Consider the following 72,089-nt stretch of genomic DNA (forward strand, 5'->3'; position numbering starts at 1 on the left):
GAAGATCATTCATGAGACAACTCAAGATGGTACAAGATTGGGGTTATGATTATCTATACTTGAGACATGCTGAAACCACAACACGTGTAAATATGAGAAATCATAGTTACCAAGATGTAACTAGAACGCCCATGGAAGATTTTGATTCTGCAACACAAAGTGGATCAATAGACCATCCGTGGATGGGCAAAAAGAAAGAAATTTGTATGTGCGGAGCATCGGAGTGTAGTGACTTTGGGAGAAATGAGAATTCCTTAGAGAGGTTCTTAGAAGATGATTCTTACATAAGAGAACCTTTTCCGGAAGAGGCTTTAGAACCTCTAGAGTGGACTCAGATATTGGCTACTTTGGATGTCTGTGTTAATGAGACCACACCAACAAAATTTTGCGATGAGAATGGGTATGACATAGTCCCCTACTACATGCTAAGGGTTATGGGTGAGACAGATGACAAATCTAAGTATGAGTTCAAAACAGGGTTATCAGCTATGGGGATAGCACAAATTCAGATACCTAGCCCGAATACTGGTCATATAGAAATAGGTGCTCTTTGCGATCAGTGTGCGATAACACACTTGATTACAAACTGTCCAACTCGAATGCATAGTACAAAGGAGGAGCCGCAAGTCAATGAAGCAAAGTTGCAGGAAGAAGGTCTAAGATCCAAAGAAGATGCTTCAGATCCAGCACCTACAAACGAGCAATATGAAGACTTGGAATCAATCAAAGAAGAGGTGCAGCAAGTGACAGGAAGTTTAGACACTATTGGTGACATTTCAACAGATGAAGTCGAGGAAGAAGAGCCTATGACTCTATAGGAACCAAATGCTGATTTTGTCTCTCCAAAAGACATATCAGAGGAAATGGTGGTCAAGCAGGAGGTAGAACACACAGATGAACTCACAAGTGTGAACAATGAAGAAGAAGATGACAAGGAGTCCTGGCCAAAGATTGCTCAAGTCGCTCAAGAGAACACATGCAATCTAATACCAAAGAAGATCAACTTTTTGCTAAGTGCACAAGACGGAGTCAAGATGAATTCTATGGCAGAAATTGATACAAATTCCATGACTAATGTCATGTCATATGGCATGTGGTTACTTCTAGGTAAGCCAAAGCTTTATGATATTCAGATAAAGGTAAATCTCTCACCTGAAGTAGATGTTATAAGTATGGGGATTGCAGAAGCTACTCTCCAACTACACTCACAGAATGTCAAAGAAAAATTCTTGGTGGTAGATTCTCGACAAATGGGAACACACTTGATTTTGTCCAAGCCATGGGCACAAGTCTTTGAAAACGAGCCTAAATCTTCAACAATGGTCATCACGACAAGCTATCAAGTGGCAACAGAGGTCAAGCCTACAACAGTTTAAAGATTCTTGGCTATTAAAAAAGGCAAAGCTAAAGTAAGCCCACAGTCTCTAGCCCAGCCAATGCAAGTGCAAGACAAAGCCTCTACATCAAAAGCCAAACCATCAACAAAACAATGGAAACCCAAGCAAAAAGTCTATCAACCGAAGTTTCCATCGCCCGAAAGTCTCCAAAGGAAGTCAAAACAGGTCAACCAAGTGCTAGTATCCAAGGCACAGATTAAAGTTAATGATCCAATTTGGATACAATCATAGGAACAACCTCAACAAGAAAAGGTAATAGGATGGATCACATCAAGCGAGTCAATTATTGCACAAGGCTACAAGAAAGGAAATTCAGATGTTTGGGTCAACAAGCTCAAGATAACAGCCTCGCGATATCCATCCCATGACAACCACTCAGCGAGGAATCAACAAAGCCGTCAACATCAATCACATAACTCAACCAGGAGAAAGGACAGGTACAAAAAGCAAAAGAGAAGGTCTTCCACTGGACAAACCATACGACAAGTCTGGGTAATGAAATCAGAATTCTACCAGACTACCCAACAAAGTCAAGTGAAGATCACCTCCAAGCAAGTCCAAAGATTCATTCCAGTTGAGTTACTCGAAGCACTATGAGGGTAACTTTCAAATTTTGTTACCTAAGGTAGTAGCTTATCAAGGAATCACCCAGGAAAAGCAAGAAACATCAAGAAATCAAGAGCAGCCACCCGCTACACCCAAGAGTACTACAACCTATAGATGGATCCCTCGTCAATTACTACAAGAGAAAGGCTTTTACAAAAGTAACAGCCATATTTGGAAATTAAAGACAAGGTACCATCAAGTCAAAGAAGAAACAAGGCAAGTGGCAAAGGAGATCACACCCGGCCCAAGAACAATGTGGGTTCCAAAATCCACGATTGAGGCTCAACAACAAGAAAGATACACAACTCCTTTATAGCCTCTTAATAACCAAAAGAAAGCAACGGTAAATGTAGAGGTCACAGTTTTGAAGAACACTATCTGGAAGAAGAAGACTTCATCAACCATTGCTTCAACATCAATACCTATCTCATCAAGCGACCACAATTTGCTACCAAGGAATGAAGAGCAGATATATTCCAATGTATTGGACAACATGGCATCTCAAACAGAAACTAACGAGAAAGGCCTAAACATCAAAAGCATATGGAATTGGATTTCAGGCCGCGATCAGGTAAGTCCAAGTCGCCATTAAACTTACATGGCATAAGAGTCTAGAGTCGGGCAGCTAAGCCACTAAATGAGCAAAGTTTCAGACCCAAGCTTCAAGTTAATATTTTTCTGTGGTCTATGAGTCTAGCTAATAGGTATAAGCTCAAGCTGGAGAGTTGAGCATACATAAAGTCATGTCGCTCATGCTAGAAGAGGTGAGCATAAGAGTAAAAGTCCATATAGTATATAAGGTGGAGAAGGCGGAGTAGTCCAAAACAAAAACACTCACGCACTTGACACAGTGAGGAAGAGTGGAGAAAACCTCAACAGCAAAAACCCTTCTAGTGAGTAGTGAAAGCTTTTGAAGCACTCATGCTATATGTTTTGCTCACTACACTAACTCCATGAAGAACCCATCAATACTCTTTTCTAGCACCACATCTTGTTTAACATGCATAACTTTGTGCAATCATATAGATGTCCCATCATTGGACACATGCATTAGGCACTCTTTTTTATTCCACCCATGCACTTACACAAACAAATGATGATGACCAAGCGAAAACAGGTTTTATGAGCCTTTGCTCAACAACAATGACTCTGACTTCAAGTTACTAACACTTATCCATGTATATCAAGCCCATACGAGTAGCCATATGGCCATATGTACTTTAACTTAGCATAACTCTATAACATCAGAACCTAAGTACATAAAGTCTCGCATTTAAATATGACTAAATAATTTTTTCCCACTGGGTTTTTCCCTTTAGTCTTATCCAGGTATCCAAGACCTTCATTTTGTATATACGCTACATTTTACTTTTACTCTTTTTATAACAACAAAAACAAGAAGAACCACGATATCCCCACACTACTAATTGCAAATCTACTGACAAGTCAAAAGGGAGAGGCCAAACAACAGCTTGACAAAGCTTCAAGTCAACTTACAGGTACGACTGCTAGATAACAACCACAGGAAAAGCAAACAAGAGCTATAATAACAACGAACTGCTGCACCAACAAGTCGATACAACCTCATTCAATTCAAGATACAACAATCACTCGGAGGGGGAAAGTTCCAGGCTTCAGATACACTACAACTACAATTTCAAGGCAGCTTTAACATCACGCAAAGCAACCAACTGCAGAAGAGGCTGCCACAACAACTTCAACCAACACCAAGACATCAAGAACTCGTCAAGGCCAGCAAAGACATAGGGTCTTGTCGGGGACGACAAGAATTCGAAGGGGGAGAGTGTTGAAAGGACGCCCTTTTAACAACGTTTCCATAAAGATTCCATTAAAGATTCCTCAAAGATTCTGTAAAGATTCCACATGAAGATAGTGATGAAGTAATGAAGATGAAGATGGATGCTACAACATGAAGATACGAGTTCATGGACGTCATCGAATATCCCGTTATTATTATTTTGAGCCATTACGGACAATTTTGTAATGTTTACGGGAACCTCATACTTTAAATTGGCACTTGTATTTTGGCCGCAAATGCTTGCATAATGAGTAAAGCCAACTCAGTTTCTTGTAATTAATCTCTGTAGAAGCCTAGGGACAATTCAAGTCATTTGGCCGGACATTAGGTTTGAAGGCTTTGTGTATAAGCTAAAACCTAAGGCTTTGTAAAAAACACATTACGTTATCTCAAATAATATACAGTCGTGGGTTCTGCAGCACACAGTAGTGAGCTTCACGCACACACACCGTCGCGCACACTAATCACATTGCAGATATGAGCGTAGGAGCGTGTTAGCATCAAGGAGCTCTCCGCGTCGACGCAAGCAATGCAAGCCGAGGACCACATCGTGAGCCCGCCTGCTACGAGCTATATTTGGTCGTAAGTACCTCAAACAACATCCGATTTGAATGATAAAGTAGTCGTTAGAATCAGGGCGAGAAGCTCTTCGTGTTGATGTCTTTGTAGATCAGTTTCAGACACTTTGAAAATTGCTGTTTTGAGTCTATCGCACTTTAGCACTTTAGCACTTTTGACTGAAAAAGGCAAGAACAACTAAAATTTGGGACTTTTGAAATCCAAACCAAAATCTAAGCATACCACTGGGCTACTGACATCAAGGGGAAACTGTGGGTCAAGTCTGGGGTCAAATAGGCCAAAAAGACATCCTACGTGTAGGATGTCTTCTGTGTGATTTTGGACTCCAAACCAAATTTTGAGTATACCAAAGTGATCAGCAACTCATGGAGAGCCTGTGCTTTGAGTTTGAAGCCATTCTGATGAAAAAGATATCCTACGTGTAGGATGTCTAAAGTAAGAAATTGAAGCCAGACATTGACAGTGGACATAGCAAGGTGTTATATAGCCTAAGGCAAGCCTCCTAGTCAATTTTGGTCCAAATTGGAGTTAATTATACTGATCAAGATCAGCAACAGGCTGTCGAAACAGATTTCTGACTCTTTGACCAGCCAATAGGTGTCCAAATCAAAAAGTAAAAATAGTTGTAGACTTAGCACATCAAGGGGAAACCATAGTGCAAAAATCCAGGCAAACTAAGCAGGAGACATCCTATGCGTAGGATGTCTATTAGGGCTGACTGAAGAGAAAATTTGAATGAGCTTAGACAGTGAGATTCCATTTGGCTTAAGGGTTCCAGAACTTCTTTTAGAAGTGAATTTGGACCTTGTTTGTCCATTTGACGGAGCAAAGACTGAATTCAGACTTTTTCGCGTAAATTGACCAACATTCGAGGGAAGTGCAGTTTCAGATTAGCATACCTAATCCAAAACATCAGCAGTGTATAAAATACAGTAGTGGTTGAGATTAACTCTCCAGTTATACCAATCATTACTAAGATAACCTGTAGCAGATAAATGCTTTGATTCAATTGCCGAAATTAAACGCTTGTGTACAGGTATCTTCAACAACAAAGCAAGAAGTTGTGCGGAGACTGATCGTTTGCCAGGTGAGTGGTTGGATTTGTGATAAATTGCATTGATAAGTTTGATGAATTTAAGATCAGGAAGATACATTGTTAGAGACCAGAAGGTGGAAGGTGACCACGGTAGCTTAGTGTCCACCGAAGAGAGTGTAACTCAAAGGTTAGATCCCCTAGCACCGATTATTGAGGAAGGAAGTGATACTGACACTTCGTCAGACAAATATTTCTTCATGATGGGTAGTCAACAGCCAGGAGGTTTCACATACGACGGACCGATGCCAGGAGGAAGCACCTCCCTGAATCCTTTGAATGATTCCAAACTCACTGTGATCTTCTTTGAGGGAACAAACTCGAGGGGATCCCTAGTCTATTCTGACTATCGAGGACGCAAGTGCATTTGTATCGAAGAGAGGCCGGCTTAGAGATTGGAGATAATCCGAGTCTATGATGATGGAGATAGATTCCGAGACAAAAAGGGGAACCACTATCTAATAGTCAGTAACCCTGAAGATTACAACAGATATGGAGATAACGTGGCGAAAGGGAAAATGGTTTCAGAAGCTCAAGAACCGCCACCAAACATTGATCGGCCCTGAGGTATTTTTATGTATAATAAGAAAACAACAAGGTTTCCAACTTGTAACAAGAACATGGGAATCTACAAGCATGAGAGTGAGGGTATAGTCGCTTACTTTCGCAGCAAAGAACCATACGTAAACGAATTAAGCAAAGACAAGGTTCTTTACTTATTCTCTTATGAAACTTCCATGGGGAAGGGTATAGTTTTTGTTGATAGATACGGGCAAGAATACCAACGTATTCTCCCAGAGGAGGTAGAAAGGGCAACAGGTCCAGGAGCATCAGCATATGCCCCTGAAGAAGTGCCAAGAGCCACCTACACCCCAAGTAAGTTGACAAATCCCTTTTCTGACAAGAAGACCAATGTATTCTCCCAGAGGAGGTAGAAAGGGCAACAGGTTCAGGAGCATCAACATATGCCCCTGAAGAAGTGCCAAGAGCCACCTACACCCCAAGTAAGTCGACAAATCCCTTTTCTAATGAGTATGACACTACCTCACATTCCACCAGACCGCAAGCATTCAACAACCAAACCCAACTAGCAAACCAGCCATCATTATAGGCATGGCTTCGACAGAGTGTAACATTGGAACAAGACCGAAACCAAGATGGTTATCAGGACGCACGAGGGCTAAGGGATTTGCAAGAACCACCACTCTATTCAAGGTATCAAGGAGAGAGTAAGGTAAAGACTCAAGGGTCAACAGAGCCTGGAGGACCACCCATAGAACGAGTTCGAAGAGATGAACCACCTCCAGCGAGAACCGTTAGAAACTATGTCTTAGGATTACCACTGGGAGAGGAACCAGCCTATTACAGAAGACCTGAGGAGGTATATCGATTAGGACGTGGGGATCCAATGATGAGGTTTGTGGACCATCGGAGAATTAGACCTTCTCAAGTGCAAAAATGGGTAAACAAGAAATACATAGGAAGCAGAGACCCAAGAGATCATGTAGCAGCCTTTGTGTGTGTAATTAGAGCCGAAGATGTGTTTGACTTTCCTACCCAATTTGCAGAGTTTGGACTAACCCTAGAGGATGATGCTACTACTTGGTTTGACTCTGTAGAGCGTAGAGACTTTGAGTCTATGGAGGAAGTGTTTGACGAATTTATTGAGGAATTCTCACAAAGGGGGATAGCTCATAATACCGTCTCGTAAATCCATAAATTCAAACAGAAGATGGAGAATCTGTACGAAAGGCAGCCCTAAGACTAAAAAGATATGTTAAGTTCTTTCCTGTGGAAGAACTGCCAACTCAGTCCAGGCTCATGCTGATATTCATCCAGGGACTAAGGAATGCGGATCTCCAGAAAGACTTACATATGAAGAGGAGCACGACGTTGAATGAGTTGACCAAGGAGGCTCTTTACCTTGTGGATAATTGTGCGGTTTACAAAGAGGGGGAGTTCAAGGACCTTGATGACGATTCATCTTCACAACAAAGTGGAATCAAGTCTTCTAAGACAACACCGAAAGGAGAAGTAGCTGTAAACCGGGAGCAGCTTGTAGATGAAGTGCTAAAACAGATTAACTTGTGCGCAAAACCCCAGGCTAAATAGCCCAAGTGGTGTGCTATTGAACAAAAATGGACAAACCATGGGACCGAGGAATGTTATTATAACAAGGGGTATGTGAGAGAGAGACCTTACCCCCCCCAAGCTCCGGTAGCTTCTCCTCAAGCTCCACCTATGCCTAGATATCAAGCAGGCAACCTACCAGGACCTATAGGTGTAGAAAGACCACAACCAGTGTTGGGGCAACAACCACCCCTACCAGGATTATGACCAGTTGGTATAAGATACACACCAACCATAACTGAATCAGAGGATAAGGCTTTGGTGACTATGCATCCATATTATGAAGATCCCAATGGATATGCGGCAAACCTTGTCTATTATCCACCAGAAGAACCCTTGACACCAGAACCATGGAGCATGATAGGAAATACAGGACCACCAACAGCTACATAGGCAGTAGGAGAAGGGAGATATAGTTTAGATGAACGAACATTTTTGTTCATAGCCAACGGAGGCATGGGCGTAAAGAGACATGCATACCAACAAAGGGGAGCTCAAGGAGCATCTCAACTACCGAAAGGAACCTGCTACAAGTGTGGTGGAGACCATTGGCTAAGAGATTGTCCTCATGATGAAATCATTAGAGTCAACACATATTGCACTGAGTGTGGGGGTACTCATTTGATTCTTGATTGCCGTAAAAACTCGAGCAAAGGAGCAAAAACCACCTTGAACATGCTAGAAACAGTACCTTCCAGTGGAGGGTCAGAAAATGAAACAATCATACCTATTCAGGCAGTAACACAAGCCCAAGCTCAGAGAATGACGAACCAACCCATAGTTGAAGAGCCAAAAACCGATGCCCAAAGTTCAGAAATGAAAGATCAGAAAGCACTTGGAAAGCTAGAAAGGTGCATATGAAAGCTAGGAAGGAACGAGAGCAAACAGCTCTATCCGAGGAGTTGAAACATACAAAGGATAGATTAGAGCGGTTAGAGGATCTAGCTAGCTTAAGCTCACACACCATAGCAACCATAGCACCCAAGGAAATAGCAGAGCCCAAAAGTGCGGGATCAGGAGGATCTGTACTGGTTGACAAGGTAAATGAGCAGTTGGATGCGCTTCTAAAGGCTTATGAAGCTAGACTTAAAAAGAACCAAACCCAGGAGCAAAGGTGGATGACTTATCCATATGCGGAAATAGAAAAACAAAGGTTGGAAATGTGTAAAAGGATGATTGAAACAACTCAATCTTTGATGGAAGACACGCTGGGTAAACCTGCAAATTGGCATGAGGCACCGGCTCCAACCCCTATCCAACCAACTTTAGAGGAACAAGTAGAAAGAAAGGAAAGACTCATTAATGCCTATGAGTCCAGAGGAGAGCCTATCATAGTGCCAAATACAACAGATGAGGCAAGTAACACGTTCCAGCCTAAAATATTGACAAAAATAGGTAAGGACTGTAACGGTCTAGACGATCTGTGGAAGCAAATCCGTGAGGCCAAAGAGGCTAATAGGATGAGTAACCACATGAATAGCACGAGAAAAGAAGAGAATGTAGCCTTACCTCCTATTGAAGAATTTGAGGCAAGGTCACAAATGAACTTTGAGATACATTCACAAGGGGGAGACCAAGGATCAATTAGTTCGGGGCACAGCCAAGCAGACTCGCTGACAACTTTACCCTCTTACCTAGGAGAGTATGAAGCCAAGTCGGAAGTGAGATCAATCCCATATCAAAGACTTTCTTCTCACAAAGTGATGGATTTGCACGGATTGATTGAGTTGTTGTCCACTCCGGTGGCATGCACCATCACATTAGCAGAACTCCTAAGGTTATGGCCAAACATGTGGACCACAGTAGGTAAATGCTTAGAAAAATTTGGAGTGAAAGACTCCACCTTAAAGCTACAGGAAGGGATCAGAGAGTTGGACAAGCCTCAACTAAACACTAGGCCAATACCATTAAACAAGGTTGGAGAGTATTGCGAGGGAGAAGATGGAAACACCACGCTACCAGTAGAATTCCAAGGAGTAGTGTCCAAAGCTATTGTTGACAATGGAGTGGAAGTTACTATCGCCACCAAGGAAATCTGGAAAAAATGGGGAAAACCAGCTTTGAGGGCTACTAGAATGAAATTGCAATTGCTAGATGGGTTCATGGAGAAGCCTCTAGGACTCTTAGAAAAAGTGATTGTCACTTCGTGCGGAATCGAGTATGAGCATACATTTGCAATAGTTGATTTCGACAAAAAGAACAACTATGAGATCATTTTGGGACGACCATTCATGTGACAATTGAAGATGGTCCCAGATTGGGGTTACAACCACATATACCTCAGACATGGTGAGAAAACAACTAAAATACACCTGAAAGACCATAGTTACAAAGATGTGAACCAAACACCTGTGGAAGAGTTTGATTCAGCTACAGTAGCAAGATCGGAACTCCCAGCATGGTTAGGGCAACCAAAAGAGCTATGGATGTGCGGAGCTTCACATTGTGGAAGCTTAAGAAAAGAGGAATGCGTTTTAGAGAGAGCAATTGAGGACAAGGAGTATATTCCGGAACGTTTCCCTGAAGATGCCTTGGAACCTCTAGAATGGGAACACATACTAGCAACATTGGATGTCTGTACCACTACAGATAGTCCAACAACAAAATTTTACGATAAGGATGGTTATGATGTGCTACCCTATTACATGGTAAGCAGTATACCAGGAGAAGATGACACGATAGAACCACCAGCATGAGAAGAGTTTTATAACTCCTCTGAAAATTTGGAAGTAAATGATGATGCAGATAATGACTGTTTAGACACATCAAGCAGATAATGAATGTTCACATATCAGGAAGATTCTCAAAAGATCGAAAAGAAAGAACGCGAGAGGAAATAAAACAGGAACGAAAAGCTAAAACAGAAACAAAATCACAAAAATCAAAAAAATCAAAAAAAGAAACAACAAAAGACCAAGAGTGGACCAAATTGGAGCGTAAACAAAAATACCAAGAACTAAAATGGTCTTTACGTGAGATATAGACTACTGAAGAAGATAGTGATGGTAAAGGGGAGTCAGAAAAGGGGAACATGAATGTACCATCACACTATTGAAAATTTATTATCCAGGAAAGAAAAATCATCATGACACCACCAGTCAGGGAAAGAACCAAGCAAGAATCTTACGATGGGCCAGAAAAATGCAAAAAGGATAGACCTTGCAAAACCAGGTGAAAAGCCTCAGCCGGTCTATATAGCCAACGATTTAGAGCCTGAAGAAGAAGAAAGGCTAACACAACTCCTCAAGAAGTATAAAGATGTGTTTGCATGGTCGTATAAAGACCTTAAGGGAGTTGATCCATCGATATCCCAACATACAATTCCTTTGAAATCAGATGCAAAACCTAGCAAACAACATCCTTATACATATAATGACACATTTGCTAAAGGAATCAAAGAAGAGATTGATAAACTGATGGAAGATGAATTTATCTATGAAATCGAACATACAGATTGGGTGTCACCCATTGTGGTAGTTCCCAAAAAGAATGGAAAACTGTGAGTGTGTGTAAACCTTAAAAAGGTAAATGCAGCCACCATAAGGGATAATTATCCCTTGCCAATCACAAAACATGTACTTGAGCGGGTGGCCGGGAAACAGGCTTATTCCTTTCTGGATGGGTTTTCAGGATACAACCAACTGGCAATAGCAAGGGAGGATCAACACAAAACAGTGTTTGCCACAGAATGGAAAATTTATGCGTATCGAGTTATGCCTTTTGGCTTAACTAATGCCTTAACTACCTTCCAAAGGTTAATGACTCACGCATTCAAGGAATACCTAAGAATATTCTTAGAAATTTACATGGATGATCTTTGTGTACACTCTCTTCGACAAGAGGAACATATCGACCATTTGCAAAAGGTCTTTGAGAAATATAGCACATATCGAATTTGTCTTAACCCGGAAAAGTGTGTATTCATGGTTAACACTAGGTTGGTAACCTAACAGGACATAAAAGTGTCCTTTCAGGGTTTTGAAAAAAACCTCCAAAACCATAGTAGATCAACTCATTTTGTAAAATCCTTTCATTAGGTTATAGTTCAAGGCCTACTACACATGGAAAAAATAAGAAACTTGTAAAATTTCTCATCTTTTGGTCACACCAAGCCTCCAAAGTTGATGAACCAGTACATTTTCATCAAAACAATCATTTCTTACGTTTTGTTGCATAGAAATAAGATTAGGGATTTTTGTAGGACTTGAGATAAATTCCCTAGTTAACTTCAATGGGTTTTTTATCAGAACATATGATTGATTCTCACTCACTATTTTTTGTTTTGCCAAAAGAAATAGGTACAAAAAAGTTGAATTTTTACCATTCTGCAAACCTATCATCAAAGTTTTTATAGCCACGCTTAATACAAAAAATATATGCATGTTTTCTTAGTTCCCTATTGTCCTTTAGGTTCACAAATTCTATGTGGTGGAGGAGGAAAGCACACAACACCCAATGATGTTGGGGCAACCTTGGCAAAAAGAGTACAATGTGTAGATAGATTGGAATGCAAAGGCAGTCAAAATTCAGCATGCACATGAACAACAGGTGATAGCCTTTGCTCAGCAATACCAGAATAATCAGCTGCAAGCCATGCAATCACTGGAAAAAGAGCCAAAAGAAAAAATTCCACCAAAGAACAACATGATACCCGAGACCAACAATCAGGTAAAGGCCAACCATGCTAATTACACACATACGAAGTCACTGGCCACAATGCAAAGTTCTAGGTTACCAAAACAACCGAAGCAAGAATGGATGCAGAAGGATACAAATGACATGGCAGACAAACAACAATGCAACAAAAGAATTCCAATGAAGCAGATGGTTCAACCAAAAACCAAGCGCATAAAATATAAATGGATCCCAAAGAAAATGCTCAGCAATAACCCAAATGTCACTCGCATTTGGATACCAAAACCAAAGCAAAAGGAACTCCCTTCAGTACAAGCAAGAACGGAAGGCAGACAGCTGCATTTGGAAAAAGGCAACCGATTTATGTGGATGCCAATCAGCAACAAAATAGTAACAACAAAGGAAGTAGCCAAACATCTACAAAAACCGGCAGAAGCAAAATACCAATGGAAAGCAAAAGCAATACGGCCCATAGCCATTCCGGCCAAGCCAATCCTCTCCATAGAAACAGCTACGGCTCTATCAATAGTGTCAACAAAGCAATTTCCTTTTGCAAAAAAGACAATTAGACAGAGATCAGTAGAGCTACAGCTGTTACTTGCAAAGAAAACAAGAAACCTCGACGGTGAATGCCAATAAGCATCTTGCTTATTCCCTTCTCTTGCACAGCATTAATTTTTCCATGCATTGATCGAGTATGCATAAAATAGGGCCACATTAATCGTCCAATCATCAGCACAACTTTTTCAACCTATGCACAGCACATACTCCGAGGTGTCGTTCGGGAGGACTCCGGCTAGGAGGGGGGGGAGGCATTCTCAAATGCGGAACCAATAGCAGAAAGAGAAAAAAAGGGCATGATTTTCGATTATTTAAGGGTTGTTGTTTGATTGCAAAATTTTCTTGACTAACCCAAGTACATATGCCCTTATACAGCATGTATCTATAGGTATATGGGGCCAAACGCCAAATCAAGCCCCTAGGTGTGTGTATATAAGTAGAATAGCCATTTTTCGGGCAAAATATTGGTAAAACGGAGAAGTTCGGCCATAAAAATTGCATGTGAGTGTATATAATGTTCTGCGGTGATGTTTGTGATTTATTATGATTTTTGGGGATTTTCTGGGTGTGATTTGCTATTTTCTTTTTCATTTTGCTAAGTTTCGACAGAAAAAAATCAAAAATACAAAAAGCAGGTGAAAAACGGTCCTAATGAAAAACAAAAAATATGGGGATTATCACTGTCTATAGGAAAACCTATGGTACAGTGGGGGTGCAATTATGAGATTGGAGCAAAAAGCGTGTTTTGGCCAGGTTTTGACCAAAATGCCAAATTTCTGGTAAACAGAGCAAATGGAGTCCAAATCAAGAAATTTTTGATCCTAAACCTCATCTCGCAAGAAGATAGGAGCACATGTCAAATTTCATGAAAAGTGGTTCGGGGACCTCCATTATAAGAAATTTTCACCTCATTTTTAGCTCATTCTCACTATTGACTTTGTGGAGAGAGCTTCTGCCACCTAGAGCGGACCGACCTTCCAGCAGCTTCTACGACGCGCACGTCTACCCGACCAGCTCCAGACATGAGAGGTAGGCTCACCACCTTGAGCTTTTCGCGCATGTTTGTCGTTTTGTCGCGAAAACTAGCGTAGGGTTCACATACAAAGCGGGCGGTAGAGACCTACGAGTAGAGACGGCGGCCTATTGGCTAACCCAAAAGCAACAAGACTTCATCAAAAACTTACCCTAGCTTAGGAGACCAGTCCTGGATTTCCAAAGGCAGTAGAAAACCATCGGGAAAAACCCTAATTCCCAAAAACCCGCAAGAGGCCACCAAATGGGAAATCGGCGAAACGGTGACCGAATGCTACCAAAATTCATGGGTAGGAGCATCTCAACATGCTCAACAAGTCTATGTGACCCTCATGACCAAAAAGTGACCCGAAGCGGCACTAAACTTCAGAAACGGCATCAGACACACAAAGCGTCAAATTGCTCTTGCGGCCAAACCGCAAGCCCGTTTTCCACCAAACTTCACGAGTGGCTTTCTTAGACCATCAGCAACCAAGTCCTATGGTGGTAGACCACCACAAATCATCGAAGGTATGTAAATGCAACCACGGGTGCTTCTAGAGCAACAACCTTCCAAATGAAGCTCCGGTGAAGCCAAAGTCGACAAAAACCATACGGCAAGGATCCCCAAGGGGTCAGGCAACTATGGAGACCAACATCAAGAAATTTCATCGCCAAAAAGCACTCCAAAAGTCAGAAAACAACTCGGAGGCTCTGAAGTCCACACAGGGAGTTATTCTCTATCCATTTGACTTTTTTTGTTGAAATTAGGCTTAAAATAGACTCAGGGGGAGGGCAGGCACTAGGAGCACCATCCATGAAAAAAATCATCAGGAGACATCCTACGCGTAGGATGTCTCAAGGACACTTTTGGACACAAACTTCAACATCTTTCATCATACACATTTTTTGAATGACCTTCACATGCTATCCACCAAGTCTCATCACATTTGGACCAAAATTGACCTCATATGCATGAAAAAACGCAAAGTTAGGACATAGAGGCAATAATGGACCATAGACCTACCAAATCTTGTCCAAATCACATGAAACTTGCACAACACATTCACCAACACATCAACAACCAATCTGTGTGGTCAGAAACAAAAATTGGTAAAGTAGACATCCTACGCGTAGGATGTCTATTTGACTTTTTTGGCCTGCAGAGGATGTTTGCTCATTCCAGATCCAACCACCTCATCATCAGGAGCTCATATATCAATTTTGAAGCCATTCTCATCATTTTTGACCCCCAACACCTTCAAAATACACTTTTGGAGCCCAAAAAAACCAACCAGGCTCTTATAAGCATCAATCCTTGTCCAAATCCAAATCCAAGAGCATGGCCATGTTCCATAAGCCAAGGACTACCCACAGAACAAATTTCATGTCATTTTGATGAAAAAGACATCCTACGTGTAGGATGTCTCCAGCATAATTTAGGCCTTCTGTGCAAAGACTGACATCATGGGAGCCAAGACCATGGTGCAATGAGCCCACATACCAATTTTTAACCCATTTGGACCTCAACTGCTATCTATGATGGAATTTCTACCCAATTTGTGACCTAAAGCTTGAATCAGCCCAAAAATCCACTTTTTAATATCCAAATCCAAATCCAGGCATGTAGCCATGTTCCATGAGCCAGGCACTACCACCATGCCAAGTATGAACCAATTCTGATGAAAAAGACATCCTACACGTAGGATGTCTAAATGGAAAATTTTGGCCAAATTTGAATTGTGAGCATATGCACAGCTTCACAAGTTCCTTTTAAGCTTTATTTTCAATTTTCAAGTCATTTGGATAGTTAAAACTCAGTTTTTCAGCTAATATGGGAAAAACGCTAACTTCGGACTACTGAGTGCAACAGGATCTATGGCAGCCGCGAAGTCACCGGCAAAGAAGAAAAGAATGACCATCAAGGACTACCTAGAAGAAGTGGAGCCCTTCATTATACCAGAGGGAACACTGAAGCCCACCAACACATGGATCTAAGAAGATCTGTTAGAGTCCAACGACCTAAAGATCTACCAAAGAGTGTTCAAAGACACTGAAGGCAGTGTGATCGAGCTACCAACGCTGCTGCGAGAACTCAATGAGTTTGTAAGAAGCAAGATGGCTAGGTACTTGGATAAAATTGATCTCCACAACTACTTTGAAGCAATACCGGTAGGGGTGGACATAAAGAGAGTCTGGGAGTTTGTGACAACCATCAAAGAAGATGGAGTGGCCAAAGTAACAGATCTACAAGGCAGGCCAAAAACGAAAATAATCATCACTGAGCAGGTTGTAGTAGATGCACTAGACCTCTCCAACAAGGGGGATAGTGTAATGAAAAGAAGGGATGAGGTTAAGGTGTACAATGAGAAGAAAGGAAACTACACCTTTGAAGATATTGCCAAACAAGAGTGGCAATCATGAGCCATTTGTATAACCAATACTTCCACATGTGTACGAAGAGGCCACAGAAGTACCAAATGCCGCCAGGTGCAATTGCCACAACATTCACTTGGGCAATGACGAAAGGCACCCCAAAGATAATCAATTATGCGGCATATATACATGACAACCTAGTAAGGATGGGTAACAAGAAGCCAACATACATTGTGCTAGGAGAACTAATCACAAAGGTGATTTATGGGGCATTGCACGCTAAAGGAAAATGGCATGATCCCCCGTCCCAGAATGACTGGCTGAGGCTAAAACAAGACAAAAAGGACGAGCCACAAAGAGCACCAAGGGTTGCTACAAGACTAAAAAGACGGCTAGAGCCTGTTCAAGAGGAGCAGCCAGAGCAAAAGAAAGGAAAGAAAGGAAATTTCCCAAGTGCCTGCAAAAGAAACGAGGTCACAAAAAGCGGCAAGATTAGAGAGGCTGATGGAGAGCTTCAGAGCAGAGAGAGCCCTTAAGGGTGATTTAAGTGAACTCTCGAAGCCAACTCTAGAGTCAATGTCCGGATCATCCCAAAGAGTGAAAAGGGACAAATTTGAGGATTATATCAAGAATTTTGAAATTCTTGATGCCGCGTCAGAGAATATACCGCATATCCCTTTCACAAAGGAGGAAGTGGAGATGAGCAAGAGAGCCAAGAGAGAGAAAGAAAAACTAAAGCAAACAGAGATTTAAAGGGCAAGCCTACATCTCTACCAGCCAGCCCTAAACCCAACCCACAGCCCTCACCACTGCCCTCACCACCTCCTAGTAGCCCTCCACAAGAAGAGAAAGAGGCTGAAGACAAGCCAGAAGAACGGGAAGAGGCCAAGCAACAGCAGAGCCAGGAGCCGGAACCAAAAGAAGAGGCTAAGCCTTGAAGTGAGCAACAAGAGTCAGATGATTCTTATCACACATTTTTGGACCTGCTAGCTGCAGGATGAACGAAGGAAGAAGCCGCCATAGTCGCATTCGACTTGGCGATGATGGGGGCTTTTCACAAGCCAACCTCCCATACCCCTCTTCTCTCGTCCCCACCCCATGGAAACCTCCTCTTAGGGAAGGAGTGATAAAAGGCATTGGAAAAAAGTAAGAAAAAATAAAGTATGATTATGTAAATATATGAGAAAGGTAAAATAGGCCACCTCATGCCTGCGGGGCAGCCCATCCCCACCTTGCCTCCTTTTTCTTCACTGTTGCCCCGCCGTGTGTCCCTTTTCCTCTCCTCCACTCAAAAGGTCAACCCCCTCTCTCTTCCCCTTGTCCTTTCTCCTTTCTCTCTCCCCTCAAGCTACCCCACCTCTCACCAATAATGCATTATAACTCACCAATAATGCACCCTAACTCACATGCAACTTATGCTATCTTCCAAAATAGTATACCCCACCCCCCCTTTCTCTCTCCTATCATATCCCATGACCCAAATACCCCCCTCTCTCTCTAAAGGGCACCATGTCTCTTGTCTTGTAGCTAAATAACCTCCCCCACACTCACACACACTCAGTTTCACTGAAAAAGGTACCCACAGACCCATCCCCACCCGGTGGTTACCTGATTTTTCTTGTGTTCACACACATCTGCACACAGATTCACCTCTGAACACACTCCCCTCTCTCCCCTCTTGTAATTACTTTATTCTCCATGTCACCTCTCACGTTTTTTCATCAACCCATCTCTCTCTCTTAGTCTCTCTCTCATGAGACTACTGTTTTGGTACATATACACACAGCCAGACAAGTGGGGCCCACACTCACATGGCCTATGTAGATAATGATTTCTTCATTTCTAAATTCTAGAATTTCTCCCCCTTCCTCCCCTATATAAAGAGGGGTCACCATCACACTAAATACACACACAACATCACCAAAGAACACACTATGCACTGTGTGCCTAGTGCACACACACACACCCACACCATCACCATCACCGCAATCACCATGCTTGTCTTGAGCATGACCTCTACACCCTTGGCTATGGAAGATGAAGGGAAACTAAATGAAGGATGATGGCCATAACCCTCGTGGGAGTCTTCGCCATCAACTCCCACCTATCCGCCATGTGCTCTACCACTCTCTCCCTTCTCATTCCCCTACCCTATGCTCCCAATTTCATCACCTTATTCTATTAATAAAGCTTGAGGTTTTGTGAGTATGTTTTCTTGCAATGTTTTGCCCATGTCAGGTGTGCGGAATCGCCACCTAGTCTTGTGTTTGGAGTGAGCTTGTGTATGTGTGAAGGGTGTGCGGATTCGCCATTCTTTTGTGGTGCCTAAGTACTAAGCCGCTATACCCCCTCCCTCACTCTCTCTCTCTCTCTCTCTCTCTCTCTCTCTCTCACTTGATCTCATTCCCTTTCCTCTTCATCACTACTCCCAAGCATCCATCTCTCTTGGATGAAAACTTTGTTATGGTGGTGTGTTGTTTGCGTCCTAGGCGCTGAAGCTAGGTGGTGCCCCCTGTTTGCTTTACCATGATAGGCTCGAGGCACTCCATTCGGTCCCCGGTGTTTTAGAGGCCGTCGGGGGTTCGGGGTTCGCTTTGCTCCCGTCATTTGGTGCCCCCACTGAGGAGGGATTTCTAAGACCCTTCAGTTTACAATGCTGAAAGTGACGCCCGCTATCAATCATGGACGATTGGCTAAAGGAATTTTCTAACTGGAGAACGGAAGAAGAGGAGATGAAGGCACTAGCTGCCTTCATTGAGGTGCTACTGCGAGGCTGCAGTGTCGTCAGCATTCAAGAGGTAAATTCTCCATCTCGTGTTGCTCGTTCTAACTATAAATTAAGAGCATCAGGTGGGAGGTCGTGAAGTGCCATCACTGTTGTCAACCAAGGCACACTGTCAATGAGTGTCAGCAACGAAGGCAGCGAAAGGGCTGAAGTCATCTACATCGACATTCATCGCAAAGAAGTCATTCACATCAAGGAAGGGAAGCAAACGGTGAGACCTCTTTTCCCTAAAGAAACTACAGTCAAAGTTATAACTCCAAAGTGGCCTAAAGGGGCTGCTCGAGCCAAAGGCAAGGAGAAGATAAGCCAGTCTGGAAACACATGACCCCTAAGAGAGAAGCATCTGGCCAAGCAAGTGCTTCAAGCTCAAAAAGCCGGGTTGTACCCAGTTTGCCAAAGAGGAAGTCATCCGAAGCTAAGCGGCGAAAGGTCGCCTACCAATTTGCACGACACATGCGAGTGCTACCAATCCACTTCAACAATCCGGAAGAAGACGTGGTAAGAAGATTCCCATGTCCTAGAGAAGAGTGGTTTGACTACTGCTCTCGCTGTTTTGGAAAGAGAGTGGAGGATCTTCGTCCTCTCCCTGTACAACTTATCCTGAAGAAGCTCTCTACCACGGGAGAAACCCAGTGGGCTAGGGACGAGTTGCAATTGAATGGAGTAGAATTCATGCAACACGTCGACTACGGAAATTACCTGCAATTGTTGTTAGCCAAGAGGTTGGGAGTGGTCAGCAGACGCGTCGCCATCACCCCGTACGTGCTGAGCAACAAAGGAAAGGTAGAGCCCATGAAAGGCGACGACCTCTTGTGGATGTGCCAACTCATCAACACTGGCACGGTAAGAGTATAAGTAAGTATTTCATCCTCTGTGCATGATGGAAAACGGGCCAACGACATTCCCATTCAGATTCTTGCAGCATATGCATGTGAATATCTATGTAGATAGGAAAGTCTTCTACCAACAAAAGATCGTACACCTATTCGGTGCGGCGGTACTAGGAGAAATCCTCAATTCCCCGAACCCTATCATTCTCCCCATATTAGATTACCATCATTCCTTTAATGTTTCTATCTTTATCTTGTTTTAACCTATCCACCCACCCTTGTAAAAAAAATGCTATGAGCCGCTACTGTTAATGTAATGTAAAAAAAAAAGAAAAAAAAGAAAAAAGAGGTTTGTAATTTCCTGAGTCACTACCATGGCAAGTGTTTCTTTCCCCACGTTCAGTGGAAAGAAGGGAGAGGATCTCACCACCGAATTTTTGGATGATTTCGACATTGCTTGTATCGTCTCCAACAAAGATGACGATGCTTCACGACTTAGAATTTTTCCTCTACTGATGAAAGTAGAATTTTTCCTCTACTGATGTGTTAATGGCTACTTTTGTAAAGAGGTTTGGTGGAGGCACAACCTCGGAGAGGCTATGGCAGTTACTGACAAAATTAAAGCAGGGAGGCCTGCTGGAGTATGCCACCTACGAGTCTAAATTTGTGGACTAATGGGAGAGATGGGTTGCCTCACTGGAGGAAGGTGAAGGAGCGCCTAATTTCCTAAAGAAGGACCGTTTCATTGCTGGTCTATGGTCGTCGCTTAGAGAGAAGGTGAAGGGAAGGTTTCCTGCAACATATGAGTTGGCAATCGAAGTAGCCCGCCTTAAAGACAAGAAGCTACTCATGCAAGCAAGAGTAAACGAGTCAGAGGAAACAAGCTCGGCCCAACCAACCCCAGTGACTGCAACAGCCAATCATAGAGTCCAACCACAGGAGGCATCAGAAGAGAAAGACCTGCTGAGTCGCATCACCACCCAACTAGAGAGTTTATCTGTGCATCTGGTGCAGCAAGGGCATACACCTGGAAGGAACCCAGAACAAGGAAGAGGACAACGAAGGCACAACCCAGAGTACCATTGTTACAACTACGGGGAAGATGGCCGTGGAATGTACTATTGCCCACACCCGAGCAGGCAGAATTTCAATAGAGGGGGGAGACAGAATCAGATCTCTCCACCAAGAGCAAGACCACCGCCACTCAGGCAACCAATCCCACCTGTTCAAATCCCACCACCAGCGGTGCAACCACAGCTGGCCACACCAATTCGACGCCAGTCACCAATGCAACCACCACCACAATCACCACTTACAATCATCCTACGCCCACCATCAATTGGTACCCGCACACCAAGTATCATTGGTCTTGCAGAAGAGGTCAAAATGAGTGTAACAGAAGAAGGATCAAGTAAGAAGTTTATTCAAAGAACTCAAGCAGTGGAACAAGAGGTTAAAGAATCAAAAGATGCTACCAAGGTGGGGGAGGTAAGTCAAGAAAATTGTGTTACAAATGTGAGTACATCTTTAACCTTGAATGAAATAGGCACCAAAGCGATCAATCGACAGCATTGGGCAGTAAGGGTAAGAAGGTGTAAAGTCTTGATTAGGCCTCGTCAGAGTAAGAGGAATGCAAAGGGCATGAAAGATACAAGAGAAGAGGAAGACCAACCTGCTAGCAAGGCTTTGCAAAAGGTGGACAACATATCAAGCAAAGGGGAGGGTTTTGAAAACAAAAGCCTGTGCACCACCATGGACCCAGGACAGTGTAGCAAGATAAAGGAATCTTGCATCAAGGCAGTTTCACTTAAGGACCATAACAAAGAGGTAAGTATGACTGAAGGTTTGGAGATGGCTATTGCTCTAGAGGCTTGGCAGCCAAGCAAGACTTTATTGTGTAGTGTTATAGACTTAGAGATGGGTAATGCCTCTAGTCTACTAAAGGGTGTTATAAACTTGGAGATGGGTAATGCCTCCAGTTTATGTGAGGATGTTCATAGTAAGTTTGATGATCAATATGTTGCCAACCTTTTAAGGATGTTCCAAACTCCTCCACAACACAGCATTGTGTTTGCATGGGATGCATCAGACCTATGGCTATGGCTAGCCGCTATAACATATACAGAGAAGATCAGCATGGAGATAAGAGCAAAGGAGCCATGGATAGACAAAAGCCTGATAGAATGCAAGAATGAAGACCTCATTCGCAATTTGGTACAATTTTTTACAAATAGTGCATCCTCTCTTTGGAGAAAGGTAAGTGGATTACGCTTGAATTTAAGCTGCAAGGTAGGTGGCTTGCTATTAGCATCAGTAAAGGAAGCTGACATGTTTGAGCACACCCAAAAGAAGCATGATATGCTTGCAGTTTTTTCTAATGGCAGTAAGCAGGACTCTGAAGACAACTTGAGCTCACCACACCAACAAGGCGGCCATATATGGTGGATTCTTAGTACACTCTTGGGAATCATAATTTTCAGTTCTGTCTTTGCAGGAGCCAAGATGCTCATTTCCCCTCTCGCTACTGGTGGTTACAAATTTGATCCAATTTGGCATGCAAATTTTCTTGTTTGGACACTGCAAACAATGATCCTATTTTTCACTTGGGATCCAGGAGGACATTGGCACAAAGTTCTGGAAGCCATGGGCTTCCCCTTTAATCAACCGACACTATTCCAAGGAACAAGTTATCACTCGGACCTGTTACAGATTCATGAATATCCCAGAAATCTCACCAATGGCCAAATGGAATGGCTAGTTCAGAAGGCAACTCGATATCGGATCCTACAGCAAAGCGGAAGAAGAAACAGAGCTAGAGACATGACTGCCTCTAGCCAAAAGGGGAGGGCTAATGATGGGGGCTTTTCACAAGCCAACCTCCCATACTCCTCTTCTCTCGTCCCCACCCCATGGAAACCTCCTCTTAGGGAGGGAGTGATAAAAGGCATTGAAAAAAAGTAAGAAAAAATAAAGTATGATTATGTAAATATATGAGAAAGGTAAAATAGGCCACCTCAGCAAGTGTACTTGGTGGCCAAAGAAAGAAAACCGGATTGGATCATGCAGGTGAAGATAGACGAGCGGACTTGGAGTTAGAACTTGAGGCACATAGAGATCAATGCATGCAAGAGTTGGCCCTACAGATAGTTACCTCGAAACCCGAGCCGGTCATCAAGTAGCAGAGACTCAAACTCCAATAACCCCGTCATCATAGAGAAGATCACGTTTAGTAAGTATGACGGTAAGATGGATGCTTGTGTTATTCATTCTTGGTTGCATCAATTTAATGCTTATTTTGCAACAACTAAGAAGACACAGAATAACAAGGTTTTGACGACAGCCATGTACCTTGCCGGTGATGCCATTAATTGGTACCACGCATGGCAAGAGACACATTTGACCGCGCACCTAGAGGAAGCGGACAAAGGCGTGCCCCTTTCCTTCAATTGGGTTGACTTCCAAGACAAGCTCAAGACGCGGTTTATGCCACCTCAGTACCTAGCACAATTGAAGGACGATTGGTGTAGTCTCAAGAAAAATGTTTTTCCAGTTATGTCTTTTTCTAACCGTGTTTTGCAGCTCGGCACCTAATTACGCAAATCGGATGATGAGCGCAAGGAGGCTTTCATTTTCGGGCTGGACGACTATATCAGGTTTAATGTTGAAGTCCTTGACCCCGTAGATCTCAACAAGGCAGTAGCGATTGCTCTCACAAAGGAGATGAAGCACAATAAGGGAAAGCTTAAGGAGAACAAGACTTCTCAAAGTACCTCTCAGACTTCTCAGAACCCGTAGAACGGTAAGAACGGTGAACATGGTAAAAATGGTAACTCTTCTAACCAATCTTCTTCTAGTCTCTCAGAAAAAAACTCACAAAATGAAATTAAGGGTAAAGCCTACATATCTACTAAACCTAAGCTCACTCCGTATGAAAAAGCAGCACAAGGAAGTTTAGGAGGATACATCACGTTAGAAGAACAAAACATTTATTCTAAGGAAGGCCGATGTTATCATTGTCACATCAAGGGTCACATAAAAAGAACATGTCCTAAGATTGAATCTTGCGAATCTAAAGAACCCACAGAATCCACATCCTCTGTTAATGCCATAAATGAGAACATGAGAGTGACCCAAGTTTCTCACGATCCTCCCATTGATGAGTCTCTCATTAAGTGTTATGGTTATGGGAAGGGTCAGTGTTTTGCATATTCTTTGATCCAGGCAGTATGCATGATGTGATTAGTGACTCTCTTGTCGAAAGAGCCCACTTGGAGGTTAGCAAGACATCTCCTTTCGAGGTGTCAAGCTTCGCTCTTGGTATGGACTCTCTCATTACACGAGAGTGCCTTGATGTGTTATTCGTGGTTCAACAAGTGTCCTTCCATAGAAAATTTGTATTTTCTCCTCTTTCAAGATGTGATATGCTTCTTGGCATTCGATAATTTTGTAAGCATAACCCTCTCATTGATTGGACAACCAATACTTTCACTTTCAATGCCAAGAGTGACTCTCCCATTGTCATTCATGGGAAGGAAGTTGTTCGTTCTTCATCTCTCATTTCTAATGTGCAGGCGAAGATTGAAAAGAATCAAGAGAAGGAGACGCTCTCAATCTTTTCTTCTCCAAAGCACAACTCCCATGATTTTCATGCAAAAGATGTGTTTATTCACAAGGATGATGATTTGCATGATAAAGATATGATTGTTCACAAGGATGATGGTTTAGTTGATGCTTTTTCTAGTTAATCTAACCTCATTGCAGATTCAATCAATCAGTATGTCACATGCACATCTAAATCTATGTGCATGTGGACAAGCTACTTCATGTCTAGGGTTCAGTTCAACTTAGGAAGTGTTCTGGCACCTTTGTGAGTCTGTTCGCAGGCCGCGCATGTCCAGACACTTAGAGTAGTTGCATTTCCTCTGGTTGCATTTCCTCTGGTTGCACACAACGTGATCATCAAATTACAGTCAGTACCCATCAGAGGCATTTGACACTGCATAAAACCCATTTTTCATATTTTAGCCATTTTTCACTTATTAAGTGACTGTTGAGAAACTGGGTAGGGAAAAGTTGGTAAGTGGATATATAAGAAAAGCTAGCGCTGGCACTTTTTGGCAGAAGAGGCAGCAGATAGCATCTGGCGGTGCACCTTCTCAGCAAGACCGGCAAGAGAACCTAGCATTTTCAGCCACAAGGATCATATAGCATTTTTCCTTGCAGATCAGCTTGGAATTTTCAACACCAACGGATCAGCACTAGCGTTTTTGCAGATCACAAGACAAGCTGGCATTTTTGCAGATTGCAACTCAATCTAGCGTTTTGTAGATTCCTGATGATAGAACATCCATTTGCATCAGCATTTTCAATTTTCAGCATATAGACACCGCAGAATAAGTCCCAAACCTCGCAGATCTCACCTTCCCACAGTAGATTTTTGCCGCAGGTCAGATCAACCAGTGTTTCCAGATTCAGCCCGCTATTCGCAGATTTCAGCATCTGTGTTTTCAGCACATCATTGTCGCCGTCGTCATCACCATTGTCGTCACCGAAATAGAGTCAGAATTCAGCATATGAAAGATTTGTAGATTTCAGTCCCTAGTGTTTTCAATTTTCAACCCATCTCGTCACCCGACTCATCGTCCTCATCATCGTCATCGACATTGTCGGCAAGTCCATTGCATTTAGACCATTGTACAAAGATTGTGTTATCAATAACATAGACCTCTCTCGCCATAGAGAGTGGGGCCCTTGGAGGAGGGTTTGACAACATTCTGGTGTCGTATTCTCTTCTCTATCTCTCAATCTCAGCACCTTCATTCACAGTGTTTATCCACTTTGTTTGTGATCATTTTCACTCTGACTCTGAAGGAACGGAAGGCTCTCCCTTCCGTAAGTAAAAGGAACCCTTGAGCATAGTTCGGAGCACTCATCTTGAGCAAAGTTCAACATTCACTTCGGCTGCACCTTATGTCACCTTTTCCTTCTTTTTCTGTTTGAAAACATAGATTTGCGATACCGTGTTGTGCTTGATCCCCCTTTTTTAGAATTCCTCTGTAAATTCATGCAAGTGTTTTTCTATGTGTCAAAAATCATCTTTGTTTAATGATTGGAACCACGTCAAGGCTATTCCTTCCAATGTTAGCCCAAATCCCTCGTACTGTGTATAGAAATTTGCAATTTGTTTAGCACTCAAAATGTGTTTGAAGAGTGAGACATAAGAATATGGATCCTCTGACCCATTGTACTTTGTGTTGATACATGTGGACACTTGATATGGTCTCATTTGTCTTTGTTTAGTCACCCATTTAATCGAATTGGGGTCTCTCGCAAGGACATATCTCGCTCTCTCTTCTTGTCTCAGAGAATATCCTGGTCGAATCCTCTCTGATGTGTGCTCTTGCATTGGTTTTGTCTAATGTGTTCATTGGCCATCCCGAAAATGTAATACACACCCTATGGAATTTCTTTCTTTAGAACACATTCCACATTGACTATTGTTTTGCATTAGTCTAATTAGCAAATGAGATGATAATAGTGGACATACGCTCGTCATTGGGGGAATCTATTGGAAACCCTCTCTTGACAACCATGCATGTGTGGGAGTATTACCAATCCAAAAAGAAATTGTCTTTCAGTAGTTGATCAATGCTCTTGATGCACAACAAAACACTCAAGAGCCTGCTTGCATCTATGCATTTAGAAGAAGCCAAGAGTCATCAACATATGGCCCTCCAAGAACAATCCAAAGTCATCAAAAAACTCTGCATCCAAAAGACTACTTGCACCTAACCCTCCAAGAACAAACTAGAGTCATCAGCAAGCTCCGCATCCAGAAGCTCATCTTCACAAATAGGTAATTGTAAACCACGAAATCCAACCTCCTAAGCAATCAAAATCTACTCATCACCTGGGGGCAAGAGGGCACCCCTGTTGAACCAAGAAAGTGAGCATGAATCGTGGCCCCCGACTCCAATTAGCAAAACCTGGTTGTGTGTACACTTGTATAAAGCTGACACCCCTCTAATCCATGCATCATAGAAGTCCATCCAGAGCATGTGCCCTTAAGAAAGCCCTAGTCAACTCTGTGATAGGCCTTCTAAGATTTGAGAAGGAGAATCATAAGATCCTCACCTTTGAGACATGCAAGAGCCGCCACCTCCAAGAAGGTAAAAATGTTGTCAAGGATGTTGTGCTCCTTGACAAAACTTTTCTGTGTCTCATGAATGATGCTCTCAAGGAGCATTTGAATTCTCAAGTTCACAGTCTTTGCAAGAATTTTGTAGACTGAGTTGAGAATCATGATGGGTTGCCACTGCCTAATATCATTCAAAGAGCCCCCCCTCCTTGGAGATAAGATATGTCAACCTCTCACACATGCTCTCTGGCATCTCTCTAGTGTACAAAATATGTTGATATGCATTGCATAGATCCTGGCCAAGGATCCCCCAATACTCCAAAAAGGATCCTAGTATTATTTAGCAATCCTCCCCAGGTCAATTGTCATAGTGGAGTGCTCTAAGAGCCTCCTGAAGCTCATAACTCAAAGTGGGTGCTCAAGCCTCTCACGTATCTCCTCAATGACTAAGCATAGCATATATGCCCACACCTACTCTTTACATACATCTCGGCAATATGAATGCGACTAGCAAAGAGAAAATTCCAATAAAAGGCCACATCTTGCATATCTAACTTGGTGGCAACAGTCCATCGGGCCTCCTCAATTGTAGAACAATGGTGTGAGCATGCCTCGAACCCACCGCCTCAAGAAACTCACTAGTAACTTTGTCTCCTAGTTGGGTCCAGAGAGTTGCCTATTTATGGAAGGAGAACTTGTGGCACCGCTCCTCAATGGTATCAGCTCCTATTGAGCTCGCTACAACTGCTCCTCCCTTCAAGGGTTATTTTGGTGGTGTTGTTGCATCCACTGTAGTAAAGCTATGCCTTGTTTGAGTCGTATCTCCTCCTCTAGTGCGATAGCCAATCTAGCTACAAACTCTTGAAGGAAGAAGTGGCTAAGCCCTACAAGGCTAGTGGCTGCCCTAGTGGGATGGTCACCTAGTCAATCCATGCCTATTGTCCAAAGCTCCATGACCTACTCTTCGAGTCGAGCAAAATCCTCTCCAGGATATGCAATATGAAGTTTCCATGTTGCTGTATGTCTGCTAGAGCATGGTGCATGATCAGAGACGGTAGTACCTACCAAAATGCATACCAAGCCACCCATGCCACATACATAATAACTAACATAGAAACAATCAATCCTGGATAGATTTGCCCTTCTTGAACTCTACGGTCCGACCGAGAGAAAGAGCGGTTGTCTAGAGCCCGCACAAAATCTGTATGCTCCCATATATCTGAGATCCTCAAGGTGATATAAAAGCGTTTCCAAGAAGTGAACTCAGCTTTGTGTATTATAGTGTGACTGCCCCCAATCCTATCCATAGGGTCCTTAAGCATGTTGAAATCCTCTCCCCAACGCACCACTACTCCATGCGGGGCAAAAACTCAACAATCCGTGTCCAAAACTCAGTCCGTGTACTCACAGGGTTGGCCGCATAAGTGTTCAAAAAACCCACAAGGTTGTTTTAAAATGACAAAATCATCCATTGGGCCTTACGCTGCTCAATTAACCATTACCCCTCTGCCCACGATGCCACATTGCCATGCGTTCCCAACGGCCATACAAACCCCTTCTTGGATGCCGCCTGATCCAAAATCTACCACCAAAAAGTATTATAACTTGACCAGGCAAGATGTGACCACAGTGTTGAGTACGGCTCTCACAAAGATGGTGCTCCTGAAGCATAAGAACATTAATAGTGCCACCCACAAGGCATATCTTTAGCTCCCATCTCAGACAACCTCTCTAACGTGAAAAGTAAGGTCCCTCAAAACCATGTACATTCCATGAGACAATCCTCATGGGGTCACTAAAAAGGAGAAGATGTTGTCTCTGTAGCCAACCTCACAATCTTTAGGGCCGGCCTGGATGGGGAGTAATCTACATCCGAGAAACCCCGAATCAAACTTGTTAGAATGCCTTCCCAATCCATGGTTTAGAATCTCACGCATTTCAAAGAGCAACGTCCATAGCTCAGCTATCCTCATGTACATATACATAGCAGGGTGCACTCTTGGTATTTGGAAAGAAATATATTACAATGTGTGTACATCTTGCTGCATCAAGAGGCGTCACTGAAAACTTGGCCAATGGCCATAGAGTTTGAATCAAATATGCTACTCCCAAGTCTCCCATGTGGTGAGAGAACTCAAGAGCCTGAATCTGCAGCCACTTTATTACTGAGTGCAAGGTCCACTATGAGTGATCCTTGCCACACACCAGGAAAGAGAAGCACATTGCTATGGCAAGTGCATCCAACCTTCTAGCTGCCAAGAAAAGGACCATGTACTCTTAAGAAAGTGGCCACGAGGTTGGGTGATGGGTCGCCAAGGAAGTACTTGAAGTTGTACTTGAAGATTGCAAATTAAAATCGGTCAATCCACAAGGAGAGGTCTGAACCAGAAGGGGTGGCCTCAAGTTTTTGACTGTCTTTTGTGAGCCAAGAGACTTGTGGAAAGTTGCGACCAAGAGATCTTCGGGCCGCTTAGGAGTGTCCTAACCTGATGCGACAAGAGGAACGTGAGATAGACCAGGAGATAGGGGGTAGGAGGGGCGGTCAAGGTAGGTGGTTGAGCAAGACAGGGTGGAGGAGGTGGACCGGGAGGGTTGGAAATGGCGGGCGGGGGGGGGGGACGGATGGGAGGGAGGACAATTGGTGGGTACGTGGTTGAAGTGGAAGGTACAGATAGTAGGGGAGGGAGCTAGTGGAGGCAAGGCTGAAGTGGAAAGGGTCTCCTCACAGAGATGCTACTGAAGGGGATCAAAATGGTTCCCTAAGGAACCCACTATTGCTGACCTATCATAGGTCATCCTCTAGGGAGGACCATCTATCGAGCCTGATCTTGGCGATGACGCCCCCTGAACATGTTGCTGACCATTAGTAGACTGGACACCCATTGTTGAAGAGGGACCAACTTATGTATCTTGGGCCTTGGTCTGCTATGCCTGACCAGCTTTAGGAGGCTAGGACTGTGGTGCTATCCGGGTTCTCTTTTGACGACAAGCCTTCCCAAGATAGCCCATCTTTCTGCAAGTGAAGCACTAATTTGGGAGTCCTGAGTACTCCACACTCTAGCGGAGCCACCCACCACTTACGTGAGATAGAAGAAGGACCTTTGGAAGGATATGGGTGTCTCAAACTAAAACGTATACTATGAGAATACATGTTGCCTTGACAGCAATGAAAGCTGTCTCCAAACAATTCTGAACTCGAAACCAATCATGGACAACAATGAGAGGTACTCTCTCCTCATGCCAGGGAAGCATACCAATATAATTTAGTTTGCTTCCTCAACAAGAATATCTGATGCCAAGTCAAAACCATGACGCCATTGATGAAAATGTGCTCTGACTGTGCAAATGGCAAGGGGGCTCATTGTAATGGTCTTGGCCGTCATCTCAAGATTCTTAAACATGACTTGGTAGTAGCCACACCCGAGAATCTACACATCGATAATATTTCTCACCTCTGATAGAAGGAGATCCTGGAGGAGATCACGCACCTCCCTTTTGCTAGGTCAAGTGCTAATGATCTTACAGATCGTAGAGGTTGCTTGAAGGCGTTCCACCTCTTCTATGAGGATTGCTTGATTTGCTGGTGAAAGAGAAAATTGAATGGGCGGCTTTGCGGGGTTGGGCGAGGGAGCTTCATCAGAGTCCCTCTAAGTGGAGTAGGAGCCGCCATTTGTGTCTTCTACATCCAACAAAGGACGGAGATGAAGTTGAGGTCAATCTCGGCAGGGGGGACCCACAGACAAAGGTCGATTCGAAGCAAGAGAGAGAGAGAGAGAGAGAGAGAGAGAGAGAGAGAGAGAGAGAGAGAGAGAGAGAGAGAGCAATGCAAGCAACAAGGGAAGGGGAAGGCAGCACACAAGAGAAAGGAGGGGGATGACGATGGTGATGGCTATGGCGAGGGAGTGAGGGGGGACACAGCAGCGGGCAAGATTGACTGCAGCCAGGTATTTTAATTACGAGGTGAAACTAGTATGCCTTGATTGATTCGCTGTGAAAATGGTGTGAATTAAATAAGAAGAGCAGTGTTGTACCTTTCACCTCATATTGTCTCTTATTCTAAAGGCTTTGTAGCATCTCTCCTCGAAGCTTTTGCCAAAAACTCTATGACCTCACATCACAAACGAGATTTTTCATTAAAGAAGTATGGAGGTGAAAATACACACTATGATAAACGTGGAGAGAGATACATTTCGTGCATTTGTGATGCTTGTGCCCATAAATATAAAAAGAAAAAACCATATGTATGTATGGTGTGGGGTGTTGGACGGAGCCACTTCACACACCCATGAAGTGCATGCAAACACTACCTAGATCAACATAATGTCAATCGAGGACACAGATGACACGATAGGCACACGGAGGAAATCTCTTTAGCTTGTCAAGCTGAGACCATCCTACACATACAACACTCTGGAAGGCCAACTAATCCACAATCAAGAACCTCACTGCTCTCAACTACACCACCTAGCCACATACACACATACGGAAGGTAACTCACCTAATCATGCTAGATTTGTAGGAAACTTAAGGAACACCATCCCCTCACTAGGATACACCTGTCCCTACACTTCTACATTCAACCCATCTACGGAAAACCCGTAGGATGACAGAGCAGAATTTTGAAAGTGCCCAAAACTGAAATTAATGAGTACCTATGTGTAGCTTATGTTGCCACGATTCTATAGACTACTAGCACGCAAAAAACAGACATCGTTTGATACACTTATGGCCACAAATAGCTCGTAGATGTGTCAGCGTGTGCGCTTCGTCTCGCGAGGAATGCTTGGCGTTGTCGCGTAGCTCTCCTCGAGCCTACAGCAATGGTGCAGCTGGATCTCCAATGTGTTGAGCGAGCCGGGCGTAGCGAGAGGATGAATCTCACGCTCACTCTCTTTCTCTCTCACACACAGTAGACGGCAGCGCTAAAGTTTTGATTATGAAAAAGTCTTTTTACAAAATGACCTAGGTACCTTATATACTAAGGGTACCTTAGGTTTAACCAAAAATGGGGTTGAAAGGGTCAAATGGCTTTGTATTTACAATCTGGAAGTGCCATTGCACCCCGACTTCTGAAACTAGAATAACTACTCATTACAAATGACGTTTATAGCCATAATCCGCAGCATTTCATAACTCGCAAAAGATAAGACTTTGGTACGAAACTTGAGTTATGTTGTGTTGTTGACCCAGCGGTCAACATTCCCCCCTTCTGTGTTCATGTCGTCCCCGACATGACCTGATTGTGGATGGCGATGTGGTCTTTGCTGTCGTTTTTTTGTTGTAAAGAAAGTATAGACTATAGCCTTTGCAGTAGCTTGTCTCGTTCGTCCAATCCGATGTACATAGTCTTCACATGATTCAGGAAAATCATAATTGATGACGAACTTTATGTCTTTCACATCCACGCTCCGAGCTGCATCATCTGTTTCTGTCATTATAGATCTACTGCCATATCGAAATTCAAAAAGAACCCAATGTTGTTTAACTTGACTCTTATCATCATGGATAGAGAAAGCTCCATCCATCACTTGCTCCAGCAAATCTGTCAATTCGAAGTATTTGTGATTCCAAGAAACAACTTCTACAATCTGTAGAATTGAGTGATTGGCTTTCTGATCTTGTGAGCCAATGACAACTTTGTAAGGATTTTGTAGAAATTGTATGGCTAAACCCTTAACTTCTTTAGGCCAAGTTTCACTCCAATGCAAAGTGTGTCTGTCAGGCCGAATCCAGGACTTTATCAAGGACAAGATTTTGAGATCCTCTGATTACCCTTATGTCTGCTCTTTGTCATTGAGGACTTCTTTGTTCTTGAGTTATGTTGTGTTGTTGACCCAGCGGTCAACACTTTGCTGTCGTTTTGGCTTCATTTGTTGCACTGCTTGTAACTTTGTCGAACCACAACAAGAACTATGATCCATTGGAGCGGACATCTATCATTGTAACCATTCATCTTTTGAGATCCTCTGATTACTTTTACGTCTACTCTTCTTCATCGGGGACTTCTTTGTTCCTGTGCAATCATGTTGTGAGTGTTGTCTGCAGCTTTGTCATTGTAGGCCATTCTTCGACTCGCCATTGAGGAGAAGTATGCTATGATCTGAAATTGGTGCTCCAATGCATTTGTCAATTGATTTGAGTAGCATTTCCTTATTGTTGATGTAGAAGGAATATGTACAAGAGGATGGTGATAGGTGTCTTTAGATTAGGGTCTAAAACCTGGATGACCAAAGGGAAAAAACCCGGTGGGAAAAAAATGCCTTTGGTATACGCTCTTATTGGAGTTGAGCAGTTGAACATGAAGTACATGTTTATGAAAGGTGAGTGCTTGGGTGAAACATGGAAAGAGTGCCTGATGCAAGTGCCAATTATGGGACACTCTATATGCATATGAGAAATTTTGTCAACAAAAGCATGCAATGTGAAAGAAGGAGATGATGGGTGTTTCGAGGAATAAATGTAGCACATGTGACATCAAAAGATGTCTCAATAGCTTCCACCTTTCCAAGGGATTGTCGATGTAGAGGTTTCTCCACTCGTATCTCACTGTGCTCAGTACGTGAGTGTCTTTTGGACCTTCTCCTTCACTTCACCAGACTTAAGTACTTAGACTTCAACTCTTTTGCTCACCTATACTAGCATGAGCGACACAACATAAATATGCTCAACTCTTCCAGCTTGAGCAGTACCTAGAATAACTAAGACGCTTAGACCACAGAGAATATTACTTGAAGCTTTGGGACTAACACCTCACTCATTTTGTGGCTTAGCTACTCGACTCTGACTTGTATGACTTGTCGGTTGCATGTTGACATTGCTTTGTGACAAGTTCTTCGGCTATTGTAGTGGCTGCTGAGACATACTTCGTGAAGTTTCATCGTTTTTCGGTACCTTCTTCTCTTTGTAGTGCTCAGGCCTCTCGTCAGTCTTTTCTTCATGTGGATTATGGATTTTTTTATTTTTTCTTAATAATAAACAAAGAAAATCTTAAAACAACTCAACAAAAGAAAAATCATCATTCAAATAGAAATCTAAATGCTATGTACACTATACACATGTCCCTAGGGGCTCATATATGGATTTTGTCCCCATACTCCTCTGTAACACTACTATGAGGGCATATACTCTAAATTTCGTCAAAAAATTATCACAATGAAACGCAAAAATTCAATACATCTCGCAAAACATTGCCCTCTAATAGTCATAATGTTAGGTCCGCATTCAGAATGCCTCCCCCCTTCCTATTTGGAGTCATCCTTTACGACAGGGTATCGCAAAGGGTATGTGTTGTGCTTGGGCAATTAAAAGTTGTGTGTTAAGGCGGTTACGCCGCTAGCGGAAGCTAAATAGCGAGAACTCAACCAACAATAGAATTTGTCAGACGAGGACGAAGCTTGACCCGCAGGCGCATGGAAACAACTAGGTGGGTGTCAAATCACCTACTCGACCTTCTAATGACAATCACTACTAAGGAAATCAAATCTAAGTTCTAAAATACGCAAGTGACTGAAATTCGTACTACGAACGAATGCTATACTAAAGAGGATCTAGAATCATTGAATCGATCTCAAACTCAAGGGGAAGTCTATGCACTAGGTAAGAACAACACCCTAAAGACTTGAACTGCAAAATCAACCTATAATCACTCCGTGCGGTAAACGCGTATGAAGACAGGCCGAAAAATACAGGTGACCGAAACTTCACCCCAATGGTACTAATGCGTAGCTCTACTCGTTGTGGTTCTATAGATATGCTGCACGCTCTATTCCGACACACGAGTTGGAAGAAAACTCACACCGAAGCTCGTAGGAACTTACCACACATAGAAGCCGATAGCGCGCACTCTTGGTATCAGTGCGTAGCTCTCGCCGTTGCTAACACAATGGCGGTGTCGCTTCTCCAATGGCGGCTCCGTAGCTCGCGTAGCAAGTAGATAAAACTCTCTCACTCTCTCTCAAACACAGTCACGGCGCTCAAAAACTCACTTTGATTAATAATCTGAATCCCCTTAGGTTACAAAACTTTGGCTTATATACCTCAGCCTTGGAGGTGAGAACATCTCTAACTAATTACATCAGCAAGTGAAATTACTTCGGGATTACAAGCTGGAAACTCAATTGAGTCCCGTTACTTAATGAATGGCTCAATTCAAAATCAATGTCGGAAAGACATTTATTATAATCAATGGTTACAAAAATGATGAGTGTGAGCAAAAATGTGGGTGTGATCCTCTGCTGGCTCAACACTCCCCCCCTCCATGTTCATGTCGTCCCTGACATGACCTTTATGCTTGGTCAATAAAGTCCTGTCGTCTTGAGCATCTACAAATGTGATTCGTATCGCAGGTTGCCGATGGTCAAGGTTGGGCCGAATATTTTGCTTTCGTGGGTGAAAAAGCCGGTGTAGAAAGCTTCTTCGAATGTTTGCATGTGGAAGCTAGACAAAAACATAATCCTCTGGTATAGGAGGTGCAACACTTTTGGAGAAGGCTGCAATGAAAGATCATACATCATATCAGTCACTGTGTCGGCCGTCGATAGTAGACTCGAGGTCGTGGCTTTATCTGGCGCGAACACTTCAATGCAAGCTAAGAGAGTCCTGCAAATTTTCTTGAGCATCTGACACGAAAGGTCAGGAGAGCCAGTAAAGAGCTTGATGGTGCCCGTTAGGGTTTTCACCATGTAGGCTTTACCTATTCTCTCTCCTGCCTTTGGTCCTGGCATCCTTGGGTAATTAAGCCAATTTGGCTTCTTTTCTGCAATCCTGCCATGCTCTTTCCAGCTTCTGACTCTTGGCACCGGGCAGAAGGTTGCATCCTCCCGAATCTCCTTTGGTGCCTCTACCAAGTAGATGAGGTAGGCTGGGTATTTGTTCAACCAACCTTTCCTCCATCTAGGCTGCGAATCTACAATCTTCTTTGATTGTTCCTCTTTTGTGATGTCGCCTTCGTAAAGAGCGACATACTGCTCCTCCTCTATTCTCTTTTTCGTTTTTATCACTTCAAACTTCATCAAAGGGAAAGGCAAGCTGGGTTGCATCCACTCTTCATGGAGCACTTTTGTGTCTAATCCCTGAAGTCTAATGGAGATTAGGAGTCTCCTCTCCCATTCCATTTCCGCCTTGGCACTCTCCTCTGTTGACTTTTCTATTTGGTCATGGAGCCTTTGTTCTTCTTCTTCAGAGATTCCTGAAGTTGAGGCCACCTCTTGAACTGGGGTTGGATCTTCAATTGTGGTTGCCTCTCCAGTTTCTGGTAGCTCTATGGCTGCTCTACCTGATCCTTCTTGTGGTGTCTCTGTCTCTCTTCTTTGTTGCTCTTGTAGATATTGGAGCTGTTTGTGGAGGGTCTCATTCTCTGTTCTTAGTGTTTGATTTTCTAAAGTGAGCCTCTCCTCTGCTGCCAATGATCCCTCCGCAATGTGCAACCTTTGCACTTGCTCTAATCTTAGCTCTCTTTGTAATCTTCGGACCTGGTCTTTCAGAGCTGGTACAAGAGCTCCCTCTTGTTCGGTTCCTGCTCTGCTAGCTCTAGGGGTAGTCCTGAGTCTAGTGATTGTTCTTTCTTGGAGCTCGACTCTTTCCCTTAGCTCAATGAGCTCATCTTTAGCCACCTCCAAGTCGTATTCCATCCGCTCCCTTGCTTCCTGTGCACTTGTTACTTCTCTTGAAGCCTCGGCTAGCTGGAGTATCAAGCCATCTCTCTCGTTTTCCGCATCGTAGAGTGATGCTTTATGACTTTCAGATTCACTCATAGCATCCTCTAATTTCCTCTGCAACTTGGCTTCCCTTTGTTTGGCTGTTTCAATCTCCACTTCCTTTGCCTTGGATCTTTCTTTGATCTTGTTGAGCAGTTCATGCACCATGTGCATGTATTTTTCATCTTCATCTGTCAACTCTAAAGCTTTTTCTGCCACCACCTCCACTGGCTTCGGCTCTTCTAGTACGTTCTGCTCGTCCAGTTTCTGTTCACTCTCTTTTGTACTCTTTAATTTTTCCTCTGTCCCTCTCCGATCATCTTGTTTTTGTAGGGTGATCCCATAAACTGCCTCAAGGGCCTCTGCTTCAGTGTACCCTATCGCTACTAGATCCTCATAATCATTTTTCTTTTGCTGAATTGGATCTATCTCCTTTTCCTTGGTCCCGGCCTCCGGCTTTTCCATACCATTCGTGTCCATCTCTACTCTAGTCTCTTCCACAATGATTTCCGTCTTCTTCGGGCTTGGTACATCAGTAAAGGAGGGCTGATTGTCCTCAGTCATCTTGGCTTTCCCTTTGTTTGCTTGCCGGTCTTTCTCTTGAGGTTCAGTAGACTCATCTACTTTCTTCTTCCCCTTGTCGTCCTTCTTCAGCTCAGCTTTTAAAAGCTGTACTTCCTCTTCAGTGTATGGCTCGACAGGTTGCTGCTCCAGTATAGCCTCTGACTCCTCATAAGCTCTAATATATTGATCATATTGATCAACATGTGGCCTGGCTGAGCTAGTTCCGACTTTAGTGGGGTCTGGCACCCACTTTTCTTCAAAGTCCCCCTTTAGAGCTCTTTCCGCTCTAAACTGCTCCACTAGTCTTTCCATTCGTGCCGCTTTCTGACTTTTGGTTTGCTTGGGAGCAACCTTCTTCTTTGCTTTCTTCATAATCGGCTCATCCACATTCTCTTTAGGTTCTGAAACTATTTCTAGTTTCCTGCGTGCTCTTGTGGACGCCCTCTTGGATACTTCAGGCTGTTCTTCCTCCTCATTGGCTTCTCTAAGCCACTCATTCTGGGAGGGAACCTTTGGCCATTGATCTCTGGCTCCAATAGCTTCATAAGCTATTCTTGTGAGAACTTCAGCTCCTCCTATATACTTTGGCTTGTCGTTGTGCATGGCAATTACTTGCTCGTGGATGTGTTGAGCGTAATTCACCTCTTTTGGCATATTGCTCTTCAATGCCCATGTGATGGTAGTTGCAATGGCATGGGGCGGTGTCGTATACTTTTGCGGTCTTTTACTGCAAATATGGAGAAATTGGTTGTACAGTCGGCAAAGGGTTGCCGCTCTTTGGTCTGCCATATCTCCATAAGTTGCATTCTGTTTCTTGGACCCATAAACCTCTATAGCCTCCCTTCTTTCCCTGACAGAGCTCCCTTTGTTGTTCAGCTTCAATGCATCTGCAATGAGCTGTGGAGTGATCTGTACCTCTACTTTCTCTCCATCTATTGCTGTCAATGTGGCTTTCCCATCCTTCTGAATGGATGTTGCCAACTCGTACACTCTTCTTGTATCCACACCTTATGGTCTCGAGGTGAAGAAACTGTGCAAGTCTGCCCTTTCCAGGTACCTGCTGATGTTCTCTGACCTGCTATAATCCACCAATTCTTGTGGGATCATCGGTATATCCACCGCTTGCCCTTGAGGATCTCTGAAAGTCCCCTGGTAGATCTTTATTCCCTCTTGTTCCAGTACTGCTTCCTCCACCCAAGTTTTGGTTGGCTTGAGGGTTTCTGCTGGAATGTCAAAGGGTTCCTCTTCTGCAAGAGCATCTTTGATTGTCGGTCTTTTTCTCTTCGTTGCCGATAACTTGGTGGAATCCATGGATCCTGTAACTCCAATTTCAGAAGTTAGCGTCTTTTTAGTACTGAAAGCCGAAATGAAGCTTTTAACTATTCAAATGACTTGAAAATTGAAACATGAGCTATTCAGGGCCTAAGGATGCAGGGTAGGTGAAAAAAATATGCAAACTGGGCTCAAAATCATGCTGGAGACATCATACGCGTATGATGTCTTTTGTGTCAAAATGACTTCATATTGGTTGTGCTTGTAGCTGATAGTGTATACATGAGTATCATATGCTGGGATTTTAGTTTGGATCCCATTTGGTCAAGTTTTGGCCAGTTTAGTCCAGTTCAGGCTCTTGGCAAAATTTTGAAAGGGAAATGGATTTTATGATCCAAATTGGATAAAACTTGGTGGTTCACCTTCAAATGGCATGTAGATCACTTCTGTTTGGTGGTTGAAGCCCTGAGGTGCCAAAATCACATAGTGAGACATCATACGCGTATGATGTCTTTTAGTGTATTTTTGGACCAAATTTCTCTATAAGCTTGGATATGGCTTTAGATAGGCTTATTCAGTGGATTTATGAATTTTGGATATATTTTGGGCTAAAAATGGCTCTAAAGACATCATACATGTAAGACATCATACGCGTATGATGTCTTTTTCATCAATTTTTCATGGGATTGATTCTGTGGACTCCCCATGTACTAGTGAAGGACTGTCTCTACTCAAATCTTGGTTTGGACTTGAGTATGTTGGATTTGGGCCAAAAATAGGCTTTGGATGAAGGATTTTCCCTCAATTGGGCTAATGGGGTGATCCACTTGACCAAATGGTTCCAAACTTCATATGTAGCATGTATTAGATATATATAATGGATGTATGATGACAAATGAGCAATTTTGGCTCTGTAAGTGCAAATAGACATCATACGCGTATGATGTCTTTTGTGTCAAAATGGTGCTTTTTGGTTCCAGATAGCTTGTAGATGTGTTAATCAACAATCCTACAAAGTTTCAATGAGTTTGGAGTTATTTTGACAAAATTAGGACCAAAAATCAATTTTATGGCCTACTTTGCGTCTTTTTGGTTTTCCTTGGGTTTTGTACTCCCATTCTCATGATACTTGGTTCATAGGATGTGATTAGCATGTGGAATGAGGCTATGCACTCAAATGTTGAAATGGATGTGAAAATCATGTTGTGAGACATCATACGCGTATGATGTCTTTTCTTGAAATGTTGGTCTTTTTGTGCAAAGAATGCTTTGTGCTAGTGCCCTAAGCCCTGCTAACTAGTTTTCAACTTAAAAAGTCATTAGTTTAGCTAAAAAGCCCCCTTTAGGCATTTCAGTCTCCGAAGTCGTCTTTTTGCCTTGGAGTTGAATTTCTTCAACTTTTCTTCTCGAGAGTTGCATTTCCAGCTCATTGGATATGTTGTGAAGCCACCTATTTGGTTGAACTTGACTTTGGCTCCCCGTTCTCCATCTTTCTCCATTTGGTTGCCCGAAAGCGTCTTTTTCACCATCGGTAAGTGAATCAGCTTTCTTTTGGGTTTTGCTTGCAAACATAAGTCATCCATGTATATTTGAAGCTCTGCTTGTGAAGTTTCATGTCATTTGGTCGTCAATTTTAGCCGTTATGCCAAAATGATGCTTTGTGTGTCCGTAGCCGAATCGGTTGTTCCGACCTACTTTCGGTGATCCAAACCCGGAGATACTCCATGGTTGCATTGTCCTTGATGTGGTTGAACTTCCTGTGAAGTTTCGTGTCGTTTTGACAACTTTTTCCTGTTTGCCTCTTGCAGGCTCTGTTGACCTAGGGTTTTTCCAGTCGTTCTTTCTCGAGCTTTGAGTGTTAGAAACCCATCTTCTATACTAGGGTAACCCACCTATAAGTTCTTGCAAGGTTTGGTTAGGCGTTTGTGCCCCTACCTAGCATTCTTCCCCATTCCCCGTCTGCTCTTGTTTCTTGGTTTTGGTCAGTTTTCGCGACAAAAGTTAACGATAAGCATCAAAAGCTTATGGCAACGAGTCTACCTCTCATGTCTGGTGTCCTCTGAGCTCTCGTAGCAGTCGTAGAAGGCGGTAGAAGGTCGGATGCTCGTGTGTGCTCTTTGCTCTCTCCAAGAAGGTAATAGTGGAAATGAGCTTGAAAGTGATGTGAAAAATACTTAACTTCGGACTTCCCGGATCACTTGTTACCAAATTTGACATGTGCTCCTATCTCCTCGTGAAATGCACTTTAGGATTTGAAATTTCTCAATTTGGACTCCGTTTGACCTGTTTCTGAGAAATCTGTCCACTTTGCCAAAATTCTGTCATTTCGGGCTTTCCGCAACTTTTTCAGAATTGTACCCAATTTTTACCATGGATTGCCCTTGTCATTAGGACCATCACCGTCTATTCTTTTCTTTTTTCCGATCTCATTTCACCTGTTTTTTTTTATTTTTCTTTTACTTTTATCAAGAAAATCATAAAAAATAAAGGAAAATAGCAAATTGAAGCCAAAAAATTCCAAACATACATGATAAATAGCTGGTAACCCTGTGTATATGAATATACACTTATTTGTGATTTCTGGACTTGGATTACCACTTTTTTTACTTTTTTGCTCCAAAAACACTCTTATTTAGTGATATTTACACGTCTAGAGACCCAAATTCATCATTTGATCTCTTCTTGTTGCAAAACAAAGGTCTATAAGGGCATAAATATTATCAATATCCGCAATCAAACATAAAAAATGCAAAATCATGTAAGACACTGCCCTTGTAATATAATTTTTGTTTTTCTTTGTTTTTGGCGCTTGTAGCTGCTTTGTAACTCTTGTATACCTGTATACCTCCCCCCCTCCTAGTTTGAGTCCTCCCGGACGACTATGAAGTGTCTGTGGACGAAGCATTGTAGTTTTTTTGGTCATAAATTCCCAATGCAATTGCAGAGCGATGATACAACAGTCTTTCCAATAAAGCTGCTCTTTGTTTGATTGAAGGATTGGTGGTCGAGTTTTGGGTTGGTGATACTTCGGTAGTAGAATCAGTAGATGGATTCATCTTTACCCTGTTGTTCTTTTGCACTATCCAAATCTGCTTCCGCTTCGCTTGTGCTTGCCACAAACTCTTTGCGACCCAAACCTGCTTTGTCCTTTGTGTTGATTTCCTCGCCTTGAAATACCTAGGAGTGTCCGTTGATTGTGCTGAAGGGAGTTCCTGTTTACAAATCTTTGGGATCCAAATTTGCTTGCTATAGCTTTGTGCCGTCATGAACTTCTTTGGAATCCAGATCTGTTTCACTGTCCTTGATTGTCTGGAATCACTCTGTTGTCTGGTATTGAAGACTCTGCTTTCCACCTTTGTGTTCTCTGGCACAACCTTTTTTGGTCTCCATACCAACTTTGACTCCGTTTTTTCCCAAGCTTGAGCTGTTATATTATTGCTTGTCTTCCTTATCCACTGTTGAGAATTCCTCGTCGAAGAGTAATCCAGTTGTATAGAAACTTTTGGTTGCCATTGCTTCTTCTTTTTCTCTGGTTGTTGTTTACCTTTGTTCTTGGATTCTTCCTTTGGAGTTGTCTCTGATCCTTTGGTGAACTTAACTGATTGACTTTCACCTTCGTATTTGATAAGCACTGATTTAGAACTCCAGTCAATCATTGCATTGTATTGCTTCTGCCATGGTTGTCCTAGCAATAATGGATGTTGTGTAGCTTGATCTTCAACCACGTAAAACATATGAGGATACACATAATGGTTAATCTGTATATATAAAACTGTGCATCCGACAGTTTTGATTGAATTCTCAGAGTAACTCTTTAACTCTTGCTTGGCAGTTTGTAGTTTAGTGTCATTTGTCAATTGTCTATACAAACTGAGTGAAAGTAGGTTAGCTTGAGCTCCTGAATCCAATAGTGCTCTGGCTTTGATTTGGTTGGTTCCTACTTTGCATTCAATGATGGGTTTTTCCTTGTCATTATCCATTTCTGTTATACTGACTGCGTTTATTCGTATTGCTCCTTCATTGCGCTGTTTCTGACGCAGTAGTCTTCTTTTCTCCATTCTTTCCTTCGCCTCGGCTTGCGCTTCCTCCTCAATCTTTTTCTTTTTCTGGACACGCAGCTTTTCTTGATGTATTTTGAGAAGCATGTCTTGGGTTAGCGGCAAAAGATACTTTTTCACTCTGCATCCACTAATCCAAGACATTTCTTCTCCGTCTAATGTAGCAAGCTTGACGACTCCACTTGGTGATAGATCTTTAATCACCAGAGGTCCCATCCCTCGCTTTTTAAGCTTCTTAGCATGTTGTTTCAGAGTGTAAACTAGGACATAGTCCCCAACCTTAAACTCTTTAGTCCGCACATGCTTATCAAAAAATTCCTTTTGTCGCCTTTTTTTAGCGTAGATAGAAGCTACTGCTTTTAGGCGAAGCTCGTCTAGCTTTTCCAGGTCATCTATTCTATCAGAAAGCTCGTGCCCTGTCCACTCTAGATCCTTAGCCACCCTTAAGGTTGAAATCAAGAATTCTATTGGTAAGATAGCATTTAGCCCAAAAACCATGTTATATGGGGTCGTTCCTATTGATGTTTTATATGCTACCCTATATGCCCATAATGTTGAATGCAACTTCTGGTCCCAGTCAGTTCTCGACTCAGATACAATCTTCGTGAGGACCGTGCATATGGTTTTGTTTGTTGCTTTAGCTTGTCCGTTTGCTTGTGGATGATACGGGGCTGATTTCCTATGGATTACCATGAATTCATCTAGAAGGATCTTTATCACTTCATTTATAAAATGTGTGCCTCGATCACTCACAATTTCTATTGGCAATCCATATCGTACAAAGACGTATTCATACAAAAATTGTGTCGTGGTCCTGGCATCTGCCTTTTGAGTTGCCTTTGCTTCGACCCACTTTGTTAGATAGTCTGTAGCCACAATGATGTATTGTGCATGAGTCTTATATGCAGGAGGTGAAATGGGTCCAACATAATCAATCCCCCATTTTGCAAAAGCTCTTGCTCCCATCATTGGTCTAAGCGGCATATCATCTCTTTTAAGTGGTACTTTGGTCCACTGACAGTCATCACACCGTTTAACGTATTCCTCAGCGTCCATATGTAATGTTGGCCACCATATTCCTGCGGCTAAGACAAGTTTTGTTGTCTTATCACCTGAGAAATGGCCTCCACCTACTCCTCCATGAGCTTGCTCCAGGATTATTACATACTCAGACTCTGATGCGCAAATCCTAAGCTGGTTGTCTTTACCTCTCTTATAGAGTTGATCTCCTATGAAAGTGTAATCTCTAGCTTCTGTCTCTACAGATTTCTGACGAGCTTTTGACGTTCCTTCTGGGAAAGTTCTATTTGTGAGATATTCAACAATATACTGACTCCATTCTAGAGCGATCATTATCTGATATAATGTCGAATACTCTGCTGGCGGTTTTGATGAACATACAATACATACAGTGACATATTCATGTACGCTTTCTTTCATTCCTGGCCAATAGACTCCCAATTGTAACAAATTCCTATATGTGTTCCTTCTTGAACAATGAAATGCACATTCCTGAACATGTGCTTCGCGCAGATATATATTATATTCCTCAGGATTGATGCATAGTCGTAAAACATGATCATTTCCCAATTGATACAACCTTCCTGCAACCAATTGAAGATTCTTGGATTGCTGAATAGCAATATGTTTCTGGTTGTATTCTCTCTATCGAACTCTCCTCCATAGGTTAATAGGTTAACGACATTTTGAGACCACTTCGGTATCATTTCTATGTTGAACAAGTACGCGTCTGGCATGTCGTCATCTACTCCTATAGGGTCTTCTCCATTCGTCAATCGCGAAAGATGATCAGCTCTAAGATGTGTTTTTCCTTTCTTTACTACTACCGTGAAGTCAAATTCCAGTAAGATAATGAACCATCTCACTATTCTCCCGGTATTGCATGGTTTATTCACTAGGTAGAGCAAGGCTTGGTGATTCGTAAAAAACACAAACTTGTTGGCTAGAAGATAATGCCGAAATTTATTCACAGCATATATCATTCCTAATCCCTCTCGCTCTGTTGTGGTGTAATTCTTCTCTGCATTGTTGAGCTGTCGACTGGCGTAACAGATAGGAAAATCCATGTTTCCTTCTTCTGGCTGAGCCAGAATGCATCCTATTGCATATGCCGAAGCATCTATATGCACATGGAATATCTTCTCCCAATCTGGTGAGTTCAAGACTGGAGCAGTAATGTGTGCCTCTTTCAATTTCTTGAACGATTCCTCACACTCATCTGTCCATTCAAAGTTCACTATTAGCCTGTAAAGTGGTTGGCCTATTATAGCGTACATGTAAATGAATCGTCTATAATATCCGCAATGTCCCATAAAGCTCTGCACTTGTTTTGCATTGGTTGGTCTAGGCATATCCACTATAACTTTTATCTTCTCTAAATCCGTGGATATTCCATTTTGTGAGACAATATGTCCCAGAATTCTGCCCTGTCGGACCATAAACACACATTTCTCAGGATTGAGACAAATGCGATATGTCCTACATTTCTCAAATACTTTTCTTAGGTGTTCTAGATGCTCATCTTTCAGAAGATAATGTACACACAAGTCATCCATGTATATTTCTAGAAACAACCTTAAGTATTCCTTGAAAGCATGCGTCATCAGCCTCTGGAAGGTTGCGGGAGCATTGGTTAGACCAAAAGGCATAACCCGATAAGCATAAATTCCCCACTCCATTGCAAAAGTTGTTTTATGTTGATCTTCCAGTGCTATGGCTAGCTGGTTATATCCTGAAAAACCATCAAGAAAGGAGTAGGCTGTTTTCCCTGATACACGCTCTAGAACATGATCAGTTATCGGCAGGGGATAATTGTCCCTGATTGTTGCAGCATTCACTTTCTTTAAGTTGACACACACTCGGAGTTTTCCGTTCTTCTTGGGTACTACCACAATTGGAGATACCCAATCGGTGTGTTCAATCTCGTATATGAATTCAGCTTCCATTAGCTTATCTATCTCTTCTTTGATTCGCTTAGCAAACGTATCATTATATGTGTATGGTCTCTATCTGCTAGGCTTTGCGTCTTGTTTCAGTGGGATTGTGTGTTGGCATATGGATGGGTCAACTCCCTTTAAGTCCTTATAAGACCATGCAAACACATCCCTATACTCTCTGAGAAGACTCAAAAGTCTCTCTTCCTCGCCTGGAGACAAATCTGTGGCTATGTACACCGGTCTAGGTGGCTCACCTGGAGCTGCTAAATCAACTTTTTTTGCATCCTCCGGTCCGTCATAAGATTCGTTCTCCTTCCTCTCTCGAATAGGTGGGGTTAATACCACCTTCCTATCCTCTATTGTGAATTTCCTATAGTGAGAGAGAACATCCATGTTTTCCTTGATTTTGGCGTTTTCGTCCTCTCCACTCTCAATTTCTGTCGTCCAAACTTCTTTCAGAGTTTTCTTGAGCTCTTTGTACTTGTTTCTACGTTCTAACTTGGACTCCGTGTGTTCTCTATTGCGCTTGTTCTTTTCTGATTTTTCTGTTTCTGTTTTCATTCCATTCCTTTGAACTTGATTTCTTGAGCCTTTTTTGTCTTTTCGTAAGCTCTTTTGATCATTGCCTCTCATTCTTCCAGAAATCTTGTCCTTAACACAATCTTCCGCCTTTACTAGCATTAGGAATTGATTTTTTCCTCTTATTCTAGGCATCGGATTGGTTCTAACCCCCTTTGTTTTTCTCTTTGCTCTATAGCGTTTCTGGCATTGTTTAGTTTGGTTCGGAAAATCATAAAATCGGACATCCGTTATAGTTTCTTCGTTTCCGCTTGAATTGTCCGTTGACTCGTTGTCTGCTTCATTTCCCCACTCAGGATGATCGGGAATGTCATGAAACACCTCCTCTTCATTTTCCTTTTCTAGTGTATCGTTCTTTTCAGTTTCTTTTTCGAATACAGTTCTCAACATGAAGTACGGAACCACGTCGTACCCGTCCTTGTCGCAAAATTTCGTTGTGGGACCATCCGGAATTGCACAAACATCTAGGGTTGCTAGAATGTGTGTCCATTCTAATGGTTCAAGTGTGTCCTCTGGAAAGGGTTCTCCTATATAAGTTTCGTCTTCGATAGCCCTTTCTAAAACACATTCTTCTCCTTTGAGACTTCCACATTTCGAAGCTCCACACATCCATAACTCCTTGGGCTTACCTAACCAAGCTGGAAATTCAGATCCCGCCAAAGTAGCTGAATCAAACTCCTCTACCGGTGTTCGGTTCACATCTTTGTAGCTATGGTCTTTCAGGTTCACACGTGTAGTGGTTTCCATATTTCTCAGGTATATGTGATCGTAGCCCCAATCCTGGACCATTTTCAACTGTCTCATGAATGGTCTTCCCAGTATGATATCATAGTTATTCTCCTTGCCAAAATCGACAATAGCAAAAGTATGTTCGTATTCAATGCCGCAAGAAGTCACTACAACTTTCTCTAATAACTCCATAGGTTTCTCCATGTGTCCATCTGCTAATTGGAGTTTCAACCTAGTCTTCCTTATTGCTGGTTTCCCCCATTTTTTCCAGATTTCTTTTGTAGCAATGGCTACCCCAGCTCCGCTGTCTAGTATTGCCATCGTGTTTACTCCTTGGAATTCAACTGGTAAGGTTGTATTCCCCTCTTCACCTTCGCAATACTCTCCGACCTTGTTTAAGGGTACAGGCTTAGCGTTCTTTTGTGGTTTACTCAGCTCTTGTATACCCTCTTTCAGTCTCGATGTTGGGTCTTTTATCCTGAATTTCTCCAAGCATTTTCCTATAGTGGTCCACATATGTGGTCTTAGCCTCAAAAGCTCAGCTAGAGTGATAGTGCATGTCACTGGTGTTGACAAGATCTCTATCAATCCTTGCGAGTCCATGAATTTTTCTGATGAGATTCTTCGTGAGGGAAGTGCTCTAATCTCGGATTTTGCTTCATACTCTCCTAAGTACGAAGGTAAGGTATTCAGTGAGTGAGGTTTGCTCTCCGTTGTTCTAACAGAGCCCCCATCTCCCCAGTAAGATTGCAGATCCAAGTCCACTTGAGATCCTGCCTCAAATTCCACTATGGGAGGATTCCTGATGTCCTTTTCCCAATTTGTCTGATTAGCTTGGCAACTTAGCTCGTTTGCAAAGTTTGCCTCTCTCACTTGTTTCCAAAATTCATTGTAATCCTCATCTCTTTCGTAAGACCTCTGTATGACTGGATGAAAACTCTCTATCTCCTGATCGGTTGTGTTCAACACTATGCGGTCATCCTTGTGTGTATTTTCAGGCTTTTGTGCACTGGGAGTCTTTTCAGCTACCCGTGAAACAATAGTCTCTTGCTGAATTGGGTTTTCCGTTCCACAATTCATTGTTTCTTTTGGTGGTTCTAATAAGGCTTGTGTAGTTTCGATCATTCTCTAGCACATTTCAAGTCTCTGCTTTTCCAATTCCGCGTTTGGGTATGTCATCCACCTCTGTTCTTGTGTTTGGTTGTTCTTTAACCTAGCTTCGTAAGCTGTTCATGTACTTTGTCGACTAGCACTGATCCCCCTGAGCTTAAGCTCGTTGTTTCTTTGATACTCTTTTGTTTCGTTATTTCCGGGCTCATCTCTTGTTTCCCGTTTTGACTCTCAAGTTTTTCTAATCTATCTTTAGTTCGCTTTAGTTCCTCAGCTAGAATAGCGTCTTCACGTTCTTTTCTCAACTTCATGCGTGCTTTTCTAGCTTTCCATGTGTTTTTCTGACTCCGCGGTCCTTGACTAACCACTTCAGTCGCTAACTTTCCATTCTCAGGTTCTCTAGTGGTTTTCTTAGCTTGAGCTCTAGTAACAACTTGCGTTGGTATCAGAGTTTCATTTTCAGACCCACTGCTGGTAGGAATAGTTTCTAGCATATTCAATGTCGTCTTTTGCACTTTGTTTGGATTCTTTGAACAATCCTCAATGAAGTGAGTAACCCCACACTCAGTGCAATAAGCGTTAATTCTAATGATTTCCGTATGTGGGCAAACATTCATCAGATGGTCACCTCCACACTTGTAACAGGGTCCTAGTGCTGGTCTTGGTCCCATTTGATTCGTCCTTTGTGGATAGGATGGTCTTTGTCCTGTTAACCCTCCATGAGCTATGAACATCAATGTTCTTGCGTCCAAATTGTATCTCTCTTCATCAGAAGCACTTGTAACTGTTGGTATTCCAACATTCCCAATCATGCCCCATGGTTCTGGTTGTTTGGGTTCTTCTGGTGGGTAATACACAGTTGGAGACATGTGTGCACCAGATTCTTCATAATAGGCTTGAACAGGCACTAAGGCTTGTTCTTCCTGATTCTCTAAGGTTGGTGCATATCTAATGCCTACTGGTCTTGCTCCTGGTAAAGGTGGTTGTTGTCCCAATACCGGTTGCGGTCTTTCTATCCCCATAGGTCCTGGTACATTTCCCGTTGGGTATCGAGGTACTGGATGTACTTGAGGTGGTGCTAATTGAGCAGGAGGTGCATACTGACGCTCCCTTACATACCCTTTGTTGTAATAGCACTCCTCTGTTGGATGGTTTGTCCATTTTTGTTCAATAGCACACCATTTCAGTGTTTTTGGCAATGGTTTTTGGTATGGTGCCATCCTTTTTAGAGCATCTTCTATCATTTGCTCTACATTTGGCATGGTTGTTGTTTGAACATTCTTTTTAGTGGTAGTCTCGCTCGCTACGGAGGAGGAGCTACTGGATGCAAAATCTGTATCCGTGACACCTCTCCATAAACCGTACAGTTATCCACTAAGTACAATGCTTCTCTCGTTACTTGCTCGAAACTTGTACAAGCTTTCAAGTGCAAGTCCTTCTTGAGAGTGTCGTTCCTCAGTCCCTCAATAAAGAGAACAGATAGTCTGTCATCTTGTGGTCGTTCACGTACTGGACATCTCTCAATGTATTGTTTGAAGCGAAGTGAAGCTTCCTTCACTTTTTCGTGTTCTCTCTGTTTAAAAGCATATATTTGTGAGACCGTATTGTGCTTAATCCCTCGTTTTGAGAATTCCTCAGCAAACTCTCTTAGCAAATGGTCAATGTCATGGAATCCCCCTATGTTCAGTGGTTGAAACCATGTCAATGCCGTACCTTCTAGAGTAAGACCAAATCCCTCGTATTGTGTATGGAAATCTGTTATCTGCTCAGCTCTTAAGACTTGCTTAAAGAGTGACACATGTGCATACGGATCTCCCGAACCACCATACTTCTTTGGCATACACTTCGCTACTTAAGATGGTCTCATACGTCTATGGTCTGCTACCAATCTCATTGCTCCTGTGTCCCGGCTAAAGCTTTCTCTAGCATCATGGACTTCATGGGTTACCCTTGTCGGTTCCCCCGCCCTGAATCTACTAGTAGGAGGTAAATGTGATGGTTCCGCTTCGAACCTTGGACCTGGAGTGGTATATGTGTGGATTGGAACTGCACTACCTCGATTCGTATCCATTGACTCTCTGGAATGTAATGATCCCATTGGTCTGGGCTTCGAGTACTGAGGTTGACTGAAAGAGTCAGTAGCCTGAGTTCTTTGTCCTCCTGTCGTCATTGGGTTTTGCCCTCCATTTGTTGGTGCTGGTCTTTGTGAGCTAGAAGTAACATAATACTGATGTAGTGGTCCCCCAAAGTATGTATATCCTTCTAATTCTTTCTTGCCCATTGTTGAGTATTGCCTGCCATACTTGTCGTAAGCGGAAATTTTCACTTCCGATCCCTCTGTGTAGGTAAAGACATAAAGTCTTTTTTGGTCTGTCAACTCTCCAGTGTAGGGTTCTTCACATCTATAATAGAGATCCTGCTCCCCATTATTATATTTGTATAGCCCCACATATATGTTATCAGTGTTGATCCTTGTAGTTTCATTCTCTCTTCTTAACCTCGCATCAGGGAAGTTCATTATTGGTGCTTTCTCCTCAAGCTCTTCATCTACTTTGGCTTTGGTGCCCATCAATCCCCACTTGTCCACAATGTTAGGGTTTAGGACTACCAAGTACATGGTACCCTCGTCATCTAGATATCTATCTCCGCTATAGCTCACAGGCACTAAGTCCTTGAACTCACTAGGTCTCTCCTCTATCTTTACACAATAGCGGTCCATTCCATCTTTGTAGATCTTGGCACCTTGCTCATTGTCGTACTGATATTTTATGAACAATAGCTTCATTGTGGCGGAAGGGTTTGATGATCCTGGTGCCATATTTTCTCTGTTGTTCAGGTTCAAGTGTCCCAAGTGTTCGGTGAAAATCTCATAAGATCTCTCCGAAGAAGTATCAGAGACACTTCCTTCAAAGATCGGCTCTAATGGTTGCACCCAACTTTGGCTTACACTTCCCTCGGTTGATATGACACTTGCTGGTTCCCCTTGTTTTGGTTGGTTATTCTGGAGGTTCCTGCCCGATCTCAAATTCATCAATTCCCCTAAAGGACTTTAACTTTTCTGTCTCGGCAATTTGTTTTCCCAGGTTTTTGTGGTCAGAATTGATCCAAACTAATTGATACTTGGTCAATTGTTTAATCTTGTCAGTTGGACAACTTCTGTTTCATCAAGTGAGAATTTTGTTGCAGTTATGCTAAAAAAGACATTATACGCGTATGATGTCTTTTTTCACAGATTTAGACTATTTTGGTTATGCTCACTCTCAGTAGCCCCCTTATGCTCTTTCCACTCACAAAATTTACTTTGAACTCTGTTTGAGCAAGTTATGGCTAATTTAGGCTTTTCTTGGCAATTTTCCGCTTTTGACTTGTTTTTTGGGTCAATTGTGATCCAAATGGGATGAAACTTGAAATATAACCTCTAGACAGCTATTACAATGGATCTGTGTTAGCAAAGTATCAAAATATGTCCAAAATTAGGTCAAAGACATTATACGCGTATGATGTCTTTTTCATCAATTTGGGTCAAAACTTGATATTTATGCTTTCTACAGTGTTTGTAACAATCTTGTCAAGTCAGATATAAAAAATAAGCAGTGGATGTGCTAAAAGACATTATACGCGTATAATGTCTTTTGTCCCAGATTTTGACTATTTTTGGTTTTAAGCCTTCTCCAATGTTTATAATTGAGTTTCAAGTGTTTTTGTCAGGTTTGAATGTAAAAACAAGATCTGAATCCAAAATTTCCTATTCTTTGCGTTTCTTGGACTCCGACTTGTCTTTTCGGGTTTCTTTGAGTGTTAATGCTCTTGTTTTAAGTTGAAATTAGGGTATAACCCCCCTTTTGAACACTCTGGTAAAGTCAAAATTTCTGTTTGGTCATTTAGACATCATACGCGTATGATGTCTAAAGTTGCAGATTTCCAGTTTTTTGGCACAGAATCCTTCCTAAAGCTTCCTCAAGTGCTCAGCAACTCACAGATACACAGAAAATTTCTCTGACTTTTGTTTATTCCAAGTTTCACTACTAACTCGACGGTTTAGTGATCTAACATGCAATCAACCACATCAAGCAAATACTCCAATGATTATTAGCTCTAGATCAGGATCAAATGAAGTCCTACCTAAGCTATTCCTAATCATAAAATGGGTTTGGTAATTGTGATTTTAAAGATATCCACTGTCACTCACGGACTAGCAAATTCTTCTTCTATCAACAACTACTCAACACCAACAAAACAACAAACAAATCTAAGCTAAACTAAAAATACTGTCAACACGGAAGACCCAAGAATACCCCACTTCCTAGAATCTCTCGAGATCTTCGGAGTCCACCACTCCTAGATCTTTTCTAACTAAAGTATACAAAGTAGTTTATACGACTCACCTCGTAGGATTAGTCTAAGGTCACCTACTTAGAACTCTCGTCCCCGGCAGCGGCGCCAAATGTTAAGGCGGTTACGCCGCTAGCGAAAGCTAAATAGCGAGAACTCAACCAACAATAGAATTTGTCAGACGAGGACGAAGCTTGACCCGCAGGCGCATGGAAACAACTAGGTGGGTGTCAAATCACCTACTCGACCTTCTAATGACATTCACTACTAAGGAAATCAAATCTAAGTTCTAAAATACGCAAGTGACTGAAATCCGTACTACGAACGAATGCTATACGAAACAGGATCTAGAATCATTGAATCGATCTCAAACTCAAGGGGAAGTCTATGCACTAGGTAAGAACAACACCCTAAAGACTTGAACTGCAAAATCAACCTATAATCACTCCGTGCGGTAAACGCGTATGAAGACAGGCCGAAAAATACAGGTGACCGAAACTTGACCCCGATGGTACTAATGCGTAGCTCTACTCGTTGTGGTTCTATAGATATGCTGCACGCTCTATTCCGACACACGAGTTGGAAGAAAACTCACACCGAAGCTCGTAGGACCTTACCACACATAGAAGCCGATAGCGCGCACTCTTGGTATCAGTGCGTAGCTCTCACCGTTGCTAACACAATAGCGGTGTCGCTTCTCCAATGGTGGCTCCGTAGCTCGTGTAGCAAGTAGATAAGACTCTCTCACTCTCTCTCAGACATAGTCACGGCGCTCAAAAACTCACTTTGATTAATAATCTGAATCCCCTTAGGTTACAAAACTTTGGCTTATATACCTCAGCCTTGGAGGTGAGAACATCTCTAACTAATTACATCAGCAGGTGAAATTACTTCGGGATTACAAGCTGGAAACTCAATTGAGTCCCGTTACTTAATGAATGGCTCAATTCAAAATCAATGTCGGAAAGACATTTATTACAATCAATGGTTACAAAAATGATGAGTGTGAGCAAAAATGTGGGTGTGATCCTCTGCTGGCTCAACATTGTGCCTATGCAGGCCTTGTAATGTAGCCCTATTATGCATACACAGTCAATGCATGGAAAAGATTTATGCTGTGCAAGATGTGGGTATAAGCAATTTGCTTATTGGCATTTGTTGGCGAGGCTTCTTATTCTAAGCAATGTAATGGTCTTTGAAGCTCCTTTATCGTTGCTTCATTGAAGCGAGTTGCTCTCTTCTAACTGTACTGTAATCGTAGGAAGAATTGTAAGAATTCAAGCGGCGATGCACTGACAACAGTTTTGTTGTTCTTCTTTGGGACCCATTTCTTTGCGATTATTGGCTGTTTTGTTGCTGATGCTTGTTTGGGAACCCATACTTTCCCGTGCTTCGTTTGTGTTTGAAGAGACTTCTTTGGGATCCACCTTTTTGTTGTGTGAGTCGACAGTGGTCTTTGCTTCAGCCCTTGTATGCTTGGTCGGGGGCGAGATTTAGGCTTTGAAAGTTGATACTGTGGTTGTTTTGGAATCCAAATGAATTCCTGAGTTTTTTGTGCTTGAATCAACTTCTTTGGAGCCCAAACCTGAGTTGTGAAAACTTGCAACTTTGTGATATTCTTACCCGTTCGTGCACGCTTTCCTTGTTTTTCTTTTGGTGTTGGATCTTGTGATTTGTCATTAGAGATCTTTGTCTTCTTGATCCATATCTGTTTTTGGCCGATCTGGCTTTTTGGTATCCAGATTTTTCGAGCTTTTTGGCTTTGACTTGTTGTCCTGTTCTTTTGACCTGTCATGGTTGTTGCTGAAGGGGTTGGTGATAGTGATGGCCTGAGTTGATGATAGGGGATGTCGTAAGATTCATCACTATCGCTACTATCCTTAGCAAGGTTGACTTCTTGTACTTTCCCTTGATTTTTTGACTGGTAGTGAAAAGTTACTGTCTGTTTGCTCGTGGGTGGTATTTTCTTGGAGGACTTTTCTAGCCCATTGATTAGAGCATTGTTAGCTCGTTGCTCTGGTCGTATTCCTCCTAGCTGAGTCTTTGCATCCTTATTAGGAGCCATGTATGAAGATGCTTGTGGTGGCTGTGTCTTTATCGAGGACTTTGGATTCCACTTTTGATGCACTTTATTCGTGTAGCGATGACATTGATTCCCTGGTCGTTGATCTTCTTGAAGCTCGAAGTGTTCTACAGAGTCATAGAACTCGTCGTCTTCTTCATCTTTTGATTCTCCACATTTCTTTGTTTGCTCCTTATTTCAAGAGCTTGTTGATGTATGGATCTCTTCATTTTCCTGGATTACACTCACTGCAAAATAAGGAATGACATCATAGCGATTTTCATCACAAAACTTTGTTGTGGGAGCATCCTCCACGGTGCGTGACACGCCCAGAGTAGCCAAGATGTGTTCCCATCCAAAAGGCTCTAACTCTTCTTCAGGAAATGATTCTGGGATATAGTCCTTGTCCTCTATAACCCGCTCTAGGATACATTCCTCACGTTTCAAGCTACCACATTGTGAAGCTCCACACATCCACAGTTCTTTAGGCTTACCTAACCAAGCTAGAAGTTCTGATCCTGCTACTGTGGCGGAATCAAACTCCTCTACCGGTGTTCTCGTCACATCCCTATAGCTATGGTCCCTCAAGTTTATCTTTGTTATGGTTTCCATATGTCTTAGGTATATATGGTCATAACCCCAATCTTGGATCATTTTCAATTGTCGCATGAATGGTCTTCCCAGAATGATGTCATAGTTGTTCTTCTTGCCAAAGTCAACAACAGCAAAAGTGTGTTCATATTCAATGCCACAAGAAGTAACAAGTACTTTTTCTAGCAGTCCTAGGGGATTTTCCTTGTGTCCGTCTGCAAGCTGCAGGGTCATTTGTGTGGATATCAAGGCAGGTTTTCCCCATTTTTTCCAAACCTCTTTGGTTGCAATGGCCACACCAGCTCCACTGTCAAGGATTGCCATGGTTTTTACACCATTGAATTCCATAGGAAGGGTGGTGTTTCCATCTTCTCCCTCGTAATACTCGCCTACCTTGTTTAATGGCACTGGCCTAGTATTTAGTTGAGGCATTTCAAGCTCTTTGATGCCTTCCTCGATTTGAGTCATTGGGGTTTTTACTCCAAATTTCTCTAGACATTTACTCACATTAGCCCACATGTTTGGTCTTATTCTGAGCAACTCGGCTAACATTATTGTACAGGTGACTGGGGTAGATAGAATATCTACTAGCCCCTTTGAATCGATGGCTTTGTTGGGAGACAGTCTCTGTGATGGGACTGCAACCACATCTGACTTGGTCTCGTACTCTCCCATGTAGGACGGTAGTGTTCTTAGCAAATGGGATTGACTATCCATAGATTGTACAGATCCTTTATCGCCCCAACACAATTGCACATGTAGATTCATTTGAGATCCAGTCTCAAATTCCTCTATTGGTGGTGGAAACACTCCTCGTTCATCACCAGTCTTGTCTACTAGTCTTCTTAGGCCATCGGCTTCATTGGCCTCTCTGACTTGTTTCCACAATTCGTCAAGACCATCTATCTCTTTACAATCCTCAGGTATAGCTTGGTGAAATCCCTCGGAAGAGTTATCCGTGGTATTCAATACTATCCTTGGTTCTAATGCTAGGTCTTTGAGGTTTGGTCTGTGCTCATTACTAGAATCTGGATTTTTTAGTTCCTGGTTTGGTGGGATTACTTGTGTAGGCAGGACACAAATCACATCCTCAGGTTTTGCAATCGGTGGTTCTAGTAAAGCTTGGGCTGTTTGAATCATTTTTTGGCACATTTCAAACCTTTGCTTTTCTAGTCCCGCATAGGGATATTTCATCCACCTGTGTTCTTGGGTTTGGTTGTTTTTGAGCCTCTCATCATAGGCTTTCAAGAGGGCATCTAATGTCTTATTAACCTTTTCTATCAACATAGATCCTCCTGAACTAGCACTTCTCGGTTTCTCATCCGTGGATGGTTCTTCTAGAGGTTTAACCATCTGTGTAACAGAAGGTGCCTCCTTTTCCTCATGTTGTTTTATCTTCTCCTCAGCTTCGGTAAGCTTCTCAGCTAGGGATTTTTTCTCTCGTTTCCTGCGTGCTTTCATCCTAGTCTTTCTAGCTTTCCAACTATTTCGTTTGCTCTTGGTTTTCTAACTAGGTGCGTCTGTCTTTGGTCCATCATCTGTCTTTGGACTCGTGTCACTTTTCATGTTCTTTGTCTCTGGATTCTCATCAACTTTCTTTTGAGCTTGTGCTCTCGTAACCACTTGAACTGGTACGACATTTTCATTTTCTGAGCTACTAGGTAGCTGAACAATCCCTAATACATTTGTCGTGATTTTCCTGATTTGGTTTGGTTTTTTTGGGCAATCGGGGATCAAGTGAGTGATGCCACACTCAAGACGATAGGCATTTACTTCAGTGATCTCCATATGAGGACATTGTTTAACCAAGTGGTTGTCACGACTTTTGTGACAATCTGTCTCTGGTTGAGGAGATTCTTTCAACATTTCCTCTTGGCTATAAGCAAGCTTTGACCTAGATAAGCCGCTATTTGCAATGAATCGCAATGTCCTTTCATCCATTTCATACCTTCTTTCTTTCGATTGAAACCCAGGAGGTGGAGGTTGTATCGGCCTCACCACTCCATGTGTTTCTCTCACATTTTGTTGCTCTGAAGGGTAGTACTCACTTTGGTTGCTATACCACATTGTAGCTGGTACTGGCGTTGGTTTATTTGATGCTTCCATCATTGTCATGTATCTCATGTCTATCAGCATTCTAGCACCTGGCAGCGGAGGTTGTTGTCCTAAGACAAGCTGTGGCCTTAAAACTCCTACTGGTTTTGGCGCATTCCCCGTAATGTATCTAGGTGGAGTAGGTGCTTCTGGAATAGGTTGTACATACCTCTCCCTAGCATTTTCCATGCTATAATAGCACTCTTCCTCCGTATGGTTCGTCCATTTTCTCTCAATTTCACACCACTTCGGCTCTCTCGAATTAGATCTCACGAGAGGAATCAAACTCTTCACCAAGTCCTCGATAAGCTTTTCTTGATCAATAGGTGTCGTTGGCTTGGCAATGGACTCACTTATCTGTGAAACACTGTCCTGAGAGGATGTGTCATCTCCTTGACTCTTTAAGTCCTTTTCTTTGTATTCCTCACAGTTATCCACCAGATAAAGAGCTTCTTTGATCAACTCGTTTAGCGTCATCCTCCTTATCATATGCAGATCCTGCTGAAGGCCCGCATTTCTCATTCCCTGGATAAAGATCAGTATCAGTCGTGCTTGCGTAGGTAAGTCCGCTCTCGGACAGAGCTTAACATATCTCTTGAGCCGTAATGATGCTTTGCGTACTGATTCATCCTCTTTCTGTTTGAATCTATGGATTTGCGAGACCGTGTTGTGAGCAATGCCTTTTGGCGAGAATTCTTCAATAAACTCCTCAAACAGCTCATCTAGGGTCTCAAAATCCCATTTTTCCACCGAGTCAAACCATGTAGCTGCATCATCTTCTAGAGTCAATCCAAATCTTGCAAACTGTGTCTCAAAATCTGAAACTTCCTCTGCTCTAATCACTCTTCTAAAAGCCGTTACGTGATCTCTCGGATCTTTATCTCCGAAGTATTTTCTGTTTACCCATTTCTGGACTTGGGATGGTCTAACTCGTTGATTGTCTACAAGTCTAACCAGAGACTCTCCCAATCCTTCTCTCGTTATCGCTCTTGAAGGGAATCTTGGTGGCTCTCTTCTTGGAATTCCTATAGGAATTCTCATGTTTGGTGGAGGCATTTTTGGTCCTTCATTGACCAAATTTCCACCTCTTTCTAGTACAATCTGTGGATTTGTGCTTTCTACAACTCTGTATTCTCGTCCATACTTGTCGACAACTAAAGATCTCCATTGACAGTCGAGTCCATATGTGTAGACATATATGCCTTAGACATCCTACGCGTAGGATGTCTAACTGCTCAGAATTGCCCCAAATTTGAACCACAGACTCTCCTTAAGGTGTTGATCACAGTGGTATGCTCAAAATTAAGTTTGGAGTGCAAAATCACACATATGACATCCTACGCGTAGGATGTCTTTTTGGCATGTTTAACCCCAGACTTGACCCAAAGCTTCCCCTTGATGTCAGCAACCCAATGGTATGCTTAGATTTTGGGTTGGATTTCAAAAGTCCCCACTTTTAGCTGTTCTTGCCTTTTTCAGTCAAAAGTGCTAAAATATGCTTTGAACCCAGTTTTCTCACCCAAATGAGATGAAATTTATCACATGCACTCAATACAACATTTAGAACATGCCTTTGGAGTCATCCTATGGTTTGGTCTCAAAATTAGGCCTTGGACACAATTTGGGTAGGATGTGTGGCAATTCTCGTCTTTTGGCTCTGATTTGTCAAAATTTGGTCAAATTTCCACTATCCAGGTGAAAATAGGGTAGAACCTACCTTCTAAACACACTGGTAACCTCATATTTTCCAAAAAGTGCCCAGATCACCCTGTAGACATCCTACGCGTAGGATGTCTACTGCTTATTTTTTCAGACTGAAGTGTCCCTGATGCTTCCTTATGCTTTGAGCAAGTGCAAGTATACTTCACAATTGCAAAAACATGCAAAAATCACTCAATTTAAGCCTTTTCTGAAATTTTACGTTTTCTAACTCCGCCTTTTGCCTTTTGGTCAAGAAAAATAGGGAAAAACACTCAAGTCAATATGTTACTAGGGTAAAACCTACCCTCTGAACACACTGGTCAACTTAGAATTTCAAAATTTGTTCTCCAGAACCCCCTTGAGACATCCTACGCATAGGATGTCTATGTTTACATAATTGCAGGTTTTCTTCACAGAACCCTTGCAAATGCTCTTTTATATGCACAGCATCAGTCAGTCATACAAAAATATCCACAAAAGCTTGTTTAATGCATTTTTTCTCTCAAAAGCACACTTTTCTGTGACTTCAAATGCAATCGAGCACTTTAGAAAATAATTCAGTGTTGAATAGCTCTAGATCATAATCGGATCACTTACCTAAAGCTACTCCTACAAATCATATGGGGTTTTGCATCTATGAGTAGAAAAACGCTTCACTGCCACACACGGACTAGTAAACACTTTTATCACCTCACAAATCACTCGACCACCAACAACTACTCTAATCCACATATCCTAACTAAACCTATCTAGTCGCAGACCCTCGGCATGACACACGCTTCCTAGCTATCCACTTGATCGCAGAATATCCTCTTCCGGATCCACTTAAGAAAAACACCTTCTTTAGCCGAAACTAAATCAAGCAACCATCACACGAGTGTTAGTAGGAAACCTACTTAGGTCCTTGTGTCCTCGACAGCGGCGCCAATGTTAGATGGAGCGACTCACACACCCATGAAGTGCATGCAAACACTACCTAGATCAACATAATATCAATTGAGGACACAGATGACACGATAGGCACACGGCGAAAATCTCTTTAGCTTGTCAAGCTGAGACCATCCTACACATACAACACTCTGGAAGCTCAACTAAACTACAATCAAGAACCTCACTGCTCTCAACTACACCACCTAGTCACATACACACATACGGAAGGTAACTCACCTAATCATGCCAGATTCATAGGAAACTTAAGGAACACCATCCCCTCACTAGGATACACCTGTCCCTACACTTCTACATTCAAAAACCTCACTCTAAACCTGTCTGTGGAAAACGTATAGGATGACAGAGCAAAATTTTGAAAGTGCTCGAAACTGAAATTTATGAGTACCTATGCGTAGCTTATGTCGCCACGATTCTATAGACTACTAGCACGCAGAAAACAGACATCGTTTGATACACTTACGGCCACAAATAGCTCGTAGATGCGTCGGCGTGTGCGCTTCGTCTCGCGAGGAATGCTTGGCGTTGTTGCGTAGCTCTCCTCGAGCCTATAGCAATGGTGCAGTTGGATCTCCAATGTGTTGAGCGAGCCGGGCGTAACGAGAGGATGAATCTCACGCTCACTCTCTTTCTCTCTCACATACAGTAGACGGCAGCGCTAAAGTTTTGATTATGAAAAAGTCTTTTTACAAAATGACCTAGGTACCTTATATACTAAGGCTACCTTAGGTTTAACCAAAAATGGGGTTGAAAGGGTCAAATGGCTTTGTATTTACAATCTGGAAGTGCCATTGCACCCCGACTTCTGAAACTAGAATAACTACTCATTACAAATGACGTTTATAGCCATAATCCGCAGCATTTCATAACTCGCAAAAGATAAGACTTTGGTACGAAACTTGAGTTATGTTGTGTTGTTGACCCAGCGGTCAAAATGGGGTTGGCATCATTCTCCACATTTATAATAATACCGTAAGGAACGTGCCCTTCTCCCGCCACTTTTATCCCCTCCAGTGTTGAAGGGGGACTTATGCTTCTCCTCCATTGTTGGAGGGACTTTCTTATTGTAAAAATAGTAGAGTTGTACAAGGAAGAACTCATTACCGATGTTTTATGAAGACATGTATCATTCCACATTGTCATGCCATGGTGTATCGTCTATGTGTCTCTTTGTTGGGCATCACAAAAATTCTTCGGCCCTTGTCACCTTCATCTACAGCCTTTAGAATGGAAATGATGTAAATTAATTGCTCTAATGAGTACATGATGTAATCTAAGTACTTTTGAGATCACATAGAGGCAATCAAAGTCAGAATATAAGTCTACCTTTGGTATTGGTCGTGTGGATTGACACACAATCTTGGATGGATCGGCTCCTAAATCTTCCTTACATTGTTTCTCCACCTTGCCACCAGTATCTTTTTGAGAAGTTTTGGTGTTCTTTGAAGTGCACCACATTTACCAAACACGTCAACACGATATTTGCCAAGTACGACATCTTTCTCACCAACCCTTGACTAACAATATCAGTGTGAACTTTTATGCCCATATCAGCATCTTGTGTAAAGCCACATGCCTTCAAAATGCACCTGATTGCGTCTAGAGATAGGCCCTCCCTTTGCATTCTCCTCAAAACAGCCCAGAGTTTCCTCGCACTACCCCTTTTGGGCATATCGTGCAATCAGACACAACATCCCACACAAGAATCTCATGAAAGACTCGTTGCACCATGATGGGTGCACCGCACTTGACATACATACTGACAGTATGTGTTCGTGTCAAGTAACCCACTATCACGAATATCTACATGAATCCTATTGCCTTGGTACAAATCCTTCTTTTCAGCATAGTCTTTAAGTGAGCTCACAAAAGAAATACTTGTTTCCTAGACATACACCTATTGGGCATATCCTGCAATCAAAGACGACATCCCGCACAGGAATCTCATCAAAGACTTCTTGCACCATGAAGGTGCAACGACCAACATCTTCCCCAAGTATGTGTTCATTTCAAGTAATCCACTATCGCAAATATGAGCATGAATTTTACTGCCTTGGTACAACTCCTTCTTCTCAGCACAGTCTTTAAGTGATCGCACGCTGACAAGGTAGTTCCCCCATCCGTGCTGCTTAGAATGTGGAATGCCAAGCCCTTTGAACTGCGGGCTATCAATAAGGGAGTTATAAACAATGCTAGCTTTGTGCTTGCAATGGCATGGACTACCTCGACTGCATGCAACCATGAGGATAATGGGCACTGCCTAAAGCGCGGGATGCTAGGCCCTGCCTTGAACTACGCGCGACCTTGCCATAAACCTATCAAAGCTATGCTTAATTGGAAGGCCATCTAAATAGGATCGACCTTCCCATAAAGCAAGATTGTGCCACGTTGCATAAACTCTAGCCCCAAAGCTTCAGAACGATGAGCATCGATTCTAGCTCCATGCCAAAGCTCCTCATAGATTAGCATGGCAAGTGTAGCATGTGGAGGATGTTGTGGGATTTTTATGAGACAAGAACCTCTCTCTCTCTCTCTCTCTCTCTCTCTCTCTCTCTCTCTCTCTCTCTCTCTCTCTCTCTCTCTCTCTCTCTCTCTCTCTCTCTCTCTACCACACCGCAACCACTGAGCAATAACTCGCCATAAGGAAAAATGGAGCCATGAAGTTAGCACGCTCCATAATGTACTCTCATCCATACATGCCACCAATGAGTGTTATGCACGAGCAATAGTCAATTTTCAGTCAAGTGGAAGGAGGAAGAGCAAGACAATGGTTGAGAGAGAGAGAGAGAGAAGAAGAAGAAGAAGAAGAAGAAGAAGAAGAAGAAGAAGAAGAAGAAGAAGAAAGTTTTTAATGTCGTAGGAAACTATCCCAAGAGACCTTAAAGATCTAGCCGACGAGAGAGAGAGAGAGAGAGAGAGAGAGAGAGAGAGAGAGAGAGAGAGAGAGAGAGAGAGAGAGAGAGAGAGAGAGAAGTCTATATAGAGAGCGGTAATCTACAAGGAAGGAGATGTAGACTTAGAGAGAGAGAGAGAGAGAGAGAGAGAGAGAGAGAGAGAAGTCTATATAGAGAGCGGTAAGCTACAAGGAAGGAGATGTAGACTTAGAGAGAGAGAGAGAGAGAGAGAGAGAGAGAGAGAGAGGGGGGGGGGGGGGGAGACACCTTACCTTAGAGAGTAGGGAGAAAGACAAAAATACTAGAGAGAGCGAACAAATAAAGACAGAGAAAAATAAATGAAAGAGAGAGATAAGAGGTCTAAATAGACAATAAAATTTTGAAATGCAAAAAGCTTGGTGGCAAGAAGTTGTGGTTGTTGACGGCGAGCTCTATGTGTGTGTGTGTGTGTGTCACAGAGAGAGAGAGAGAGAGAGAGAGAGAGAGAGAGAGAGAGAGAGAGAGAGAGAGAGAGAGAGAGAGAGAGAGAGAGAGAGAAGGTGTTTGTGAGGTCCCCAACCCCGAGAAGATTGGGGCGACTTGATAGATGGTCTCCCTTTACTCTCCTTTTCCGTTGACGACACCCTACTCCGTCTCCACAAAGTAGAGATACGAGCAACAGAAGAGAGGAAGCCCTCTATCCATCGTTTACGTGGTTATAAGGGTCATACGTCACAAGCCAGGTCGATAAATCTAGGATTCTAATGGAGCTGTTTCCTAACATAAGGATGAAATTCCATTGACATATTTAGAATCCATAAACAATGCCTTTTTTTCCACATTTAAGAGGCACCGCCGCCATCCATAAACCATAAATATGATATGGAATTTAGTCTAAAATAAATAGTAATTTTATGTCACGTAGATTTGGATCATCTCGACTCTTGGCACAATGAGTCTCTAATTTCACTTCTCTTAATAAGAGGGAGTGGAGAGTTTCTCGACTAATCGAGACCACCCATCCTTGACTGGTACCCTGAGCCAGCCCCCACTTTCCACCCCACACTCACACTTTTTTGCTTGTTTACTAATTACTACCACACTGTTTTGCATATACAAACAATGTTCTTTAATTAATTCCAGACACAGATTCTTTCATCCAGCCCTGTAAACATCAGCAAAACATTTCTTTTTCAAACATGGTCTAATGAAGACAGTCCTATAAGTCAACAAAAATGAATCTTTCAATTATTCTTAAGAGTTGCCGCTACCCGCGGACTTTCTCTGTCTAACCAATAGAGCCTTTGCAAAGGATTTACTTATTCGCTAACCACGAAAGGCACATACTTTCCCAGTTGCTAACCGCAAGGGAGCATCTCACTAACCGCAAGGCATCCTGCTAATCGCAAGGTATCTTGCTAACCGCAAGAGACAAAAAGAGAGCTGATAACCTCAGCTTAATCTTCGCTAACCGCGGAATCACCTTGCTAACCGCGAGTTCTATCTGAAAACAAGATATTCTTTCAGCAATTGTTTTCTAATGTGATTTCTCAAACAATATTAACTAACATCTAATATCAAACAGAGATAATTTATCAAACATTAATCATAAATCAAACAATTCCTTCTCTACTCTATGAAAGCATATGCTTGTTTCTTGTGATATAATCACGTTTTCTGGACAGTTTAAGGGAATTCTTAGACTTGACTTACCCGTCATCATGTATAACGATGCAAAATTATCAATTCATCTTACCGGATTAACAACACGTTTGACTACCTCTCGTGGTTGAGGTTGGACGGCTTCGACTTCTTCCGCAACCAATACCTCCACTTGAGAAACGTTTGGAGTATTTGATGTCTTCCTCTGCATCTTTCAATCTCCTCATGCTTAGTATGAGAAAACTGACACTCATTTGGTCAAACAAAGCTTTTGTAACATTCCGACAGAAAGCACATTCTATGTAAAGCGTGAGGGTGATGTACTTCTCATTGTGGTTCTTTGTGTAGATGATTTGCTGATCACTGGATCAAATGAGAGACATATTACTGAATTTAAGGCTGATTTGAATGCTACTTTCAAGATGAAAGATTTGGGGTTGCTGCATCATTACTTAGGTATACAGTTTAAGCAGTGTGGTGGTATTTCCTTGTGTCAAAAAAGTTACAGAGAGACATTGCTATGTAAGTTTGGGCTTGAGGATTGAAAACCTATTGCCACTCCCATGGAAGCAGGTTTGAAATTGAGTCTTCATGATGCTCGTGATCCTACTGATGCACTCTTTACCAAATTGTTGTTGGCTGCCTCATTTATGTATGCAACACGAGGTCAGATATTCAATTTGCAGTCTCACATGTTAGAAGATTTATGCATAGCACAGGGTCTAAGCATTGGCAGGCTGTCAAGAGGATTTTCTGCTACCTTAGTGGCCCTTTACATCTTGGCTTGTTTTATCCCAAGGGGGGATCATTGCCGCTAGACTTACATGCTTTTTTGGACTCAGATTGGGATGGTTTTTTTGACACACAAGTGTCCATAAGTGGTTTTTGTTTCATCTTGGTAGTTCATGTATATTATGGTTGAGCAAGAAGCAACCTACTGTGGCCAATTCTAGTTGTGAGGCTAAGTATAGGACAATCTTTACGTCTAAGGTTGAGTGTGTATGGCTCGGTCGCCTTATGGTTGATTTGGGTGTTGGACAAGACACTACCAACACTATCTATACTAACATTCAGAGCACATTGGCAGTTGCGAGGAACCCAGTTGTCCATGTTCGCACAAAGCACATTGAGGTGCATTACCACTATGTCAGGGAGAGGCTCTCTGCAGGAGAGATCAGCTTGGCTTATGTGCCAACACAGGACAACCTTGCAGATCTTTTCACAAAGGCATTCTCTCGTGAGAAATGAGAAGTGAGAAGCTTTCTGTAAATCTTTGGGCTTACTCACCTTTGTGGACTGATCATGTCCTCAGGGTATGGCACTTCCCTTTACTCATGTTCACCGCATCACTCCAGGGGATTTGTTACCAAATACACGTGGTAGTGATGTGTGTGAACACAGTAGGACCGCCGGGGCATTTTTTTCCTCTTTAGGAGGTTTTTTCCCCCGTGCATTGTATATAAGCCCATCACTCTAGGGCTATCTATCTTTCCACTACACACTAAGTAACATACTCTGAGCTGTGTGCCTTGAGCTTCCTTTGTCTTCTCCAATCTATGTGTGTTTCTCAGCAACCCTAATTCCATCCGTATTGAACCTGCATTTGAAGATTCTTTCAATCTCCTAGATCAAATACCATTAAGAGAACATAGCATTTATAGGCCCCACAATATACTAGAGTATCACCTGAAGCATAGTGCAACACCCGCATGCCATAAACTTCTGGCAACTTAAGCTCATTACCATAGTAAGCCTTAAAGAGCATTGACTCCCTTTTACTAGCAGCCAAACCATCACTGACATAAGCACCAATAAAAGATATAGCATCCAAATCCTACCATAATTGGCATATTGTCCAAGGAAATGAAAAACCCTGTGCACTTTTTGAAGTATCAAGGATGATTAGGTATCATCACCTGCTCTAGCTTCATGCCATTACGAAAAACATTGGGACTCTCTGGACCTGTATCATTAGAGGAATTTTTACCTACTGGAATTTCAGCTTGATCATGGAAAACAGATTTAGCCTGTAAATCTGTTTCCATGGTATCCTCAGAAAAATCACTCTGCAAAATATCAACATTCATCAAAATTGTAGGAATTATCTCCTCATGCAGCCCATGTATAAGTATAGATGTAGAATCCCTATCAATAATCTGTTCAAATCAGCATGATCTAGGAAATCTTCATACTCATCAATTGCATCCATGCTACTTAACATCCCATTATAACACTCCAAAGGTTCATCTGGCACCCCTTCTGAAGGGATACCCTCAAGTATATCCTGTGTCGGCTCATCAACCTCCTGTACTTTTTTAGGTATTGTTTATATAATAGCTTTATTGATGCAATCATCTATGATAAATCTGTTGTCTTGTTTAGCTATAGTGCCAATAGACCCATTAGTAGCCTATAGTGGCTGATCTTCTTGATAGCCTTTTTGAGAACATCCCATGCCAAGGTAAGTAGCTTGAAAAACATTTGTTGTACAATCTAGCTCTTCACTAGAACCATTGTTGATGGTAACTTTCATGCGAGCAATCTTTGAAAACAAATCATATATTTCTGTTTCAGCATTAAATTCATTGTTTACCTTTTCTATGTTGCTCAAAATATGGTCTTCTGAAATTGAATCTGCTACTTCCAAAGCCAAGCCGTATTTGCCTTGGCTTTACTCCTTGCAGAAATATGTTCTAAAATTTCATCATAGTTAAGCAACTCCATCTGATCCCCTTCTCCTTTATAGAAGAAAATCTAGCTTCAATCGGTAATCTCCTTCATTGCCAACTCAATAATCCTTGAGCTTTCATGAACAAACCCATCTGCAAAATAGTCCCAGTGTGTGGGATATGTTTCTGCTAGTTCTCGAACCTTATCTTTAAATTCGGAGGTTACAACTTCTTCAAAAGTCAAAATCATCCGATCTTCTAGAATTCCTCAGCTCTTCATCTCCGCTTTATAGCATGCAAGGAGTCCTCTAGATCATGTCCCTGAAAAATACCACATTGTTCATATACGGCATCAAGTGCCATCTCCACTTCATCATCAATTTTCTTTTCATCTTCATGGCTTTCACTTCTTGCAAACATCTCTGAGCCAATTGCAGCATATTTTGGCACATCTCGAACTGCTCGATTCCCATCAAATCCATTTGAACTGAAATCTTCAATAAACTACATCAATTGTTCTGGCATCTGCATCTTCACCTCCCACCCAGGCTCGTTTCACGTCAAGTTCACCAAAGATGCGGGGGATTTGTGTTCAAAAGGTGAGCCGAGAAGGCGTGGGGCCTTTGGCTGCTATGAGAGGTGTGAGGAAGAGACACTACAAGAGGCTCTTCATATTAGCGACGCTCACACAGCGACGCTCAAAAAAAAAATTTCCCGGCGTCGCTATGAGCGTCGCAAATTTACAAAGAAATTTGCGACGCTTATAGCGACGCTCATAGCGACGCCGGCTAGGGTAAAAAAATAACCGAGCGCGCCCAAAAACTCAGATCTCAGATCTGAGTTTTTCGGCGCCCTCAAGCAAGGAGCAGGTAACGCTCTCCCTCACTCTCTCTCTCTCTCTCTCTCTCTCTCTCTCTCTCTCTCTCTCTCTCTCTTTTTCTTCTCCACACACACACGAGGAGAGGAAGGAGAGCCAGGTATGCTCCTTCCCTCTCCTCATTCTCATGTTCCCTTCCCCTCTTTCTCTCTCCCTCTCTCTCTCTCTCACACACACACATAGTGTTTTTGAGAGAGAGAGAGAGAGAGAGAGAGAGAGTACAAACAAAAACAAAAACGCACACACACATACATAAACAAAGAATGCACACACACATTGAGAGAGAAAAAGAGAGAGAGAGCATGCATAAACAAAAAACTCACGCATTGAGAGAGAAAAAGAGAGAGAGAACATGCATAAACAAAAAACGCACACATTGAGAGAGGAAAAGAGAGAGAAAACATGCATACGATCCAAAATAACGCACACACATTGAGAGAGAAAGAGAGAGAAACTAATTTAACGTCGTAGGAAACTAATTAAAATTAAAAGACCTAAAGATCTAGCCGACGAGGAGTTGAACTCAAGACCTATTATTCAAGAGGGAAATGGCATAATCAATCTATCATACTTGGCATGGGTGATAGAAAGGTTATACCATTTATCTCTTTTTATTGGCACACACATCCACACACGCGTACACACACAAGAAGAAGAGAGTTATAACGTCGTAGGAAACTATCTTAAAAGACGTTAAAGATTAGGTTATATGTAGACTTACATTAAATTAGATTTAGGTTTATTTTTAACTAGATTTACGTTTATTTAAGCTAGATTTAGATTTACGTTATATTATATTAGATTTAGGTCTCCATAGACTGCGATGCCTGCATGAAGCGGGTGAAGAAAGCCCTCAATGGAATATAGGGTATTGCTGCCTTCACTCATGGTGGGCTCCGTCGATCCAAAAGTACTGGTGAAATGTCTTCAGAAGATAGGGAAGAAGGTGGATCTTCAGGGCGGCAAGAGTCACTACATCCCCGACACAATGACCATATGGACAACCTCTAGTCATTAGACTTACGTTAAATTAGATTTAGCTTTATTTTTAGTTAGATTTACGTTTATTTAGATTTACGCTTATTTACGTTAGATCGAGTCCACGCAAGAATTACTTACGGTTTAGGGTTTAGAGTTAGACGAACAGTGAAAAGATCTACTGTGAAAAGATGTTAAGATGAAGTGAAGTGCTACAGCTAGAGAAGAGGCAAAGGGGTTTTGTCCACTACATGCAGTATAATGTAGACGTGGGTGTGTAGATTTTTGGTACCCACAAATATAGGTATTGACCAATAAAGACGAGATTATAACCCGGTGGTTCTGATCTCCGTGCACCTCTAGATTGAGGTGTGCGGGGATTGGACATGACTAGAGAATGTGAGGTAAAGAGAGAGAGAGAGAGAGAGAGAGAGAGAGAGAGAGAGAGAGAGAGAGAGAGAGAGAGAGAGATAAGACGAAGAATGCCAATAGAATATTAAATTTGTTGTCCAGGTTATAAGTTTTTTATCCTCATTATGTGTAGCGACGAGGATGTGGGACCGTCCAACCGAAACACCTATCTCTCAACGAGGGTCTTATGTCCTTGTAATCAATGCAAGCATGTTGTGCGACGGACAAGACGTGTTTCTTTGCAGCACGCTCGCGAATTTGATGAGTTCGATCCATCTATTATAGATCGAGTTGTTGCCAATTATAACTCGTCGGACTCTGACGCTGGCCAACAAGCAGCAATCTTGCAACCCAATAGACGTGTTCGCAGGCGCTTTGGTCAAGCAGCATATGTGAGGCCACAAGATGTAGCCTCTGACAGCTCGGGGGATGATCATGCAGAGCACATTCCCAACGAGGCAATGTTTGAGCCCGAGATTGATGAAATGATCGAGACGATCATGGATTCAGAAAGGCTTATCTATGATGATATGAAAAGTGAAGCCGATACGCCATTGTATAATGGAGCACGTATGTCTAGATTGAAAGCACTCCTGGTTCTTCTCAACATGCAGGCAAAGTTTGGATGGAGTGACACTAGCGTCACAACGCTTTTCAGGTGATCTATTACAATTAGTTTACTTTAATAAAACTCTAAATGTATAATGATCTGATAGATTTTTACACGACTGTATCATATTTTTATGTTGTGTAGATTGCTGAAAGAGCACATACTACCAGCTGACAATGTGATGCCAGATTCCCGAGATGAAGCAAGAAAGATTTTGCGAAACTTGGGGATGGATTACAATTCTATCCACGCTTGTCCTAATGACTGCATTCTTTTCAGAGGGGAATACATAGACATGGAGAAGTGTCCGAAATGTGATTCCGAAAGATATCGAGTAGATCTCCACGGGACAAAAATTCCACAAAAGGTTTTGCGACATTTCCCTCTGCTTCCTCGCATCAAGCATTTCTTCGAATGTAAGTCCATGGCCGCCCTAGCATCATGGCATGAGGAGAATAAATCTTCGGATGGTGTGCTAAGAATTCCTGCAGATTGCGTAGCGTGGAAACATATAGATGGAACATGGTCGGATTTTGCCAGGGAAGCTCGAAATTTGCGCTTAGGCCTGGCTATGGATGGCGTAAATCCATTTGGTCAAAGATCAACATCTTACAGTGTATGGCCCGTTGTCATCGTCAACTACAACATTCCCCCGTGGTTGACTGCGAAGAAGGGGCACCTATGGCTAAGCTTGATTGTGCCAGGGCGATATAAAGTGGGGAATATTGGAAGAGCTACAACAATTGTGGATTGGCATAGAGGTGGTGGATATGAGCCGACACACAGGACGACGGAATGCTTTGACCAGAGGCATTCTAATGTGGACCATGCATGACTATCCCGGGCTAACAGAATGCTCAGGTGATCTATTGACACTCCTCACTCAGACACTGTAAATCTTGTTTTTTCCCATAGTTGATCTATTATCATGTGTATAGATGCAGGGCTTCAAACAAGCGGATACAGAGCATGTGTCACATGTGGACCTAGACTGAATGCACGTAGGGCACCCTCACTGAAGAAGCAAATCTACGAAGGTCATCAAGCGTATCTTCCAGAGAATCATGTGTTACGCGACGGCTGCACAAGCATGGTTAGAGGAGAAGGAGATGTGCGATGACGGATTGCCTCCAGGGATGAAGAGACTATCTCTATGGTACGAGTTACCATACTGGCCCCGACTCATGATCAATCACTTGCTCGATCCAATGCACATATTCAAGAATGTGGGTAATCTACTATGGGACCATTTGACCGGCAAGAAAGATACTTTGGGAGCCAGAGTTAACCTTAGAAATGTGGATCGTATGGAGCAATATTGGCCGCAAACAGCGTCTGATGGATCGATAAAACTCCCTAAAGCACCATGGATTTTCACAGGAGCCCAAGAACGCAAAGTAAAAGAGACCATTCGATCTTTGCGGATCCCCACTGGCGTAATGCACTCGCTCCGAACGTGTTTTACTAAAGAAGGAAAGCTTACCGGTTTGAAGTCACACGATTGGCATAAAATGTGTCAGGTACGTTCATAGTGGACTTTAATATCATTGCATAAAATGTGGACTTTAATATCATTGTTGCACATACTTTACAGTTTATTTTACCGGTTGCCATTGAGGGATGTTTGTCTCTCGACATCCGTAACACAATCTACAAACTTGCAAAGCTGGTACAATGGATCTCACAAAAGGAGATCAACGTAGACTCCATACCATTCGCCAAACTAAATGCTGTGGAGCTTGTGTGCATGTTTGAGAAACATTTTCCTACTACAATGCTAACCATTCAGGTGCATCTTCTTGTTCACATAGTTGATGAGGTGGAAATAGCTCGCACAGTTCATTCCAGATGGATGTTCTTCTTAGAGCGTTTCATGAAAACGCTTAAGGGATATGTGCGTCAAAAGGCACGTCCGGAGGGTAGCATGGCAGAAGGTTGGTTGGTATCAGAGTCCCTAGTGTACATTGGAGAGTGGCTAGACGGATTTGATAAATCCCGGGACACGCTATGGCGAACCATAGATGATGAGCGCATATCTGGGATTGTCATGTGCAATCTCGGTGTTGAGAAGAAGATGACGGAAGATCTAGAGGCTAAAATCAACCGATTTTGCATGCTTCACAATCCAGTGATGCAAAAGTGGATTTCACAATATGAGGATGCAAAGCAAGAGCGACAAAGGGCACGAATCGAGTGGAGACGGGGAAGACGACCACCGGTGCACTATCTAGCGGTTCCGGAGAGCCTACCAACCTTCATGAGCTTAAGATGGTTGCACAACCAATTGAAAAGCGCACAAAAATGCGGTGACGAAGTGACTGAAGAAGAGTGGGAGTACTCTCGGGGTTGCGCGACCA

The sequence above is a fragment of the Adiantum capillus-veneris genome, chromosome 19, assembly GCF_014529385.1.
Source record: "Adiantum capillus-veneris isolate H3 chromosome 19, ASM1452938v2, whole genome shotgun sequence".
Classification (NCBI taxonomy): domain Eukaryota; kingdom Viridiplantae; phylum Streptophyta; class Polypodiopsida; order Polypodiales; family Pteridaceae; genus Adiantum; species Adiantum capillus-veneris.